The sequence below is a fragment of the Ranitomeya variabilis genome, chromosome 4 (genome assembly GCF_051348905.1).
Source record: "Ranitomeya variabilis isolate aRanVar5 chromosome 4, aRanVar5.hap1, whole genome shotgun sequence".
NCBI classification, from domain to species: domain Eukaryota; kingdom Metazoa; phylum Chordata; class Amphibia; order Anura; family Dendrobatidae; genus Ranitomeya; species Ranitomeya variabilis.
In genome coordinates, this window is record NC_135235.1 from 23,431,879 (window position 1) to 23,503,967 (window position 72,089).

The following is a 72,089-nucleotide window of genomic DNA, read 5'->3' on the forward strand; positions in this document are numbered from 1 at the left end:
AAGGTGCACCTGACAACAGACGCATGGACCTGTAGGCATGGCCACGGAAGATTACGTGTCCATTACGGCGCAATGGGTTAATGTGGTGGATGCATGGTCCACAGGGGACAGCCTACTAAGTCTGTCTGCAGTCCCTAATTCAAATTGTCCTCCACTGTCTAAATCGGAGCTTCCACCTTCTGGCTTTCGGCCTATAGTATCAGAAATTAAACTGCATTTGGCCTTCAACTTTGGTTAGGGCCTACTAACGGCTTCTGCCCCTCCCTGGTGTTGCCCTCAACTAAATAAAGCTGAGCTTCAACCTTCTGCTCCAAATTACCATTTTGAAAAATGCAATAGGCTTTTCCGGCCTACTAAAGGTGTCTGTCTGTGTGCCCCTGCCTGGTGTTGTCCTCAACTAAATAAAGCTGAGCTTCAACCTTCCGGCTCTCATTAAGTGGTTTTAAAAAAAAAAAATGGTGGTTAGGGCCTACTAACGGCTTCTGCCCCTCCCTGGTGTTGCCCTCAACTAAATAAAGCTGAGCTTCAACCTTCTGCTCCAAATTACCATTTTGAAAAATGCAATAGGCTTTTCCGGCCTACTAAAGGTGTCTGTCTGTGTGCCCCTGCCTGGTGTTGTCCTCAACTAAATAAAGCTGAGCTTCAACCTTCTGCTCCAAATTACCATTTTAAAAAATGCAATAGGCTTTTCCGGCCTACTAAAGGTGTCTGTCTGTGTGCCACTGCCTGGTGTTGCCCTCAACTAAATAAAGCTGAGCTTCAACCTTCTGCTCCAAATTACCATTTTGAAAAATGCAATAGGCTTTTCCGGCCTACTAAAGGTGTCTGTCTGTGTGCCCCTGCCTGGTGTTGTCCTCAACTAAATAAAGCTGAGCTTCAACCTTCCGGCTCTCATTAAGTGGTTTTAAAAAAAAAAAATGGTGGTTAGGGCCTACTAACGGCTTCTGCCCCTCCCTGGTGTTGTCCTCAACTAAATAAAGCTGAGCTTCAACCTTCCGGCTCTCATTAAGTGGTTTTAAAAAAAAAAAATGGTGGTTAGGGCCTACTAACGGCTTCTGCCCCTCCCTGGTGTTGTCCTCAACTAAATAAAGCTGAGCTTCAACCTTCCGGCTCTCATTAAGTGGTTTTAAAAAAAAAAATGGTGGTTAGGGCCTACTAACGGCTTCTGCCCCTCCCTGGTGTTGTCCTCAACTAAATAAAGCTGAGCTTCAACCTTCCGGCTCTCATTAAGTGGTTTAAAAAAAAAAAAATGGTGGTTAGGGCCTACTAACGGCTTCTGCCCCTCCCTGGTGTTGCCCTCAACTAAATAAAGCTGAGCTTCAACCTTCTGCTCCAAATTACCATTTTGAAAAATGCAATAGGCTTTTCCGGCCTACTAAAGGTGTCTGTCTGTGTGCCCCTGCCTGGTGTTGTCCTCAACTAAATAAAGCTGAGCTTCAACCTTCTGCTCCAAATTACCATTTTAAAAAATGCAATAGGCTTTTCCGGCCTACTAAAGGTGTCTGTCTGTGTGCCACTGCCTGGTGTTGCCCTCAACTAAATAAAGCTGAGCTTCAACCTTCTGCTCCAAATTACCATTTTGAAAAATGCAATAGGCTTTTCCGGCCTACTAAAGGTGTCTGTCTGTGTGCCCCTGCCTGGTGTTGTCCTCAACTAAATAAAGCTGAGCTTCAACCTTCCGGCTCTCATTAAGTGGTTTTAAAAAAAAAAAATGGTGGTTAGGGCCTACTAACGGCTTCTGCCCCTCCCTGGTGTTGTCCTCAACTAAATAAAGCTGAGCTTCAACCTTCCGGCTCTCATTAAGTGGTTTTAAAAAAAAAAATGGTGGTTAGGGCCTACTAACGGCTTCTGCCCCTCCCTGGTGTTGTCCTCAACTAAATAAAGCTGAGCTTCAACCTTCCGGCTCTCATTAAGTGGTTTTAAAAAAAAAAATGGTGGTTAGGGCCTACTAACGGCTTCTGCCCCTCCCTGGTGTTGTCCTCAACTAAATAAAGCTGAGCTTCAACCTTCCGGCTCTCATTAAGTGGTTTTAAAAAAAAAAATGGTGGTTAGGGCCTACTAACGGCTTCTGCCCCTCCCTGGTGTTGTCCTCAACTAAATAAAGCTGAGCTTCAACCTTCCGGCTCTCATTAAGTGGTTTTTAAAAAAAAAATGGTGGTTAGGGCCTACTAACGGCTTCTGCCCCTCCCTGGTGTTGTCCTCAACTAAATAAAGCTGAGCTTCAACCTTCCGGCTCTCATTAAGTGGTTTTAAAAAAAAAAATGGTGGTTAGGGCCTACTAACGGCTTCTGCCCCTCCCTGGTGTTGTCCTCAACTAAATAAAGCTGAGCTTCAACCTTCCGGCTCTCATTAAGTGGTTTAAAAAAAAAAAAAATGGTGGTTAGGGCCTACTAACGGCTTCTGCCCCTCCCTGGTGTTGCCCTCAACTAAATAAAGCTGAGCTTCAACCTTCTGCTCCAAATTACCATTTTGAAAAATGCAATAGGCTTTTCCGGCCTACTAAAGGTGTCTGTCTGTGTGCCCCTGCCTGGTGTTGTCCTCAACTAAATAAAGCTGAGCTTCAACCTTCTGCTCCAAATTACCATTTTAAAAAATGCAATAGGCTTTTCCGGCCTACTAAAGGTGTCTGTCTGTGTGCCCCTGCCTGGTGTTGTCCTCAACTAAATAAAGCTGAGCTTCAACCTTCTGCTCCAAATTACCATTTTAAAAAATGCAATAGGCTTTTCCGGCCTACTAAAGGTGTCTGTCTGTGTGCCACTGCCTGGTGTTGCCCTCAACTAAATAAAGCTGAGCTTCAACCTTCTGCTCCAAATTACCATTTTGAAAAATGCAATAGGCTTTTCCGGCCTACTAAAGGTGTCTGTCTGTGTGCCCCTGCCTGGTGTTGTCCTCAACTAAATAAAGCTGAGCTTCAACCTTCCGGCTCTCATTAAGTGGTTTTAAAAAAAAAAAATGGTGGTTAGGGCCTACTAACGGCTTCTGCCCCTCCCTGGTGTTGTCCTCAACTAAATAAAGCTGAGCTTCAACCTTCCGGCTCTCATTAAGTGGTTTTAAAAAAAAAAATGGTGGTTAGGGCCTACTAACGGCTTCTGCCCCTCCCTGGTGTTGTCCTCAACTAAATAAAGCTGAGCTTCAACCTTCCGGCTCTCATTAAGTGGTTTTAAAAAAAAAAATGGTGGTTAGGGCCTACTAACGGCTTCTGCCCCTCCCTGGTGTTGTCCTCAACTAAATAAAGCTGAGCTTCAACCTTCCGGCTCTCATTAAGTGGTTTTAAAAAAAAAAATGGTGGTTAGGGCCTACTAACGGCTTCTGCCCCTCCCTGGTGTTGTCCTCAACTAAATAAAGCTGAGCTTCAACCTTCCGGCTCTCATTAAGTGGTTTTAAAAAAAAAAATGGTGGTTAGGGCCTACTAACGGCTTCTGCCCCTCCCTGGTGTTGTCCTCAACTAAATAAAGCTGAGCTTCAACCTTCCGGCTCTCATTAAGTGGTTTTAAAAAAAAAATGGTGGTTAGGGCCTACTAACGGCTTCTGCCCCTCCCTGGTGTTGTCCTCAACTAAATAAAGCTGAGCTTCAACCTTCCGGCTCTCATTAAGTGGTTTTAAAAAAAAAAATGGTGGTTAGGGCCTACTAACGGCTTCTGCCCCTCCCTGGTGTTGTCCTCAACTAAATAAAGCTGAGCTTCAACCTTCCGGCTCTCATTAAGTGGTTTTAAAAAAAAAAAATGGTGGTTAGGGCCTACTAACGGCTTCTGCCCCTCCCTGGTGTTGTCCTCAACTAAATAAAGCTGAGCTTCAACCTTCCGGCTCTCATTAAGTGGTTTTAAAAAAAAAAATGGTGGTTAGGGCCTACTAACGGCTTCTGCCCCTCCCTGGTGTTGTCCTCAACTAAATAAAGCTGAGCTTCAACCTTCCGGCTCTCATTAAGTGGTTTTAAAAAAAAAAAATGGTGGTTAGGGCCTACTAACGGCTTCTGCCCCTCCCTGGTGTTGCCCTCAACTAAATAAAGCTGAGCTTCAACCTTCTGCTCCAAATTACCATTTTAAAAAATGCAATAGGCTTTTCCGGCCTACTAAAGGTGTCTGCCCCTCCCTGGTGTTGTCCTCAACTGAACAAAGCTGAGCTTCCACATTCTGGCTTTCGCCCTATACTATCAGATATTAAACTGCATTTGGCCTACTAGTGTGGTTAGGCCCTTGAAACAGTGTCTGCTGCTCTTGGGTTTGCTACTCCACTGAACAAAGCAATGCCGCCTGTTTAGTCCTGTTACCAATTTTGAACTGCATGTAGCCTACTTTATTCTTTGGCCCTATATCTGTTTCCTCCTCATCCTGCCCATTGCCCAGCCACTGCTAAATGAGTCTGCTGGTACATTGACCTAGACCACTACATTCCCCTTGTACTCTACACAGCCAGAATCTGTCCCTGCTGAAAGTAAGGTTCCCCTTCCCGCATGTTATACCACCTTACACAGGGACAAAGAGGAAGGTGCAGATGAAAGTGCAGGTTCCTTCATCAGGTGGGGGGGCATACTCGTTGGCGACGTCACTGGCACAGGGCCCCTCAGAGTACGCAAAAGTGTCGCTGCTGGTGGGAGGCGCCCCCGCCATGCAAACACACCGCCGTACTTTGAGGGGCCCTATGCCAGTGGCAATGCGAACGAGTGGGCCCCCCCCTGCTTGCTCAGGATCACAGCACTTGCAACTTTTAAATACTTACCTTTCCCTGCAACACCGCCGTGACGTAGTCCGCATTTCCTGGGCCCACGAAAAACTTGAGCCAGCCCTACTCCCCCCACAACTTTCCCCCAATTCCCTATGCCCAACTATTATTATACAGTTAATTAAGATTGGCAAGCTTCAGAAACAAGAATGGATGTTTTTGGCATTAAAATGGGCACTGTAGGTGTTTTCCTGGCCTCCACTCACTGCCGACTATGCTTCCCCATTGACTTGCATTGGGTTTCGTGTTTCGGTCGATCCCCGACTTTTAGCGATAATCGGCCGACTGCACTCGACTCGACTCTGGACAAAATCGGGTTTCCCAAAACCCTACTCGATCTTAAAAAAATGAAAGTCGCTCAACCCTAGTGTTGAGCATTCCGATACCGCAAGTATCGGGTGTCGGCCGATACTTGCGGGTATCGGAATTCCGATACCGAGATCCGATACTTTTGTGGTATCGGGAATCGGTATCGGGATTAATATCAATGTGTAAAATAAAGAATTAAAATAAAAAATAGGGATATACTCACCTCTCCGGCGGCTCCTGGACTTTACCGCCGTAATCGGGAGCCGTTGTACCTAAGAATGCGCGCTTGAAGGGCCTTAGATGAGGTCACTGCGCTCTGATTGGTCCGTAGCGGTCGCGTGACCGCTACGCGACCAATCACAAAGCAGTGACGTCACCTAAGGTCTTTCAAGCGCTTGAAATACCTTAGAAGACGTCACTGCTTTGTGATTGGTCGCGTAGCGGTCACGCGACCGCTACGCGACCAATCAGAAGCTGCGGACGTCTTCTAAGGTATTTCAAGCGCTTGAAAGACCTTAGGTGACGTCACGGCTTTGTGATTGGTCGCGTAGCGGTCACGCGACCGCTACGGACCAATCAGAGCGCAGTGACCTCATCTAAGGCCCTTCAAGCGCGCATTCTTAGGTACAACGGCTCCCGGTTACGGCGGTAAAGTCCAGGCTGCGTCGGAGAGGTGAGTATATCCCTATTTTATATTTTAATTCTTTCTTTTACACATTGATATGGATCCCAGGGCCTGAAGGAGAGTTTCCTCTCCTTCAGACCCTGGGAACCATACAGGATACCGTCCGATACTTGGTGTCCCATTTAGGGTTGAGCGACTTTCATTTTTTTAAGATCGAGTAGGGTTTTGGGAAACCCGATTTTGTCCAGAGTCGAGTCGAGTGCAGTCGGCCGATTATCGCTAAAAGTCGGGGATCGACCGAAACCCGAAACCCAATGCAAGTCAATGGGGAAGCATAGTCGGCAGTGAGTGGAGGCCAGGAAAACACCTACAGTGCCCATTTTAATGCCAAAAACATCCATTCTTGTTTCTGAAGCTTGCCAATCTTAATTAACTGTATAATAATAGTTGGGCATAGGGAATTGGGGGAAAGTTGTGGGGGGAGTAGGGCTGGCTCAAGTTTTTCGTGGGCCCAGGAAATGCGGACTACGTCACGGCGGTGTTGCAGGGAAAGGTAAGTATTTAAAAGTTGCAAGTGCTGTAATCCTGAGCAAGCAGGGGGGGGCCCACTCATTCGCATTGCCACTGGCACAGGGCCCCTCAAAGTACGGCGGTGTGTTTGCATGGCGGGGGCGCCTCCCACCAGCAGCGACACTTTTGCGTACTCTGAGGGGCCCTGTGCCAGTGACGTCGCCAACGAGTATGCCCCCCCACCTGATGAAGGAACCTGCACTTTCATCTGCACCTTCCTCTTTGTCCCTGTGTAAGGTGGTATAACATGCGGGAAGGGGAACCTTACTTTCAGCAGGGACAGATTCTGGCTGTGTAGAGTACAAGGGGAATGTAGTGGTCTAGGTCAATGTACCAGCAGACTCATTTAGCAGTGGCTGGGCAATGGGCAGGATGAGGAGGAAACAGATATAGGGCCAAAGAATAAAGTAGGCTACATGCAGTTCAAAATTGGTAACAGGACTAAACAGGCGGCATTGCTTTGTTCAGTGGAGTAGCAAACCCAAGAGCAGCAGACACTGTTTCAAGGGCCTAACCACACTAGTAGGCCAAATGCAGTTTAATATCTGATAGTATAGGGCGAAAGCCAGAATGTGGAAGCTCAGCTTTGTTCAGTTGAGGACAACACCAGGGAGGGGCAGACACCTTTAGTAGGCCGGAAAAGCCTATTGCATTTTTTAAAATGGTAATTTGGAGCAGAAGGTTGAAGCTCAGCTTTATTTAGTTGAGGGCAACACCAGGGAGGGGCAGAAGCCGTTAGTAGGCCCTAACCACCATTTTTTTTTTTTAAAACCACTTAATGAGAGCCGGAAGGTTGAAGCTCAGCTTTATTTAGTTGAGGACAACACCAGGGAGGGGCAGAAGCCGTTAGTAGGCCCTAACCACCATTTTTTTTTTTAAAACCACTTAATGAGAGCCGGAAGGTTGAAGCTCAGCTTTATTTAGTTGAGGACAACACCAGGGAGGGGCAGAAGCCGTTAGTAGGCCCTAACCACCATTTTTTTTTTTAAAACCACTTAATGAGAGCCGGAAGGTTGAAGCTCAGCTTTATTTAGTTGAGGACAACACCAGGGAGGGGCAGAAGCCGTTAGTAGGCCCTAACCACCATTTTTTTTTTTAAAACCACTTAATGAGAGCCGGAAGGTTGAAGCTCAGCTTTATTTAGTTGAGGACAACACCAGGGAGGGGCAGAAGCCGTTAGTAGGCCCTAACCACCATTTTTTTTTTTAAAACCACTTAATGAGAGCCGGAAGGTTGAAGCTCAGCTTTATTTAGTTGAGGACAACACCAGGGAGGGGCAGAAGCCGTTAGTAGGCCCTAACCACCATTTTTTTTTTTAAAACCACTTAATGAGAGCCGGAAGGTTGAAGCTCAGCTTTATTTAGTTGAGGACAACACCAGGGAGGGGCAGAAGCCGTTAGTAGGCCCTAACCACCATTTTTTTTTTTAAAACCACTTAATGAGAGCCGGAAGGTTGAAGCTCAGCTTTATTTAGTTGAGGACAACACCAGGGAGGGGCAGAAGCCGTTAGTAGGCCCTAACCACCATTTTTTTTTTTAAAACCACTTAATGAGAGCCGGAAGGTTGAAGCTCAGCTTTATTTAGTTGAGGACAACACCAGGGAGGGGCAGAAGCCGTTAGTAGGCCCTAACCACCATTTTTTTTTTAAAACCACTTAATGAGAGCCGGAAGGTTGAAGCTCAGCTTTATTTAGTTGAGGACAACACCAGGGAGGGGCAGAAGCCGTTAGTAGGCCCTAACCACCATTTTTTTTTTTTAAAACCACTTAATGAGAGCCGGAAGGTTGAAGCTCAGCTTTATTTAGTTGAGGACAACACCAGGCAGGGGCACACAGACAGACACCTTTAGTAGGCCGGAAAAGCCTATTGCATTTTTCAAAATGGTAATTTGGAGCAGAAGGTTGAAGCTCAGCTTTATTTAGTTGAGGGCAACACCAGGCAGTGGCACACAGACAGACACCTTTAGTAGGCCGGAAAAGCCTATTGCATTTTTTAAAATGGTAATTTGGAGCAGAAGGTTGAAGCTCAGCTTTATTTAGTTGAGGACAACACCAGGCAGGGGCACACAGACAGACACCTTTAGTAGGCCGGAAAAGCCTATTGCATTTTTTAAAATGGTAATTTGGAGCAGAAGGTTGAAGCTCAGCTTTATTTAGTTGAGGACAACACCAGGCAGGGGCACACAGACAGACACCTTTAGTAGGCCGGAAAAGCCTATTGCATTTTTCAAAATGGTAATTTGGAGCAGAAGGTTGAAGCTCAGCTTTATTTAGTTGAGGGCAACACCAGGGAGGGGCAGAAGCCGTTAGTAGGCCCTAACCACCATTTTTTTTTTTTAAAACCACTTAATGAGAGCCGGAAGGTTGAAGCTCAGCTTTATTTAGTTGAGGACAACACCAGGGAGGGGCAGAAGCCGTTAGTAGGCCCTAACCACCATTTTTTTTTTAAAACCACTTAATGAGAGCCGGAAGGTTGAAGCTCAGCTTTATTTAGTTGAGGACAACACCAGGGAGGGGCAGAAGCCGTTAGTAGGCCCTAACCACCATTTTTTTTTTTAAAACCACTTAATGAGAGCCGGAAGGTTGAAGCTCAGCTTTATTTAGTTGAGGACAACACCAGGGAGGGGCAGAAGCCGTTAGTAGGCCCTAACCACCATTTTTTTTTTTAAAACCACTTAATGAGAGCCGGAAGGTTGAAGCTCAGCTTTATTTAGTTGAGGACAACACCAGGGAGGGGCAGAAGCCGTTAGTAGGCCCTAACCACCATTTTTTTTTTAAAACCACTTAATGAGAGCCGGAAGGTTGAAGCTCAGCTTTATTTAGTTGAGGACAACACCAGGGAGGGGCAGAAGCCGTTAGTAGGCCCTAACCACCATTTTTTTTTTTAAAACCACTTAATGAGAGCCGGAAGGTTGAAGCTCAGCTTTATTTAGTTGAGGACAACACCAGGGAGGGGCAGAAGCCGTTAGTAGGCCCTAACCACCATTTTTTTTTTTAAAACCACTTAATGAGAGCCGGAAGGTTGAAGCTCAGCTTTATTTAGTTGAGGACAACACCAGGGAGGGGCAGAAGCCGTTAGTAGGCCCTAACCACCATTTTTTTTTTTTTAAACCACTTAATGAGAGCCGGAAGGTTGAAGCTCAGCTTTATTTAGTTGAGGACAACACCAGGCAGGGGCACACAGACAGACACCTTTAGTAGGCCGGAAAAGCCTATTGCATTTTTCAAAATGGTAATTTGGAGCAGAAGGTTGAAGCTCAGCTTTATTTAGTTGAGGACAACACCAGGCAGGGGCACACAGACAGACACCTTTAGTAGGCCGGAAAAGCCTATTGCATTTTTCAAAATGGTAATTTGGAGCAGAAGGTTGAAGCTCAGCTTTATTTAGTTGAGGGCAACACCAGGGAGGGGCAGAAGCCGTTAGTAGGCCCTAACCACCATTTTTTTTTTTTAAACCACTTAATGAGAGCCGGAAGGTTGAAGCTCAGCTTTATTTAGTTGAGGACAACACCAGGGAGGGGCAGAAGCCGTTAGTAGGCCCTAACCACCATTTTTTTTTTTAAAACCACTTAATGAGAGCCGGAAGGTTGAAGCTCAGCTTTATTTAGTTGAGGACAACACCAGGGAGGGGCAGAAGCCGTTAGTAGGCCCTAACCACCATTTTTTTTTTTAAAACCACTTAATGAGAGCCGGAAGGTTGAAGCTCAGCTTTATTTAGTTGAGGACAACACCAGGGAGGGGCAGAAGCCGTTAGTAGGCCCTAACCACCATTTTTTTTTTTTAAAACCACTTAATGAGAGCCGGAAGGTTGAAGCTCAGCTTTATTTAGTTGAGGACAACACCAGGCAGGGGCACACAGACAGACACCTTTAGTAGGCCGGAAAAGCCTATTGCATTTTTCAAAATGGTAATTTGGAGCAGAAGGTTGAAGCTCAGCTTTATTTAGTTGAGGGCAACACCAGGCAGTGGCACACAGACAGACACCTTTAGTAGGCCGGAAAAGCCTATTGCATTTTTTAAAATGGTAATTTGGAGCAGAAGGTTGAAGCTCAGCTTTATTTAGTTGAGGACAACACCAGGCAGGGGCACACAGACAGACACCTTTAGTAGGCCGGAAAAGCCTATTGCATTTTTCAAAATGGTAATTTGGAGCAGAAGGTTGAAGCTCAGCTTTATTTAGTTGAGGGCAACACCAGGGAGGGGCAGAAGCCGTTAGTAGGCCCTAACCACCATTTTTTTTTTTAAAACCACTTAATGAGAGCCGGAAGGTTGAAGCTCAGCTTTATTTAGTTGAGGACAACACCAGGCAGGGGCACACAGACAGACACCTTTAGTAGGCCGGAAAAGCCTATTGCATTTTTCAAAATGGTAATTTGGAGCAGAAGGTTGAAGCTCAGCTTTATTTAGTTGAGGGCAACACCAGGGAGGGGCAGAAGCCGTTAGTAGGCCCTAACCAAAGTTGAAGGCCAAATGCAGTTTAATTTCTGATACTATAGGCCGAAAGCCAGAAGGTGGAAGCTCCGATTTAGACAGTGGAGGACAATTTGAATTAGGGACTGCAGACAGACTTAGTAGGCTGTCCCCTGTGGACCATGCATCCACCACATTAACCCATTGCGCCGTAATGGACACGTAATCTTCCGTGGCCATGCCTACAGGTCCATGCGTCTGTTGTCAGGTGCACCTTTGTACTCACAGATTGCCAGAGTGCATGGACAATGCGGTCTTCTACATGCTGGTGGAGGGTTGGGATGGCTTTTCTCGCAAAAGAAGTGTCGACTGGTTAGCTTGTAGCGTGGTACAGCGTAGTCCATCATGGCCTTATTAATAGTAAATAAAATATATAACTAGGCTCTATGAACTTTTAAATAGGTTCCAGGGGTACACGGGCAGCATTGGTGTGGTCAGTGGAGGAGTATTGCAAGTAGGGGCTGCAGACAGGCTATCAAAGGCCTAAAATAACAAACAGTAGGCAGTCATGGCAGTTTTACATCGGTTACATGGATACACAGGCAGGCACTCCAGGCAGCATTGTGGTCAGTGGAGGAGTATTGCAAGTAGGGGCCGCAGACAGGCTATCAAAGGCCTAAAATAACAAACAATAGGCTCATTGCAGTTTTACAGCGGTTACATGGATACACAGGCAGCTTGGTGGTGAGTGGAGGAGTATTTAAAGTAGGGACCGCAGACAGGCTATCAAAGGCCTAACATAACAAACAATAGGCTCATGGCAGCTTTACAGCGGTTACATGGATACACAGGCAGCTTGGTGGTGAGTGGAGGAGTATTTAAAGTAGGGACCGCAGACAGGCTATCAAAGGCCTAACATAACAAACAATAGGCTCATGGCAGTTTTACAGCGGTTACATGGATACACGGGCAGGCAACTTGGTGGTGGTGAGTGGAGGAGTATTTAAAGTAGGGACCGCAGACAGGCTATCAAAGGCCTAAAATAACAAACAATAGGCTCATGGCAGTTTTACAGCGGTTACATGGATACACGGGCAGGCAGCTTGGTGGTCAGTGGAGGAGTATTTAAAGTAGGGACCGCAGACAGGCTATCAAAGGCCTAACATAACAAACAATAGGCTCATGGCAGTTTTACAGCGGTTACATGGATAGACGGGCAGGCAGCTTGGTGGTGAGTGGAGGAGTATTTAAAGTAGGGACCGCAGACAGGCTATCAAAGGCCTAACATAACAAACAATAGGCTCATGGCAGTTTTACAGCGGTTACATGGATAGACGGGCAGGCAGCTTGGTGGTGAGTGGAGGAGTATTTAAAGTAGGGACCGCAGACAGGCTTCAAAGGCCTAACATAAGAAAATGGGCTGGCTGTAGGCACTTTATAATTGGTTCCAGGGGTACACGGGCAGCAGTGGTCTGGTCAGTGGAGGAGTATTTAAAGTAGGGACCGCAGACAGGCTATCAAAGGCCTAAAATAACAAACAATAGGCTCATGGCAGCTTTACAGCGGTTACATGGATACACAGGCAGCTTGGTGGTGAGTGGAGGAGTATTTAAAGTAGGGACCGCAGACAGGCTATCAAAGGCCTAAAATAACAAACAATAGGCTCATGGCAGTTTTACAGCGGTTACATGGATACACGGGCAGGCAGCTTGGTGGTCAGTGGAGGAGTATTTAAAGTAGGGACCGCAGACAGGCTTCAAAGGCCTAACATAAGAAAATGGGCTGGCTGTAGGCACTTTATAATTGGTTCCAGGGGTACACGGGCAGCAGTGGTCTGGTCAGTGGAGGAGTATTTAAAGTAGGGACCGCAGACAGGCTATCAAAGGCCTAAAATAACAAACAATAGGCTCATGGCAGCTTTACAGCGGTTACATGGATACACAGGCAGCTTGGTGGTGAGTGGAGGAGTATTTAAAGTAGGGACCGCAGACAGGCTATCAAAGGCCTAAAATAACAAACAATAGGCTCATGGCAGTTTTACAGCGGTTACATGGATACACGGGCAGGCAGCTTGGTGGTCAGTGGAGGAGTATTTAAAGTAGGGACCGCAGACAGGCTTCAAAGGCCTAACATAAGAAAATGGGCTGGCTGTAGGCACTTTATAATTGGTTCCAGGGGTACACGGGCAGCAGTGGTCTGGTCAGTGGAGGAGTATTTAAAGTAGGGACCGCAGACAGGCTATCAAAGGCCTAAAATAACAAACAATAGGCTCATGGCAGTTTTACAGCGGTTACATGGATACACAGGCAGCTTGGTGGTGAGTGGAGGAGTATTTAAAGTAGGGACCGCAGACAGGCTATCAAAGGCCTAACATAACAAACAATAGGCTCATGGCAGTTTTACAGCGGTTACATGGATACACGGGCAGGCAACTTGGTGGTGGTGAGTGGAGGAGTATTTAAAGTAGGGACCGCAGACAGGCTATCAAAGGCCTAACATAACAAACAATAGGCTCATGGCAGTTTTACAGCGGTTACATGGATACACGGGCAGGCAACTTGGTGGTGGTGAGTGGAGGAGTATTTAAAGTAGGGACCGCAGACAGGCTATCAAAGGCCTAACATAACAAACAATAGGCTCATGGCAGTTTTACAGCGGTTACATGGATACACGGGCAGGCAGCTTGGTGGTCAGTGGAGGAGTATTTAAAGTAGGGACCGCAGACAGGCTTCAAAGGCCTAACATAAGAAAATGGGCTGGCTGTAGGCACTTTATAATTGGTTCCAGGGGTACACGGGCAGCAGTGGTCTGGTCAGTGGAGGAGTATTTAAAGTAGGGACCGCAGACAGGCTATCAAAGGCCTAAAATAACAAACAATAGGCTCATGGCAGCTTTACAGCGGTTACATGGATACACAGGCAGCTTGGTGGTGAGTGGAGGAGTATTTAAAGTAGGGACCGCAGACAGGCTATCAAAGGCCTAACATAACAAACAATAGGCTCATGGCAGTTTTACAGCGGTTACATGGATACACGGGCAGGCAGCTTGGTGGTCAGTGGAGGAGTATTTAAAGTAGGGACCGCAGACAGGCTTCAAAGGCCTAACATAAGAAAATGGGCTGGCTGTAGGCACTTTATAATTGGTTCCAGGGGTACACGGGCAGCAGTGGTCTGGTCAGTGGAGGACTAGTGGAAGGAGGGACCGCAGACAGGCTTCAAAGGCCTAAAATAACAAACAATAGGCTCATGGCAGCTTTACAGCGGTTACATGGATACACAGGCAGCTTGGTGGTGAGTGGAGGAGTAGTGCAAGGAGTGTCTGTCCCAGTACTCCCAAAATATAAATAGATGTTAATGTCTCGCAAAACAACCACAACAAAAAAAAAGGTGGCATACTTAGGTACAGGGGTGGGCTCATCTACTGAGTTTCTGACATAGTAATTTGGCAGTAACTATTTAATGGTGCCAATATAGGACACAGACACAGACTACTTTAAGTTGCATCATAGATGTCTACAAATTTGTATTGTCAGTGCCAGACATTGAATGATGTCAGCGAATAGACTAAAGATTGGTGGAGCTGTGCGACATAATTTTGGACGTGGTAGAGCACATTTTGAGCTGGGGTAGGGGGGAACTCTCTTGAGGCCGGCGGGACCGCCCCAGGGCCCCTCATGTTACAACGGTGTGTCTGATGTTGGGTGCGCACCACCACCGCCAGAGACACTACATTGTACTATGAGGGACCCAGTAGCAATGCCGTCAACCAAAAGCGAGCACACCCACCTCTTCAGACAAACAGCAGTCTCACGGGTGCTTGCGCCAAGTCGCGATACCACGGCCCCGTGTGGGGAGTTTTGCCATTTAGGGAGGTGTAAACATGTCGTATGCTGTACAATCAGCTGCAGCAAATTAGACATTAGAAAAGTAATTCACAGGCAAGAGCTTTTCATAGGAAAGCTAGGTGTCGGCCGGGCAAGGTGGGGCAAAAGATTTCGAAATCCAGTTGTGGTTCATTTTAATGAATGTTAGATCGTCAACATTTTGGGTAGCCAGACGAGTCCTTTTTTCGGTTAATATTGAACCTGCAGCACTGAATACTCTTTCTGATAGGACACTTGCTGCCGGGCAAGCAAGCTCCCGCAATGCATATTCTGCCAATTCTGGCCAGGTGTCTAATTTGGAGGCCCAGTAATCAAATGGGAATGACGGTTGAGGGAGAACATCGATAAGGGATGAAAAATAGTTAGTAACCATACTGGACAAATGTTGTCTCCTGTCACTTTCAATTGATGCAGCAGTACCTGTCCTGTCTGCGGTCATAGCAAAATCACTCCACAACCTGGTCAGAAAACCCCTCTGTCCAACGCCACTTCTGATGTGTGCACCCCTAACACTCCTAGTCTGCTGCCCCCTGGAGCTCGTGTGAGAACGATCACGTGCGCTGTGTGCTGGGAATGCCTGAAGCAAACGGTCAACAAGAGTTGATTGTTTGGTTGCTAATATTAGTTCCAAGTTCTCATGTGGCATAATATTTTGCAATTTGCCTTTATAGCGTGGATCAAGGAGGCAGGCCAACCAGTAATCGTCATCGTTCATCATTTTCGTAATGCGTGTGTCCCTTTTTAGGATACGTAAGGCATAATCCGCCATGTGGGCCAAAGTTCCAGTTGTCAAATCTCCGGTTGTGATTGGTTGAGGGGCAGTTGCAGGCAAATCTACGTCACTTGTGTCCCTCAAAAAACCAGAACCCGGCCGTGACACGCAACCAATTTCCTGTGCCCCCGGGAAAGGTTCGGCATTAAAAATATACTCATCCCCATCATCCTCCTCGTCCTCCACCTACTCTTCGCCCGCTACCTCGTCCTGTACACTGCCCTGACCAGACAATGGCTGACTGTCATCAAGGCTTTCCTCTTCCTCTGGTGCAGACGCCTGCTCCTTTATGTGCGTCAAACTTTGCATCAGCAGACGCATTAGGGGGATGCTCATGCTTATTACGGCGTTGTCTGCACTAACCAGCCGTGTGCATTCCTCAAAACACTGAAGGACTTGACACATGTCTTGTATCTTAGACCACTGCACACCTGACAACTCCATGTCTGCCATCCTACTGCCTGCCCGTGTATCCTCCCACAAATAAATAACAGCACGCCTCTGTTCGCACAGTCTCTGAAGCATGTGCAGTGTTGAGTTCCACCTTGTTGCAACGTCTATGATGAGGCGATGCTGGGGAAGGTTCAAAGACCGCTGATAGGTCTGCATACGGCTGGCGTGTACAGGCGAACGTCGGATATGTGAGCAAAGTGCACGCACTTTGAGGAGCAGGTCGGAGAACCCAGGATAAGTTTTCAATAAGCACTGCACCACCAGGTTTAAGGTGTGAGCCAGGCAAGGAATGTGTTTCAGTTGGGAAAGGGAGATGGCAGCCATGAAATTCCTTCCGTTATCACTCACTACCTTGCCTGCCTCAAGATCTACTGTGCCCAGCCACGACTGCGTTTCTTGTTGCAAGAACTCGGACAGAACTTCCGCGGTGTGTCTGTTGTCGCCCAAACACTTCATAGCCAATACAGCCTGCTGACGCTTGGCAGTAGCTGGCCCATAATGGGACAACTGGTGTGCAACAGTGTCATCTGCCGATGGAGTGGTTGGCAGACTGCGTTCTGTGGAAGAGCTGTAGCTTCTGCAGGAGGACGAGGAGGAGGAGGAGGAGGGGGTGCGAACGCCTACAGCCAACTGTTTCCTAGACCGTGGGCTAGGCACAACTGTCCCTAAATTGATGTCGCCTGTGGACCCTGCATCCACCACATTCACCCAGTGTGCCGTGATGGACACATAACGTCCCTGGCCATGCCTACTGGTCCATGCATCTGTAGTCAGGTGCACCTTTGTACTCACAGATTGCCTGAGTGCATGGACGATGCGCTGTTTAACATGCTGGTGCAGGGCTGGGATGGCTTTTCTGGAAAAAAAGTGTCGACTGGGTAGCTCGTATCGTGGTTCAGCGTACTCCATCAGGGCTTTGAAAGCTTCGCTTTCAACTATCCGGTAGGGCATCATCTCTAACGAGATTAGTCTAGCTATGTGGGCGTTAAAACCCTGTGTACGCGGATGCGAGGATAAGTACTTCCTTTTTCTAACCAGAGTCTCATGTAGGGTGAGCTGGACTGGAGAGCTGGAGATCGTGGAACTTTCGGGTGTGCCGGTGTACATGGCAGACTGAGAGACGGTTGGAGACGGTATTGTTTCCGCCGGTGCCCTAGATGCAATATTTCCTCCTACAAAACTGGTGGTTCCCTGACCCTGACTGCTTTTGGCTGGCAAAGAAACCTGCACAGATACTGCCGGTGGTGCGGAAAATGGTGGCCTTACAGTGACGGAAGGGATGTTGCGTTGCTGACTAGCTTCATTGGCCGAGGGTGCTACAACCTTGAGGGACGTTTGGTAGTTAGTCCAGGCTTGAAAATGCATGGTGGTTAAGTGTCTATGCATGCAACTAGTATTTAGACTTTTCAGATTCTGACCTCTGCTTAAGCTAGTTGAACATTTTTGACAGATGACTTTGCGCTGATCAGTTGGATGTTGTTTAAAAAAATGCCAGACTGCACTCTTCCTAGACTCGGATCCCTTTTCAGGGATTGCAGACTGAGCTTTAACCGGATGGCAACGCTGTGCTCCAACAGGTTTTGGCTTTGACACGCGTTTTGGGCCAGATACGGGCCCGGCAGATGGAACCTGTTGCGATGTTGATGCCTGCTGCGGCCCCTCCTCCACCTCCGCTTCTGAACTACTGCCGCCTGCACCCTGTTCCCCCAATGGCTGCCAATCGGGGTCAATAACTGGGTCATCTATTACCTCCTCTTCGAGCTCGTGTGCAACTTCGTCTGTGTCACTGTGTCGGTCGGTGGTATAGCGTTCGTGGCGGGGCAACATAGTCTCATCAGGGTCTGATTGTGGATCTGTACCCTGAGAGGGCAATGTGGTGGTCTGAGTCAAAGGAGCAGCATAGTACTCTGGCTGTGGCTGTGCATCAGTGCACTCCATGTCAGAATATACTTGTAATGGGCATGGCCTGTTAAATGTTTCACTTTCTAAGCCAGGGACGGTATGTGTAAAGAGCTCCATGGAGTGACCCGTTGTGTCGCCTGCTGCATCCTTCTCTCTTGTTGTAGTTTTTGCTGAGGAGGACAAGGAAGCGACTTGTCCCTGACCGTGAACATCCACAAGCGACGCGCTGCTTTTACATTTACCAGTTTCGGAAGAGGAGGCAAAAGAGCTAGAGGCTGAGTCTGCAATGTAAGCCAAAACTTGCTGTTGCTGCTCCGCCTTTAAAAGCGGTTTTCCTACTCCCAGAAAAGAGAGCGTTCGAGGCCTTGTGTAGCCTGACGACGAAACTGGCTCCACAGCTCCAGACTTAGGTGGAATATTTTTATCCCCACGACCACCTGATGCTCCACTACCACTACCATCATTACCAGCTGACAATGAACGCCCACGACGACCTCTTGCACCAGACTTCCTCATTGTTTTAAAATCTTAACCAAAGTAACTTTATTTGTTGCTGTCAAACAACTTACACGGTGAGCTATAACTTCAGTATGATTTCAATATCCCTTAACAGGTTGGTGAGACCACAAGGAAAATCAGGCACAATGTTACACACTCTGTTTTCTGTGGCACAAAATCACAGAGATGACACACACGCAGGACTGTCACTCAAGCACTAATGTCAATATTAATCTCCCACCTAATTTATGTTTTGTTTTTTTTCAGGGAGACTTTAGAAACCAAATAATATAAAAAAAAAAAAAAAAAGGCTTTCTATGGCCCACAATTAGAGAGAGAGAGGTGGCACACCCAGGAGTCAAGACTGGCACACAAGCTGAAAGGGCAATATTACTCTCCCACTGTTTTTTTATGTTTTTTTTTTTTTCAGGGAGACTTTAGAAACCAAATAATATTTAAAAAAAAAAATAAATAGGCTTTCTATGGCCCACTGAATGAAAGGGAGAGAGGTGGCACACCCAGGAGTCAAGACTGGCACACAAGCTGAAAGGGCAATATTACTCTCCCACTGTTTTTTTAGGTTTTGTTTTTTTTTTCAGGGAGACTTTAGAAACCAAATAATATAAAAAAAAAAAAAAAAAAAAAAAATAGGCTTGCTATAGCCCACTGAATGAGAGATAGCACACACAGCAGTGGCACACAAGCCCTGACTGAGGCCAATATTTTTCTCCCACTGATTGATGTCGTGTTTTTGTGTTGAGGTAGAATTTAGAACACATATCACGGAAAAAATAAATAGGCTTTCTATGGCCCACTGAATGAAAGGGAGAGAGGTGGCACACCCAGGAGTCAAGACTGGCACACAAGCTGAAAGGGCAATATTACTCTCCCACTGTTTTTTTATGTATTTTTTGTTTTTTAAGGGAGACTTTAGAAACCCAATAATATTTAAAAAAAAAAATAAATAGGCTTTCTATGGCCCACTGAATGAGAGGGAGAGAGGTGGCACACCCAGGAGTCAAGACTGGCACACAAGCTGAAAGGGCAATATTACTCTCCCACTGTTTTTTTAGGTTTTTTTTTTTTTTTCAGGGAGACTTTAGAAACCAAATAATATTAAAAAAAAAAAAAAAAAAAATAGGCTTGCTATAGCCCACTGAATGAGAGATAGCACACACAGCAGTGGCACACAAGCCCTGACTGAGGCCAATATTTTTCTCCCACTGATTGATGTAGTGTTTTTGTGTTGAGGTAGATTTTAGAACACAAATCACGGAAAAAATAAATAGGCTTTCTATGGCCCACTCAGTGAGAGATGGCACACACAGGGATGGCACTGTAGCAGAAATGCCAATCTTAATCTCCCACAAAAAAAAAAAAAAAAAAAAACTGTCCTACAATTACTATCTCCCTGCAGTAATGTAAGCCAGGTATGGCAGGCAGCAATAGGAGTGGACTGATGCACAAATTAAATAAAAAGTGTGGACAAACAAAAAAGATAGCTGTGCAGAAAGGAAGGAACAAGAGGATATGTGCTTTGAAAAAAGCAGTTGGTTTCCACAGTGGCGTACACACAGCAATACAGCTATCACGGAGCCTTCTAGGGCAGCCCAATGAGCTACAGCGCTGAGGGGAAAAAAAAAAAAAATAGCTTCCACAGTCCCTGCACACCGAAGGTGGTGTTGGACAGTGGAAATCGCTGCAGCACAAGCGGTTTGGTGGTTAGTGGACCCTGCCTAACGCTCTCCCTGCTTCTGACGAAGCGGCAGCAACCTGTCCCTAAGCTCAGATCAGCAGCAGTAAGATGGCGGTCGGCGGGAACGCCCCTTTATAGCCCCTGTGACGCCGCAGACAGCAAGCCAATCACTGCAATGCCCTTCTCTAAGATGGTGGGGACCAGGATCTATGTCATCACGCTGCCCACACTCTGCGTTCACCTTCATTGGCTGAGAAATGGCGCTTTTCGCGTCATTGAAACGCGACTTTGGCGCGAAAGTCGCGTACCGCATGGCCGACAAGCACAGGGGTCGGATCGGGTTTCATGAGACGCCGACTTAGCCAAAAGTCGGCGACTTTTGAAAATGATCGACCCGTTTCGCTCAACCCTAGTCCCATTGACTTGTATTGGTATCGGGTATCGGTATCGGATTAGATCCGATACTTTGCCAGTATCGGCTGATACTTTCCGATACCGATACTTTCAAGTAGCGGACGGTATCGCTCAACACTAGACACCATTCTACAAACTGCGCCCCTCAAGGTGCTCAAAACCACATTCAATAAGTTTATTAACCTTTCAGGTGCTTCACAAGAACTTTTGGAATATGGAAAAAAAACTTTTTTTTAACTTTTTTTTCACAAAACATTTACTTTAGATTTCAATTTTTTTATTTTCACAAGGGTAACAGGAAAAATTGCCCCCAAAATTTGTTGTGCAATTTTTGCTGAGCATGCCGATACCCCATATATGTGGGGGAAAAATCACTGTTTGGGTGGATAGCAGAGCTCGGAAGGGAAGTAGCACCATTTGACTTTTTGAATGCAAAATTTGCTGGAACAATTAGCGGACACCATGTTGCATTTGGAGAGCCCTTGATGTGCCTAAACAGTGAAAATTCCCACAGGTGACAGCATTTTGGAGACTAGACCCTTAAAGGAATGTATTTAGATGTGTGATGAGCACCTTAAACCCCCTGGTGCTTCACAGAGGTTTATAACGTTGAGCCGTGAAAATAAAAAAAAATAAGTTTTCCCCACAAAAACGTTATTTTAGCCCCAAATTTTACATTTTCTTAACGGTAACAGGAGAAATTGCATTATGCAATTTGTTGTGCGGTTTCTCCTGAGCATGCTGATACCTCATATGTGGGAGAAAACTACTGTTTGGGCTCATAGTAGGGCTTGGAAGGGAAGGGGCGTCATTTGACTTAAACGTAAAAATGTCAGGAACACCGCACTACACTTGCTAACTGAGCCAGTGCGTGTGTTCTGAGTTACCAAACTGTGCCCAGAGATACCTGTGGAGCAGGGCAGCAGTGATGAAGATGCGTGCTTCAGACAACAGGACCTAAAGCATGTGCCTGCTGGGGGCGTAGCCTAAGCCCCAGAGAGCTAGGAGGTGAAGGAAAACTCCTAGAATGATAACTACGGGACAAAGTTATAAAGGGTCAAAGACAGAACGGATAGTCAGTACATAGCCAAGAGGTCATACACAGAGAGGGCAGCGCACTACAAGAGAAGCAGGCAGAGGGTAGTCAGAACGTAGCCAAGAGGTCACACACAGAGAGGGCAGCGCAGTACAAAAGGGTTAGGCAAAACTCGTAACAGGGATACAGCCAAATCAGAACCAGACAGACGAAATGTAGCACAGGCACAAAGCACTGGCACAGGCCCAACAGGGTCAGACATATTCAGCCAAGGGTCAGAGTATAAATGACAGGGAATGGCCCCACAATGAGGCTATAAAAAGCCTCCCAGATTCCCAGAGTGAGGCAATCCATGTTAACCCTAAAACCACCTAATCCCAGCAACTTAGACCATGACAGTACCTCCCTTTTAACAGGGGGCCTCCGGACCCCCAGGTTTCTTAGGGTGCCGGGCATGGAATGCACGAACCAGGCGGTCAGCGTGTACGTATCTGGCTGGTACCCAAGACCGATCTTCTGGACTGTACCCCCAACAATGCACCAAATATTTGCAAAGACCCCCGAACCCGCCTGGAGTCCACAATATGTTGCACTTCGAACTCCATATGCCCATCAGCCAAGACTGGAGAAGGACCAGTGTCTGAATCCTCCCTCACTGACCCCAAAGGTTTAAGTAAAGATCTATGACACACATTATGGAGTTTTAAAGAGGGGGCAGACGAAGGCGATAGGCTACCGGGTTCACCACCTCCATGACTTCATAGGGGCCAATAAATTTAGGTCCAAGTTTGCCGGAGGGCTCTTGAAGGCTTATGTTCCGTGTGTAAAGCCAAACCTTATCTCCACATAGCAACATCTGAGCAGAGTCCCTTTTTTTTATCTGCAAAACGTTTATATTTTTCCTGAGCCCTAGAAATATTTGACCAAAGATCCCTAAGATGATTGATCCCGTCCTCTGCCCCCGAGCAACCGGAATCCATTCGTGAGAATTCACCAAAATGAGGGTTTATCCCATAATTAACAAAAAATGGTGACCTACCGGTAGACTCGTTTACCCAGTTGTTGAAGGCGAACTCTGCTAACGTTAAGGCATCAGACCAGTTGCTTTGCAGGGTAGAAGTCAAGCACTGCAGGATTTGTTCAAGAGACTGGTTAGTGCGTTCAGTTTGCCCATTGCTTTCTGGATGATACGCTGAGGAAAACGACAAAGATATCCCTAATTTTTTGCAAAATGCCTGCCAAAACCTAGATGCAAATTGAGCCCCTCTATCAGACACAATATTCATAGGCACCCCGTGCAAACGTACCACCTGGGAAAGGAAAAGTCTAGAGAGAGTCTCTGCTGATGGTAAACTTGGCACGTGTTAGGGTTGGCGGAAAGCACCGAGTATATATATATATATATATATATATATATATATATATATATATATACTGTATATATATATATATATATATTGAGTAGTAGGTGCGTTCGCAACCCGGGGTCCACCGTGCAGGAGAGTACCTACTGCTAGTAAAAGACAGTACTATATGGCGGTATAAGTGAACTCTGTTACTTCACAGATTCGTTTGAGAATGAGAACGCTGTGCCCTGTTAACCTCACAAAGGTACAGCTACCTAATAGAGCCTACAGTGGGCATGCAGTCAGCATAGCACACACAAAACTCCTCACCGGAGGTGCCGGTATTCTAGGGGCTTATTTCAGCCAAACCCTAAATCCACATACACAAACTCCTCACCGGAGGTGCCGGTATTCTAGGGGTTTATTTCAGCCGAACCCTGACCACATGCACGCATGACCACACTGGTAATGAGCTCATAACTTAGGTTAATATTAGCGCATGGCTGTGCGGCCATGCGAACCTTTTATAGCTGCAGCAACTTCAGGACCTTCCTAGAGGACCAATGAGAGCTGCTACAGTACCTGAGCATGTGACCCTCGCACTCCAATGAGAGGTCTTACCCTGGGCATGCTCAGAAGGGGAAAAGCAGGACTTAGATCCAGAGACGTCTGCTCGCCGCTAACCAGTACTGGCTACAATGGCTGAGCCTGGAAAGGCAGCAGTAATCATCTGCACAGTATCAGGCTGAGCCAGACGCTGGGACCGATGTCTACCCTGATGAGGCTTCACTGCGGCTGGAGAAGAATGGAAGACCGCAGGGGAGATGGTTCGAGATTCCACCTGTGCAGAGGCAGGAACTCGACCCCTAACACCATGGGTACAAAATGTGCTAATTTAGAAAATCTATCCACATTTACCCAAATAACAGTATTTCCACTTGACGATGGAAGATTGGTAACGAAGTCCATGGACAAATGAGTCCATGGTCTTCCCGGAATTGGTAAAGGCATCAATTCGCCGGCCGGCAATGAGAGCTCTTACAACGGGCACATATTCCACATGCAGCGACATGTTTCTTAACATCCAAAGCCATTAAAGGCCACCAAAAAACTCTTGCCACTGCTTCTCACATGGCCGCTATACCCGGATGAGCACTCAACTTTGAATCATGGAACTCCCACAGGAGTTTGGTGCGCAAATGCAGAGGAACAAATAATTTGTCTTCAGGTTTGGACCTTGGTGCTGAAGATTGAGCCCCTGCTCCAATTCCGATAACACTTTGGCAACCACGATACTGGGTTGGAGAATGGGGACAGGGGATCAGATCGGGGGCGGACAATGGTTCAAAACCACACGACAAAGCATCAGCCTTCATGTTTTTTGACCCTGGACGAAAAGTAATGGAGAACTGAAATCTGGAAAAAAAAAGTGACCAGAGGGCTTGCCTGGGAGTCAGTCTCTTTGCAGATTTGATATATTCTAAATTTTTATGGTCCGTGATAACTGTAATAGGGTGAGCCGCCCCTACAAAAAATGCCTCCATTCCTCGAACGCCAATTTAATAGCCAAGAGCTCCCTATTGCCTACGTCATAATTTTTTTCAGCAGGCAAAAATTTATTTGAAAAATTGGCACAAGGCCCGAGATTAGTTAGGGAAGCCGGTCCCTATGATAACACTGCCCCCACCCCTACCTCAGAAGCATCAACCTCGACCACAAATGGCATAGAAGGGTTGGGTTGAACCAGGATAGGAGCAGATGTGAAACAGTTTTTTAGCATTAGAAATGACTGTTTAGCTAATGGGGACCAGTTCCTGACATCTGCCCCTTTACAAGTGAGATCCGTGAGGGGCTTAGTTATCTTTGAGAACCCTTTAATAAACTTGCGATAATAATTCGCGAATCCCAAGAAGCGCTGGAGTCCCTTAAGGTCCCGTTAGCACATGTGACTGTTTATCGGCAGAATATATCAGGATATCATCCAGGTATACAACTGCAAAACGGCCGATGAGGTCTGAACACGACATTGATAAAATTTTGGAAAGCCGCTGGTGCATTGGTGAGACCAAACGGCATTACCAAGTTCTCAAATAACTCCTCAGAAGTAAGAAAAGCCATTTTCCATTCATTCCCTTCCCGTATCCTTATCAGATTATAGGCCCCTCTGAGATCCAGTTACAGAGATTGGGAATCAGAGATCGGGATTACAGAGATCGGGATTACAGAGATCGGGAATCAAAGCCTCGAAAGTCGACGCAGGGACGTAGGCCAACATCTTTTTTCTTAACAAAGAAAAACCCCGCTGCTACCGGGGAAACTGAAGGTCTTATGTGCCCCTTACGGAGACTCTCAGCAATATATTGTTTCATAGCTCCGGACCTGACAAGTTAAACAAACAAGCTTTGGGCAATTTGGCTCCTGGAATAAGATTGATGGCACAGTCAAATGGCCTATGAGGGGGTAACGCCTCAGCCTCACTTTCTGAAAAAACTTCTTCAAAGTCTTTTAGGTACTCTGGAATACCCTCCAGAATGACAGAAGACATAGAGACAGGTTTTGCAATTTTTACACAAAAAACAGATTTATGGTAACAGTCGACGCATTTGGACCCCCACTTGACAATCTCCCCCATTTCCCAATCAATCATAGGATTGTGGCATTGAAGCCACGGCATGTCCAAAACCAGCCCTGCGGGCAATTTGTCCATAACAAAACATTCAATTTATTCCATGTGGGAAGAACCAATTTTCAACACAAATTTCTCAGAAACAGAAAGAATCCCCATTCGGGTAAGAGGAGATGAGTCAATGGCCACAATTTTTAGTGGGGTATGAAGCCTGACTGTCCCTATCTGGTGTTGGAAAATTATATCAGAGCTGACCAGGTTGAGTGATGAACCACTGTCCACCAGTGCTCCCCCTGAGGAAGTTATTATAACGAAACGCGCGTCGGGGTGTACGGGTTCCCTACGTTATCCACCATCAGTATCAGGTGATGTGTACGCTTTACAAACATCTTTAATATGCATGTATTGTATTTAATTGGCTTGGTATCCTCTTTGAATTGCGAAATTTTCGCACTGTTCTTTATAATGTGGCACCATAGAACTCCTCTGCATGTATGTATTATCTGATTAGGGCTATTACCTGATTAGGGTTACTCCGTACCTTGGGCTCAGCGTGATGTCGGTGACACTTTTTGTCATCTATTTGGCCCTCCTATGCACTTTTTGTTTGGTGTTTTAATTGTTTGTATCAATAAAGTATTTTTTATATTTGGATATATGACTGCTTGAGGTTCTTCTTTCCTGTTCTTGTCCACCAGTGCTGTAGAGAAAAAATGGACATTGTCTACCAACAGTTCAACCTTTAGCAAAACCTTAGGGCAAGAGGAAAAGAATACCTGAAGGTCTGGGGAGCCTCTTCGATTACTAACCAGACCTAGTCATTTCCCGCCACCTTGGAGGATGACTGACTGACAATCTTTTCTCCAATGACCAGATTCCCCTCATTAAAAACAGAGCTGTTTCTCACGGCGGCGTTTCCTCTCCTTTTCTTTGATCGAAGTAGCGCCAATTATCATGGGTTCAGGAGCGACATCAGTGTCTTTGCTACCGAAGAATAGGGATGCCTCGGACTGCATAACACCCCTAGCCCGTAGCCTGTGGTCCATACGCACGGCCTGTGTAATGGTGTCCTCCAAGGTGTCAGGTGGAGGGTGAAGGGCCAGGGCATCTTGAATGCGTTCAGATAAGCCTCTGCGGGATAAGCCCATTATCCCATGAGATTTCTGCTGCCCAGCGCCGTAACTCTGCACAAAACCACTCAGCTGAGCGTTTACCCTGGCGCACATTCATCACCATGTCTTCAGCCATACGAACCCTGTCGGGTTCATCATATATACAACCAAGGGCTTCAAAAAAGGCATCGTCAGTCATCCTTTAAGATGCAGAGGGAGACAGAGAAAAAGCCCACGCTTGCGGTGCACCCCGAAGTAGAGAAATAACTATCCCCTCTTTCTGGAATTCATTCCCGGAGGAACGAGGCCTCAGAGAAAAAAAAAGCTCCCTAAAGGCCCTGAACTCCTTTTTGTCCCCCCGAGAAGAAGTCTGGTAGTTTGACTGGGGACTCGGGGGCACCAGTGACACATATCTACCCCCCCGAGCTAGGAGCCACTGCAGCGACAGCATCCTGCCCAGAGTCCACCAACTGTTGTTGGGTATGAGCCACAGCGCGCTGTTCCACATTAAGTTTCTGAAACATTTGTGTCAGGTGGTCATCCTACTCTGCCAAAACCTGCATGGGATCCATGATATCAGACACAGGTTTTTTTTTTGCTTTTTTTCAGAAAAAAAATATGCATAACTTCCCCAACACAAAATAATATAGGGTCGTTTATAATGTCAGGAACACCGCACTACACTTGCTAACTGAGCCAGTGCGTGTGTTCTGAGTAACCAAACTGTGCCCAAAGATACCTGTGGAGCAGGGCAGCAGCGATGAAGATGTGTGCTTCAGACAAACAGGACCTGAAGCATGTGACTGCTGGGGGCATGGCCTAAGCTCCAGAGAGCTAGGAGGTGAAGGAAAACTCCTTGAAGGATAACTATGGGACAAAGTCATAAAGAGGCAAAGACAGAACGGATAGTCAGAACATAGCCAAGAGGTCATACACAGAGAGGTCAGCGGCAGCGCAGTACAAGAGAAGGAGGCAGAGGGTAGTCAGAACGTAGCCAAGAGGTCATACACAGAGAGGTCAGTGCAGTACAAAAGGGGCAGGCAAAACTCGTAACAGGGATACAGCCAAATCAGAACCAGACAGACGAAACGTAGCACAGGCACAACAGGGTCAGCCACCCTTTGCCAAGGGTCAGAGTATAACAGACAGGGAATGGCCCCACAATGAGGCTATAAGAAGCCTCCCAGGATCCCAGAGTGAGGCCATCCATGTTAACCCTAAAACCACCTAATCCCAGAAACTTAGACCATGACAAAAATTTGCTGGAATAATTAACAGACGCCATGTCCCGTTTGGAGAGCCCCTGATGTTCCTCAACAATGGAAATCCCTGAAAAGTGACCCATTTTGGAAACTAGACCCCTCAAGGAATGTATTTACATGTGTGGTGAGCACTTTGAACCCCCAGGTACTTCAAAGAAGTTTATAACATTAAGCCGTGAAAGAAAAATTGACATTTCCCCACAAAAATGTTATTTTAGCCCCAATGGTTTTAGTTTTACAAGGGTAACAGGAGAAAATGCACCATACAATTTGTTGTGCAATTTCTCTTGAGTACGCCTATACCCCACAAGTGGGGGAAATCTACTTTTGAGGCACAGTGCAAAGCTCAGAAGGGAACAGGTGCCATATTGGAGTTCAGATTTTGCTGGAATGGTTTGAGGGTGCCATGTCACATTGGCAGAGTACGTGAAGTACCAGAACAACAGGAACCCCCTATGTGTGAACCCATATTACAAACTATACTCCTTAATGAATTCATCTAGGAGTGCAGTGATCATATCGACACCACATTTGCCTCAGAATTTTATACCATTTTGCAGGAAAAGGAGAAAAAATTACAGTTTTTAACACTTAAATGTTGTTTTAGCCCCAGTTTTTAATTTATCTAAGAGATAATAGGACATTTTTTACAACAAACTGAGGTCCATGTTTTGCTTAGTGCGCCAATACCCTACATGTAATAGGGAAAAAATGTTCAGGCAGAGTGCAAAGCTCAGAAGGGAAGGAGCACCATACTACAGCGCAGATTTCACTGTTATGGATAAATAACCGCCTAGCTAACTATCTAAAATCTTGCTGCTAACAGTACCAGCATCAGGAGCAGCCTCTCTGCGCCGATACAGTATGAAAATAGCGCTAAAACAAGATGTCTGCTCTTTATATGGAGAAGGACACGTGATTTCAGCAGCCAATGACACAAGCCGTAGTGTCAGGACATTGTGGGTGTTTCCTACACCCTGATTGGCTAGCCGCAATGTGCACACATAAAGTTAGGAAAAAAAATGACTGTTTACAAGAACATCGCGCCTCTGAGCTCTGCAACCCCCCTCCCCTCATCAAACATGTGCCAAACGCTCATGATACACCACCATTATCGCTGCTAAAGTGCTGAAATTACATTTGTGGCACTGCAAATATTTTCCTGCACTTTTTACCGAATGTTAACGATTTTATATTTTATAAAATTTTACTCATGTTTCCGAAAACGAATCCGAATGTGACATATTCGTGCCGAATTTATGTTTGGCGATCGTTTTCTGAAAAATGTGCTTATCACTAGTCAGGAGCAGAGGAAAAGTTATAAAGTGGGGAATAATATTCCTTAAATTTGTTTGCAATATCTTTAGCGCTGTATGATTTCTGTTGTTGAGGGCCATTTTTCAGATAGGGTTTTTTTTTGCTTTAATTTCTCTGGAATCTGAATCTGCCATATTCGTGCAGAATTTATGTTATGTTTCTGATTGTTTTCCGAATAAATTAGCTCATCACTATTTATGGGTAACCCATGCAGTTGTGCTTGAGATCATGTGAGCCTTCTGTGTCTGATGCAATTTTCTGTATTGTGTAAAATGGCGTTGAGCATTTTTATGGCGAGTCATGCGAATTGCAAATTCTCTGGGACAGGATATTTTATCTTTAGTGAGAATTTAATAAAGTCTTTGGAGAAGTATTTTGGAGCGCACAGGCCATGTTCATATGTGATGTTACTACCATGGGTCTCTACTGGGATTTCTGGGGATTCAGAGCAAATTCTGCAGCAAATAATAACACAAATCTCTAGATTTAGCTATGAAATTTCCACACAGACTTTCCTCTGCTCCTAGCATTCACATGGTATGCCTTTCAGCTAACCCCAGCTTTCCCCGTGTTATTTATGATGTTGCTTACTTTGGCTTGATTGTATGCATCTGGTCCACCCTTAATTCTCTGACCAAGATGAGCAGAGACCACTCCTCTCTGCTTCACGCCTGAATGCACTTAGTTGTACATATATTGCATAGTACAAGTCTGCAATGACTTTAGTCTGCAGTGTGATTCCTATAAGTGTGTCCTAGAAGTGTGAAGATTAATTTAGAATTAAAACCAGAATTGAACCAGAAGGGAACTGAATGTAACTGGCCAGTCACTGTAAACAATGTTTCTGTTTGTTGTCACTCTCACCCCTATAATCCTTCACTTTCTGCAAACTCCCCTAATCCCTACTCCTAGTAGAGAACTGTTCATCTCCTCTTCAATCCTCCCTATCATCTCACCTCCTCCTCAGAACTGTTCCTCAACATAAAATCCTCTGTCTCCAAGCACAGACAACCACTTCATGCCCTCTCCTGCTCCCACCTGCTAACACTTTCTCTGCTCCTTCTCACTTCTGGTGATATCGCTCCAAATCCTGGTCCTCCTCACCACATCCCCACAGTCAGTTCTACCTCCCATCCATGCTCTATCACAAATTTCTGTAACCTCTCTAACCTTATACCCATTCGCCCAGCCCCCACTTCCCCAGTCCCACTAATAGGAGCTCTTGGGAATGCTCACTCTGCCTGCAACAAGCTTTCATACATCCACAATCTTTTTGTTACTACCAAGCTTTCCTTCCTCGCCATCACCGAAACCTGGCTCACCCCTTCTGACACAGCCTCTCCTGCTGCACTTTCCTATGGTGGCTTCCACCTTTCTCACACACCCCGCCCCAGCAGCAAGCATGGCGGAGGAGTTGGTTTTCTCCTGTCAGATAACTGCTCCTTCACCCTAATCCCACTGCCACCCTCTGTTACCCTCCCTTCCTTTGAGGTGCACTCTGTGCGCATCTATGCCCCCACCAACCTCCAACTGGCTATCATTTACCGCCCCCCCCCAAGGCCAGCCACCACCTTCTTTGACCACTTCACCACCTGGCTACTTCATTTCCTTTCTGCGGACATCCCCACTATCATCATGTGTGACTTCAACATCCCCATTGACACTTCCCTCTCAGCTGCCACTAAACTTCTATCTCTCACTTCCTCCTTCGGTCTCACTCAATGGTCTTCTGCAGCCACTCACAAAGATGGTCACACATTGGACCTCATCTTCACCCACCTCTGCTCCCTATCTAACCTCTCTAACTCACCTCTTCCTCCTTCTGACCACAATCTACTCACATTCTCTTCCCTCTCCACTCCTTGTCTACAATCCCCACCCCACAAACTTGCACACCCTCACAGAAATCTTAAACACCTTGATCTACATTCACTCTCTGAATCTCTCCTCCCTCTCTCAGACATAAGTTCCCTACACAATGCGGATGACGGTGCCGCTCTATATAACACCACAATAGCTGCAGCTTTGGAATCTCTTGCCCCTCTCACACATACCAAAGCTTGCAAAATCAACAGACAGCCCTGGCACACCAGCCTGACCAAAGAACTGAGGCGAGCTTCCAGGGCTGCAGAGTGGAGATGGAAAAAATCCCACTCCAACGAGCACTTTATCGCATTCAAACAGTCCCTCAATACTTTCAAGACCACACTCGCCACAGCTAAACAAACCTACTTCTCTTCTCTCATATATTCCCTGTATCACAACCCTAAACAGTTATTCAACAACTTCAACTCTCTCTGTCCCCCAGCATCTCCTCCATCCCCACTCATCTCAGCTGAAGACTTTACCTCATTTTTAAAGCAGAAGATTGAGAACATCAGAGATAGTTTTAGTGGACAACCCCCAGAGCCCTTCCTCCCAACTACCCAGCCCTCCACCTCCAAAACCAACTTCTCCACCATTACAGAAGATCGACTCTCCACTCTACTCTCAAGATCGCATCTCACCACCTGTGCACTTGACCCGATCCCTTCCCACTTCATCCCAAACCTCACCACAGTTTTCATCCCAACTCTAACCCATCTCTCAACCTATCACTAACAACTGGTGTTTTCCTCTCAAGCTTTAAACATGCCTCAATCACACCTATCCTCAAAAAGCCCTCTCTTGACCCATCCTCTGTATCTAGCTATCGCCCTATATCACTTCTCCCCTATGCCTCAAAACTACTGGAACAACCTGTCCATCTTGAACTGTCCTCCCATCTATCTTCCTGCTCCCTCTTTGACCGCTTACAATCAGGCTTCCAGTCACACCACTCCACTGAAACTGTCCTAACTAAGGTCACCAATGACCTATTAACCGCCAAGAGCAAGCGACACTACTCTATCCTCCTCCTCCTGGACCTGTCCTCTGCCTTTGACACAGTGGACCATTCCCTATTACTACAGACCCTCTCATCCCTTGGCATCACAGACTTGGCCCTATCCTGGATCTCGTCATACCTAACTGGCCGAACATTCAGCGTCTCCCATTCACACACCACCTCCTCACCTCGCCCCCTATCTGTCGGAGTCCCACAAGGTTCAGTCCTTGGGCCCCTGCTCTTCTCCATTTACACTTTTGGCCTGGGACAGCTCATAGAATCTCACGGTTTTCAGTATCATCTCTATGCTGATGACACACAGATCTACATCTCTGGACCAGATATCACCACCCTACTAACCAGAATCCCTTAATGTCTATCCGCTATTTCATCCTTCTCCTCCACTAGATTTCTAAAACTTAACATGGAGAAAACAGAATTCATTGTCTTTCCCTTATCTCACACGACCCCCCCAACAAACCTATCCATTACAGTAAACGGCTGCCCACTCCCCCCAGTCCCACAAGCTCACTGCCTCGGGGTAATCCTTGATGCTGATCTCTCCTTCAAACCGCATATCCAAGCCCTTTCCACTTCCTGCCGCCTTCAACTCAAAAATATTTCACGGATCCATACATTCCTAAACCAAGAATCTGCAAAAACCCTAGTCATCTCCCGCCTCGACTACTGTAACCTCCTGCTCTGTGGACTCCCCTCTAACACTCTCGCACCCCTCCAATCTATTCTAAACTCTGCTGCCCGACTAATCCACCTGTCCCCCCGCTATTCCCCGGCCTCTCCCCTCTGTCAATCTCTTCACTGGCTCCTCATTACCCAGAGATTCCAGTACAAAAGCCTAACCATGACATACAAAGCCATCCACAACCTGTGTCCTCCATACATCTATGACCTCGTCTCCCGGTACTTACTTACACGCAACCTCCGATCCTCACAAAATCTCCTTCTCTACTCCCCTCTTATCTCCTCTTCCCACAATCGCATACAAGATTTCTCTCGTGCATCCCCCCTACTCTGGAACTCTCTACCACAACATATCAGACTCTCACCTACCATCGAAACCTTCAAAAAGAACCTGAAGACCTACCTCTTCCGGAAAGCCTACAACCTGCAGTAACCACCGATCGACCAAACCGCTGCATGACCAGCTCTACCCTCGCCTACTGTATTCTCACCCATCCCTTGTAGATTGTGAGCCCTCGCGGGCAGGGTCCTCTCTCCTCCTGTACCAGTTGTGACTTGTATTGTTCAAGATTATTGTACCTGTTTTTATTATGTATACCCCTCCTCACATGTAAAGCGCCATGGAATAAATGGCGCTATAACAATAAATAATAATAATAATAAATAAAGTCTATAAGTCTCTTGGGGGGACATATGTAACCATTCCCATGCAGATCACGCTGGTCACACACCTAAATTGATCAGTTATAGTAACACAAACTAAAGACAAACAACATAAGTAACATATCATAAGTCTCACTTCCTGTATGGAAAGTTATATCTACTCAATAGGTCATTCACCTCAATGTGACCTTCATCCGTAGATTAGCTGGTATATTTTAGGTTATGAGGATATTAATTAACTTTCTGTTGGATGAGGAGGGGTTAGAGGGGTAGTGACTTTTTGGGTATAAATATCTGTGGTTTACCCTCCATACTCATTCTGGATCCATAATGAAGCTCCTCCTGATCTGTGTGCTCCTCGGAGCAGCTGGTGAGTCCGGTGCTTCCTTCTGAAGACCATTCTTCATTTTGATACATTTGATTTTCTATTGATTCTTGAGAGGATTTTTGATTATTTTGATCATTTACTTTCTCTATAATTTTTCTTTATTTTATTGTTACATTAATGAAGCACCAATGTAAACATTATATAACCTGGTTAATTGTATTGTTCTCAGCTGCATTTGACGATGATGATAAGATTGTAGGAGGCTACACCTGTGCCGAGAACTCCGTCCCCTGGCAGGTGTCCCTGTACTCCGGCTACCACTTCTGTGGTGGATCCCTGATTAACAACCTGTGGGTGATCTCCGCCGCTCACTGCTACAAGTCGTAAGTTACCACAATTTAATCCAAAACTGAACCATAAAAGTAAATTGAACAAGTTTTGATTTTTATTGCATAGTATTAGAGAGCATCAAATCTATTGAAATTCAAAATGAATCAGGTTTCATACATTTTTCTTCCAAAATTTGATATATAGTGAATTGATTCACCACAAATTGCAATACTACAAAGGCTTTAATTGTGCTGAAATATGTGTGTACCACTTTGAGGTCTTGTAGGACTATATCCAACCCCTTTCAAGGTCTTTAACATAGACCTTGCTTTAGTAATGTCAAAGTGACCTCACCATACAAACAGAAGGTAATCTAGTAGTAACCAAGAGCCCATTTGATAGCATAGTGCACAGTGACAGTCTTTTCATGTTTTTTAAATTTTTTATTTTTTTGTCAAATTAAAAAATGGTTCAAAATGATCCCTCTTAGTCATTTGTGGTTAAGAAAAACATTCTGTGCTGAACAATGACAAAACTGATGGCGTCACTGTCAGAGGTACCGGTAATCTCATTCTGCTGTGAATGTGAAGAATGGTGTGCTATATATTCCATTTTGCCCTCTGTAATATGATAAATATTCATCTAGGAAATGTAAAGTATTTTTACATTCTTGATGAAATTAATCAATATGTATTTTAAAAATGGATTATAGAAAAATATACAATTTTCTTGCAGGAGCATCCAGGTCAGACTGGGAGAGCACAACATCGCTGTTAGTGAAGGTACCGAGCAGTTCATCAGCTCCTCCAAAGTCATCAGACATGGAAGCTACAGCTCCTGGACCCTGGACAATGACATCATGTTGATCAAGCTGTCGTCTGCCGCATCCCTCAACTCGTACGTCCAGGCTATTGGTCTGCCCAGTGGCTGCGCTGCTGCCGGCACCAGCTGTCTGATCTCCGGATGGGGCAACACCCTCAGCAGTGGAAGTAAGTCATGAAATACCAAATTCAGAACTTTCAAACATTGAAATGGAGTAAGCGTTACTAACTTCAAGTCAGGGATTTTTTTTTGCAATAGAATAAAACCCAAAACATTTTCTTAAACAATTTATAACCAGTTGTGAATGAAAAATGTCAAACTTGTTTTTGTCTCCATACACTTAAGAGTAAGAAAACATAAATTTATTTCACATATTTTCTCACTTTGGAGAATACCATAGCAAGAACTGATGCAATTCCTGATGGATCTTCTTGATATCAAGAAATATTGATAGCCAGGATTAAGCAGAAGGAAATTAGGATATACAGTATATACAATACTGTATATATGGCCAGGTAACCTGTTGAAGGACTGTATTCTCCTACATGCCCCACATGGAATGGCAAATTGAGTAGTGGATATTATATATATATTATATCCACTACTCATTTTGCCATTCCATGCGGGGCATGTAGGAGAATACAGTCCATCAACTGGTTACCTAGGCAATGTATGGCATTGCCTATGTTTTGACTCATAAAACAATAATTTTTAGGAGTTATACATCAAGAGTCTATTTTAGGGATATATCATAGATCCTATGAATAAATGAAGAGAAAGTGAAAAACTTCAGAGATTACGTCATCTTCATTTTCCAATGTTTGACTCTAATGATGATCTGACATGGAAAACATAAAAAGAAAATACAGTACTTCATTTTTTTTTATTTTAGTTTGGTCAAATGATTACTCTATTTTTTAAGATAAAATTAACAATTTTTGGGTCGACATACAATATGTTAATGTTTAATGTTAATTTACTTTTAGCCAACATGCCCAACCTCCTCCAGTGCGTGGATGCCCCCGTCCTGACGGCCGCCCAGTGTAGCAGCGCCTATCCAGGAGAGATCACCAGCAACATGATCTGTGTTGGATACTTGGAAGGAGGCAAGGATTCCTGCCAGGTAATGTAACTTTTTAATACTATAAATGTTAAATCTGTGACCCTTGGAATGGACTGCATAGGTTCCTGTATACAATAGATGAACAATGGCCGAACCTCAGCGTTCTGAATTCAACAAAGGTTATCTACTGCTCGAGGTTTCTGGCAATGTCCTCTTCCCTTCTTGTCAAGACTGCCAGTAAGATTTTGGATTGTAGAGTAACGACCTGGGTATAATGGAGCATTAATACAGATTAAATTGATAGCTTTTTGAAGAAATCCAAAGAAATCTGTGTTCTTGTTCTTCAGTAATCACCTGTTGAAAGTATATGGTATTGAGTCACATAATGCAGTAGGGTCAGACACTGCCTATGGCCTTCTCCTATCTGGGTATTCACTGGCCCATGTGCGTGATAACAGTCTTTGACCGAGAGGTCATTGCTTTTCGGGGACCTAGCTCATCTGGCCAAAATCTCATGCAAGTACCGTCATTGCCAGGAGAGGCGCATGCTATGTAATCTCCACAATTGAGGCGATCGGTCAAGTCAAATGTGCAGGTTCAAGTTGGTCAAACAGGCATTCAGTCAACAAGTGTCTAAGAAGTATGACCTTCTTTACCAAAATATGTCTTCCATAGCAAAAGTTGCCATAGTCCATTGTATGGAAGCCTCACTCAAAATGCCATTTCAGTCCAACTGTATTAGATGACATATTTGAGAAGGTTATGAAGGCTTATGGCAATCGCAAGGATCCTGGTTCCCTCTGCATGTCATCGGTATTGTAAAAGGTATATGGTACGTGGGGATCCCTGTGACATATTTTGCTTTGGGATCTTCATGTTAAACCTTTATGAGAGAGATGTCTCTGGTCATCGCCTAGAACAGAGGGTGGGGAATTTTCTGCGAAGGGTCATTTGGATATTTATACCATCCTTCAGAGGCCGTACAAACTCTGCCCACAAAGTACATCCTGACTCTGGCACTGGTTTCAGGACGTAATATTTCATTGCATGTCCTTCAGTGATCAGCAGTGAATGCTGTATGTGTGTGCTGGCAGAGCAAGAAGAAATTATTGAGCTTGTCGCAATCAAAATACAGCTCCTTGCCCAAGAATGCGGTCCCTGAGAATCTGCTCGGGGGCCTGATAAAAGGTCATCGAGGGCCATAAATAGCCCTGGGGCCTAAGGTTCCCCACAACTGGCCTAGAATATAGATACTTCATATTTATTAAGTTCATGAAATTCAAACAATTTCTCTTTGCATCTTCTCAGGGTGACTCTGGTGGACCCGTGGTCTGTGATGGACAACTCCAAGGTATTGTCTCCTGGGGATACGGTTGTGCCGAAAAGAACTATCCTGGTGTCTACACCAAGGTCTGCAACTACAACTCCTGGATCTCCAGCACTGTTGCTGCCAACTAAACATTTACTTTTGAATATTTTTTTTTCTTTTGCTACTATGTGGTCATTTACAACATTGCAACAGCTGAAACATCAATAAAAATGTAAAAACTCATATGGCTTCAGTTCTTATTGTTTTTCATAAATCTCTTTTGGGAATACAAAGGAACATCACATGTAGCTCATGGCACAAGATAATGTATCTTAAAGTGTAACTGAACTATGTTTCCGTTTTTTTTATTTTTTCATATTTAGCTGGCACTTAAATTGCCTTCAGATAGGTGGACATCCGGTTCCTGAGACTCCCACTGTAATATAGCTCTGAGAAGCCCACAGCTCTCATCTGAGCAAGCATAAAAAGCTAGCGGTTTGTCAATGCGTTTTGAAGTATATCACTTTTTTATCTGGACAAAACACATGCAGAATCAACTGTAGGGCAGTATGTAAGTTTGACATTGAGGGCTTGTTATCCTGGCCCACAAAAAGTGAGGTCTACAATGTCCAAAGAAAGATGAGGAAGACCAGCTGGACCTCATCCCAAAAAGGCGTTATAAAGGAGCAATCACACCAGATGTGATCTTTTTTTGTGTACTTCATGATGTCGGTAAATTAAAAAATATGTATTTATGAAAATGTGAGAAATTTGTAAAACAATTTTGAAAAACTAGCAATTTTCAAATGCTGAACTTGTAGGCCCTCAAAATAGATATTCATAAAACACAAAACACCATAGTTAATATTTAAGATTTCCTATATGTCTACTTTACATCGAAACATGCCTTTATTTTGTTAAGATGTTGAAAAGGTTAAAAATTTAGCAGAAATTTTTCCCCAAAAATTTACTGAATTTTTTTTTTCAGACCTATTCAGATGTATGGTAACTTTGAGGAGTATTTCTGTTAGAAACCACCCCAAAGTTATATTATTTTAAAAACTGCACCCTCAAGGTATTCAGGAAAACACCTTCAGGAAGTTTGTTAACCCATTAGGTGCTTCAGAGGAAATAATGTAACATGGAGGAAAAAAAATTGTATTCTTTCAACAAACTTTAGCATTTTTTTGAGGTTTTTGCGTTGTGTGGAAATAAGGGTGCGCCTTTCCTTTTCATTGAGCTGGGCACTATGGTAATATAGCTCCCCATGGCTGGGTGTCCATTAGTCAGGGTCTTAGTCCTGCTCGGCCCTTACTCACATTTACGTCATTTGCCAAATACTTTTAATACTAGAGGTTAGGACCATCCCGAATAGGGTCACTGTGACATGGTCGGGTGGCTTTTACATTTTTTTAATCAAAATTATCTTCACTAAGTACCCTATGTTATTTTCATGCACTATGGCTATTTAGTTACTATGAGGTATTTGCTCAATGTGGCAGTAAGGAAGGACAAAAAAAATTACAGGAATGAGAACAGTATAAAAGCAGAGGACACCTACAAGACGCATGACAGAACTGTTCCAATACATGAAGAAGAACCAATCAACGATTACATGTAGACAAGCGACAGTTCATGGGAATATCAGGGAAGAGCTTCACAACCAACAGGAGACAAGAGACAGAAGGAAAGAGTACGCCCAGCAGTTGTACACAGGAAACAGATGTGAAGAGCAAGTAGAAAAAGTTGAGCTGTTGGAACTGGAACCTTAAATCCTGAAGACAGAAGTAACATGGGCAGCGAAATAGCTGGCCAAACAGAAAGTCCCCGGGATCTATGGGATTCCAGCTGAACTGCTCAAGCCAATACCATCAAAAGCACTATCTAACAGTGGTGTGTCAGCAAATATGGAGAACCTACAAGTGGCCAAAGGAATGGAAGAGGTCAGTGTTCATTCCAACACAGAAGGATGGAAACAAGAAGAACTGTCAACTATCGAACCATTGCTTTGATATCTCATGCAAGCACAGACGTCCTGAAGATCATCCAACAGCACCTAAGTAAAGCCATTGAGCAGGAGCTGCCTGATGTGCAAGTTGGGTTCAGGAACTGAAGAGACATCTGTGACCACATCGCCAACTTCTGGTTGTTTAAGAAAAAAGCAAGAGAATATTAGAAGAAGCAACACATTTGTTTCATCAAATACTCCAAAGCTTATGACAGTATTAAACATGACAAATTGTGGAAGTGCCTGCAAAACATGGAGGCACTGCTGCACCTTTCCCAGACTATAAGATGACTCTACCAAAATCAAGAAGCCACTGAAAGAATGGCATATGGGCACAAGGACTGGTTCGAGATTAGTAAAGGCACCTGAAAAGGCTGTATTCTATCACCAGCAGTCGTTAATATATATGCAGAAATGGTCAAGAGGGATGCAGGTTTGGATTGGAGCAACATCGGAGTAAAGATCGGAGGCCTGAGATCCGGCCATACAGTGAGAGCACAGCACAGCAGTGACGTCACCGCTGCGCTCTGCTCTCACTGTACGGCGGCTCAGTCAGAGCAGGAAGCAGACGGCAAGGGACCTGACGGACACCGAAAGGCGAGTATGTACTGTTTGTTTTTTTTGGTAACCAGGGTAAACATTGGGTTACTAAGCGCGGCCCTGCGCTTAGTAACCCGATGTTTACCCTGGTTACCCGGGTGCTGCAGGGGGACTTCGGCATCGTTGAAGACAGTTTCAACGATGCTGAAGTCGTTCCCCTGATCGTTGGTCGCTGGAGAGAGCTGTCTGTGTGACAGCTCCCCAGCGACCACACAGCGACTTACCAACGATCACGGCCAGGTCGTATCGCTGGTCGTGATCGTTGGTAAATCGCTATGTGTGACGGGGCCTTAAGACGAGGCGGGTGAGAGACCAGTGTAAGTCTACTGTGCTGGGAGCCCTGATACCTCATGCAACATTTCATTCTGCTCCTATGGACAAGAATATAACTATTATAATACTGCCCCCTATGTACAAGAATATAACTACTATAATACTGCTCTTATGTGCAAGAATATAACTACTATAATACTGCCTCCTATATACAAGAATATTACTATAACACTGCCCCCTATGTACAAGAATATAACTACTATAATACTGCCCCCTATATACAAGAATATAACTACTATAATACTGCCCCTATGTACAAGAATATAACTACTATAATACTGCCCCCTATATACAAGAATATAACTACTATAATACTGCTCCTATGTACAAGAATATAACTACTATAATACTGCCCCTATGTACAAGAATATTATACTGCCCCAATGTACAAGAATATTATACTGCCCCTATGTACAAGAATATTATACTGCCCTATGTATAAGAATATAACTACTATAATACTGCCCCCTATACACAAGAATATAACTACTATAATACTGCTCCTATGTACAAGAATATAACCACTATAATACTGCCCCCTATATACAAGAATATTACTACTATAATACTGCTCCTATGTACAAGAATATAACTACCGTACTATAATACTGCCCCTATGTACAAGAATATAACTATTATAATACTGCTCCTATACACAAGAATATAACTACTATAATACTGCCCTTATATACAAGAATATAACTACTACAATACTGCTCCCTATATACAAGAATTAAACTACTTTAATATTGCTCTTATGTACAAGAATATAACTGCTGTAATACTGCTCCTATGTACAAGAATATAACAACTATAATACTGCTCCTATGTACAAGAATATAACTACTATAATACTGCCCCTATGTACAAGAATATAACTATTATAATACTGCTCCTATGTACAAGAATTAAACTACTTTAATATTGCTCTTATGTACAAGAATATAACAACTATAATACTGCTCCTATGTACAAGAATATAACTACTATAATACTGCCCCTATGTACAAGAATATAACTACTATAATACTGCTCCTATGTACAAGAATATAACTACTATAATACTGCCACTATGTACAAGAATATAACTACTATAATACTGCTCCTATGTACAAGAATATAACTACTATAATACTGCTCCTATGTACAAGAATATTACTACTATAATACTGCCCCCTATGTACAAGAATATAACTACTATAATACTGCCCCTATGTACAAGAATATAACTACTATAATACTGCCCCTATACACAAGAATATAACTACTATAATACTGCCCCCTTTGCACTGCAATACTATATTTTTCCTCAATATGAATAATAGTATTGGTACTTGCCATTGTTTTAGAAGCTAATACCGTCGGTACACTTGCAATTTTTTTTTGTCAATTTCTTAATTTGTCTTGTGTTATTTGTTGACTCTTATTGAGCCAAATTCATGGAAATGGAGCGCACGTTTTGTGACTTTTGAACAAAGTTAAATAAAGGGCTACTTTCCTTAACTATTTTTGAGCAATCATAAAACAAATTGGGGTGATGGTCTGGATGTTAGACTGGAGTAAAGTTGCTTCAAATTTTGCAACTGTTTAAAGAAGTTGTCCACTACAATAATTTTTTTTTTCATAAATCTTGCTATTATGTGCCACTGAAAACATCCACCATGTTTATTTTAGCAATATTACCTTTTATCATGCTGTAGCAGCATCTTCAGTGCTGGATCCAGCTCTCATGGGGTTAATCGACAACTTCCTTTCTCCTGAGTTATTGTGCTCTAATACTACAAGTTCCATGATGCATTGCACTGGCCACTAAGCCCGAACCTACCACACCCACTCCAAAACACACCCAAACCCCTCCCCCCTCTCCCCCCCTATCTTCAAAAAGATTTGTGATGTCATTTCTGTCCAACCTCCTCTTTTACATTTGTCCAACGCACACTCCAGGACACACAGATAGATAGATAGATAGATAGATAGATAGATAGATAGATAGATAGATAGATAGATAGATAGATAGATAGATAGATAATAGATAGATAATAGATCGATAGATAGATAGATAATAGATAGATAGATAGATAGATAGATAGATAGATATGGGATAGATAGATAGATAATAGATAGATAATAGATAGATAGGTAGATTGATAGATATGGGATAGATAGATAGATAGAGAGAGATAGATAGATAGATAGATAGATAGATAGATAGATAGATAGATAGATAGAAAAAATGGCGTGGGCTCCCGCGCAATTTTCTGCGCCAGAGGGGGAAAGCCGATGGCTGGGGGCCAATATTTGTAGCCTGGGAAGGGGCTAATACCCATGGCCCCTCCGAGGCTATGAATATCAGCCCGCAGCTGTCTGCGTAGCCTTTACTGGCTATTAAAATAGGGGGACCCCGAAAAAATGAGGTCCCCCTATATTTTATAGCCAGAAAGGCTACGCAGACAGCTGCGGGCTGATATTCATAGCCTCGGAGGGGCCATGGGTATTGGCCCCCCAGCTGCAAATACCAGCCCGCAGCCGCCCCAGAAATGGCGCATCTGTGAGATGGGCCAATTCCGGCACTTAGCCCCTCTCTTCCCACTCCCGAGTAGCGGTGGGATATGGGGTAATAAGGGGTTAATGTCACCTTGCTATTGTAAGGTGACATTAAGCCGGGTTAATAACGGAGAGGCGTCAATAAGACGCCTATCCATTATTAATCCTATAGCAGTGAAAGAGTTAAAAAAAAAAAGACACAGCCAGAAAAAAGTATCTTAATATTCTTAATTTAACCATACTTACCATACTCAATCGCCTGCAAAAAATTTAAAATAATAAACCGTATACTACCTGTCCGCCTTAGTCCAATTAATGACGAGTGTCCCACGACGATCTCCCCTATAGAACAGTGACATCGGGTGATGTCACTGCTCTATAGGCCCTCCAGTGACACACTTACAGGAGACAATGGCTCCTGCAATGTATAATAGGTTACCTCTTTTCAGTGTCTCACTTAATGGCATTGCTGCGTGGGAACTCTCACACAGCAGTGCCAGAAGTGAGACTAGGGACTATTTTCTCACAGGGGCATACATTGGAATACATTGTGGGGAATACGTTGTGGAAGGATACCTTCCATCATTGTATTCCTGGAGCCCCTGGAGAGCGGTCGCATCAGCTGATGCTGATGCTCTCCACGGGAGATCGTCGAGGGACACTCATTTTAATTGGATTTCTGTGGATCAGGGAGTATAGTGTTTGCTTGTTATTTTAATATTTTTTACAGGTGACACTGGCTTCGGGGATCAAAGTGATGGTGAGTATGTACTCTGTTATATGTACTGTATGTCTATATGTATGTTGTATGTATGCACTGTATGTATGTACTGTATGTGGCATGGTGCATGTCACATATCGTATGTTGCATGTCGCATGGTACATGTCACATGGCGCATGTCGCATGGTACATGGCGCATGTCGCATGTCACGTGGTGCATGGCACATGGCGCATGTCGCATGGTGCATGTTGCATGGTGCATGTTGCACGGCCCATGGTGCATGTCACATGGCGCATGTCACATGGTGCATGTCACATGGTGCATGTTGCATGTCGCATGTGCATGACACATTTCGCATGTCGCATGGTGCATGTTGCATGGTGCATGTCACATGTCGCATGGTGCATGTCGCATGGTGCATGTCACATGGTGCATTCTGCATGTCGCATGGCGCATGTCACATGGTGCATGTCGCATGGTGCATGACACATGACATTTCGCATGGCGCATGTCACGTGTCGCATGGTGCATGTCGCATGGTGCATGTCGCATGGTGCATGGCACATGACACATTTTGCATGGCGCATGTCACATGGTGCATGCCGCATGGTGCATGGTACATGACACATTTCGCATGGTGCATGGCGCATGTCGCATGGTGCATGGTACATGTCGCATGGTGCATGGCACATGTCGCATGGCGCATGTCACATGATGCATGGTGCATGTTGCATGGTGTATGTTCTGTATGTGTGTAATATATGTTTTAAGTATGTATGTACTGTATATGTGTGTATGTGTTTTTGTTTTTTTTACATTCAACACATTAGCTGGATGATGGGACTACTACTGTCCCATCATTGGCTAATGTGTCACTCACTGTCACTGTAGCAGGCAGAGCCCGATGGGACTTGTAGTCCAATCGGACGATGCCTTCACACAGAGATACACACACCAATGACCCCACTGCACAGCCCTGCAGACTCCCCGCCCACACACTCCAGCACCTTCCGCAGACCCACAATGCAGAACCTCCACCGATGGCAGATTCACCGCGCAGACCCTCCCACCACCACCACCACCGCACCGGCAGCACATCTCATCTCATGATGGAGGTCCCTCAGCGTCGGTTGAGCTTTGTACTCCCGTCTTCGGTGCATCCCTCTCCAGAGGGCTCTGCGCCTCCAGCTGCACAAGGTGATCAACAACGGCCAGTAGTGGGCGTACCACGTCATCGCGGGCGTGCCGCGTCATCGCAGCGCTCCGCGTCATCGCAGCGCGCCGTGTCACTGGCGTGCCCCGTCACTGAGCGCGCTGCGTCCTGGCGCGCTGCATCACCAGGCGGGCCGGGTTCTGTGCACGTGGCGTCTATCGCCCTATCAATTATGGCGCTGACTTCCGGGGGAGTTCCTGGTTGGGAACGCTGAAGACAATAGCCTTGGGCTGTGCACGCAGCCGGAAGGAGATGCCCGCCAGTGACGCAGTGATCACCTGCAGCTGAGCTCGGAAGGAGGACGAGTCAGATGATTTGAAGACAGGTGAGAAACCTATTTAATTGCACACATCTGACTGCACACTGATCCTAGAGAGATGGAGGGTGCAGATCGTCCAGAGGTCCTATTCTCAGAGCTCACCTCTGATCATGTAAGTTATACATTGAGGGATTTTATCACATTCACAACACAAGCTATAGAGCTTCTCCGTATCTGTTTCAGGATAAGGAGACGTCCAAGTGCCCAGCAGCAAGCCAAAGGCGCAGGACGAGTAAATGCCCTCTATGTTCCAATAGGCTACCAGAGGGGCATAAGAAAAAAGTGTGTGATAAATGTGTCCCTGGGCTACTTAAAGAAGAACAAACTTCCCTTCTGACTAGTATAAAAACTATGATCAGAGAGGAAGTACAGTCCACAGTATCAGCACTGATGCCGGTCGAATCTCCCTGCCCCAAAAGACCTAGGTGGGAACAGGATCTTAGTTCGGAAGAGGGGGAACTGTCAACTTACTCCGTATCCGAGTCCATGGAGGAAGAATGTTCTTCAAATATCCTCCCAGAAGAAAGAAAGAGATATCTCTTCTCTTCTGACCACACAGACGCTTTATTACAGGCCGTCAGGAATACTATGGGAGTGGAAGAGGCTACGGAACCTCTTACAGTCCAAGACGAGATGTTTGGGGGACTGAGAGCTTGTAGAAATAGAGTATTTCCTGTGAATCACCATATACAAGAAATGATCTTGGAAGAATGGGGCGACATAGGGAAGAAACTGATAGTCCCTAGAGATTTCAAATATCGTCTGCCTTTTGATCCGGATGAGACCAAAACCTGGGAATCCATTCCTAAAGTGGACATACCGGTGGCCAAGGTCTCAAAAAAGACCGCCATCCCATTTGAGGATTCCTCGAGTCTCAAAGATCCTATGGACAAAAGATCGGAAGATCTCCTCAAGAAGGCCTGGGAAGCGTCAGCCGCCGTTATGAAAACCAATATTGCGGCCACCTCAGTTGCCAGATCAATGTCGATGTGGGTAGACAAACTAGAGACCCAGATCAACACTAAAATTCCCAGGGATGAGATCCTGAAGTCTTTACCACTGCTAAGGATGGCAACAGACTTTATGGCCGGTGCTTCGGCAGAGTCGGTGCGGTTCGCTGCAAGAAACAATGCTTTGTCTAATGCAGCAAGAAGAGCTTTATGGCTTAGATCATGGTCCGGTGATACGCAGTCAAAAAACAAATTGTGTTCAATACCCTTTTCTGGCCTCCACGTTTTCGGTCCGGTACTGGATGAATTGCTTGAAAAAGCAGCGGATAAGAAAAAGGGTTTTCCCGAAGAAAAACCGAAAAATACGCAGTCCTTTCGTAGGACTCGATCCCATCCCAGGCAAGACTATAGAGGGAAAGGGAAAGGCGGAAGATGGAGCTACCCGAAAGGTGGTAGAGGCAGAGGTACCTTTCAGGATCAGAAATCAAAATCTAATAAACAATGATGCCAACTTAGTGGGTGGAAGGCTTCAGCACTTCCTACAAGGTTGGCAAAACATCACTCAGAACTCATGGATCCTAAATTTGATAGAACAAGGGTACAAGATAGAGTTCAGCCAAACACCTCCCAAAAGATTCTGCCTAACTCAAACCCAGTCGTTATCGGTTCATCAAAGACTCCTAAAGGATATTCAAGAACTTATCCAGATAAAGGCCATCGTTCCGGTACTCCATGCCCAGAGGTTCAGAGGACACTATTCCAGTCTATTCTCCATAAAGAAACCAAGTGGAGAATTCCGTACTATTATAAACCTAAAACCTCTAAATCGGTCAGTTACCTACAAACGATTCAAAATGGAATCCCTCAAAACTGCAATACCTCTGATCCAGGAAGGATCAGTAATGAGCACATTAGACCTAAAAAGTGCCTATTACCAGGTTCCCATCTCCGCCTCACACCAACAGTACCTCAGATTCGCCATAAAAGACCATGGCCGAATTCTACACTATCAGTTCACATGTCTGCCATTCGGCATCTCGTCTGCCCCCAGAGTATTCACCAAACTCATGGCAGAGGTGATGGCGTTTTTGAGAGAAAAAGGGATGGTGAGTCCAGATAAGGGACTCACCGTCCCTTATCTGGACGACATCCTACTCATAGCAGACTCTCCACAACAGATGGAAGAGAACTTATCAACAACTATTTCACTCCTGGAAAAGCTAGGATGGCTAATAAACTTCAAAAAGTCAAGCCTCAAACCCGAAACAAGAAAATCATTTCTCGGGGTAATCCTAGACTCAGTTCAGGAACATACGTACCTCCCACATCACAAGCAGGAGTCATTCAAAAAAGAAATCCAAAAATTACAAAAGCAAAAGCAAACATCCATAAGAAAGGCCATGCGGGTTTTGGGCCTGATGACTTCTTGCATTTCCAGCGTCCAGTGGAGCCAATATCACTCAAGACCCCTGCAGAAAGAAATCCTCTCACTTTGGGATGGCAGGGATGTAACCCAGGACAACAAAATACGATTATCCCCAGATACAAAAAGTTCTCTGTCATGGTGGACCATAACAAAAAATCTCGAGAAAGGAAGGCTTTGGAAAACATCTCCGTGTATAAACATCACTACAGATGCAAGTCACAGCGGCTGGGGAGCCCACATAGAAGAGAGTTACTCCCAGGGGACTTGGCCTGTATCAGTACAAAGCAGGTCCTCAAATTACAGAGAACTCAGGGCAGTCTGGGAGGCCTTAAAAGCATTCCAGGGAAAGTTAAAAGACCAACACATCCGCGTTTTCTCAGACAACTCAACAACAGTAGCCTTTCTACTTCACCAAGGGGGTCCAAAGCATCGTCATTTACAAGACTTATCAGACACAATATTCTCTTGGGCAGAACAAACAGTCAGATCAATAACAGCAGTTCACCTGAAGGGAACCCAAAACCAGGTAGCCGACTTCCTAAGCAGACAAAAATTATGTCCCACAGAATGGTCCTTAAACGAAGAAACCTTCCTCCAAAAAACCCAACGTTGGGGCTTCCCGGAAGTAGATCTCTTCGCCTCAAGGAAGAACGCAAAGACAGAAAGATTCTTCTCACTAAACCCAGGAGACAGGCCATCAGGAATAGATGCACTGGCTCAGAACTGGGACATGAAGTTGGCTTACGCTTTTCCTCCATTGGCCCTAATACCGAGAGTATTGAGGAAGATTCAGGACAGCCAGACATCAGTTATCTTAATAGCCTCTTACTGGCCCAAAAGGAGCTGGTTTCCTCTACTAAAGAAGATGTCCTGGGAGGATCCAATCCATCTACCAGTGGTACCGGACCTTTTGTCTCAAGGGCCTCTAGTCCATCAAGACCCGGGCCTACTACAGTTAGCAGCATGGATCCTGAAAAAGAGATCCTAAGATCAAAAGGTCTCTCGGAGCCAGTCATTGCTACTATTCAAAATAGTAGAAAACCTGTAACTTCTGCAATATACAGGAAGATATGGAGAAAGTTCTGCTCTCAGAGTACAGTTCCTGTATTGGTCTCTCACGGTCCGAATATTCCAAAAATTCTAGACTTTCTCCAGTCGGGGTTTGATAAAGGACTAAGGCCGAGTACTCTGAAGGTGCAGATCTCAGCCCTCAGTTCCTTCTATGACATCCAGCTAGCCTCTCATCCATGGATAATGAGGTTTGTCAAGGCCATTCTTAGGCCTACAATTCGCAGTACAGTGCCTCCCTGGGATCTAAACCTGGTGTTAAAGGAACTCTGTAAGGAACCTTATGAGCCACTAGCTCAAGCAGACCTGAGAGCCGTAACCTTTAAAGCTCTCTTCTTGGTGGCAATAACGTCAGCACGACGTGTTGGTGAGATCCAATCTTTCTCTATTAAACATCCATACTTAAAGGTCCAGGATGACTGTATCATCCTTAAATTAGATCCCGGGTTCCTTCCTAAAGTGGTTTCGGACTTCCACAGAAGTCAAGAAATTTTTCTGCCTACATTCTGCCAGAACTTCACTAACGAAAAAGAGCGTTCTCTTCACGCTTTGGATGTAAAAAGGACAATTCTACACTATTTAGAGATCACAGATAGTTGGAGAATTGATTCTAACCTCTTCATCCAGATGACCGGAAAGAATAAAGGGAAGAAAGCATCCAAAGCTACTCTAGCAAGATGGATTAAATCTACCATCACGGCAGCCTACATCTCGGCAGGAAGAACTCCTCCAGAAAGCCTCAAGGGTAAGGCGCATTCGTTGAGAGCAATCTCAGCCTCATGGGCAGAAAGCGCTGGGGCTTCTATGGACCAAATATGCAAAGCCGCAACATGGTCGAGGTCAAATACCTTTTGTAGACATTATAAGTTAGACGTAACTGTGAATCAACAGACTACATTTGGGAGGAAAGTCCTCCAGGCTGTAATCCCACCCTAAAAATTAAGGAGTTATTTGGTATTTCTCCTGGTGGTGCTGTCAGGAGGGACATCCTGGAAAGTAGGAATTAGTCCTACCGGTAAGTATGTTTCCAGGAGTCCATCAGGACAGCACCCCTTATATACCCTCCCTTGAGTTCCTCTCTGATATGTGATGTAAACATGTGAAGAAGGGAATTTCGATGAAATAGAGTTGCATCCATCCTGGTGTGGTACTTGGGAAAATCACTGAGGGGTAGAGGTGGGGGGGGCTATTTAACCTCTTCTGTGTTTCCTGTCCCTATCAAGGATAAGAAGGACAACCTCCTGGTGGTGCTGTCATGATGGACTCCTGGAAATATACTTACCGGTAGGACTAATTCCTACTTTTTTGCACACTTCCTTGGCTGAAAATCAGATTCAGAGGAAAACTTAAATGAAGGTGAGAAATTCAAATTTGAAAAGATTTGCTCGTCTCTACTCATCTTTAGGTACTAATTCTTGTGATTTAAAAACTGTTGACATCTCCTTTAATGCTTACAGGCCAAATCATTTTCCTGCCAGAAGACCGGGAGAAAGAAGAACAGAAGATCAGGAGACCGGACATGGAGTGGGAGCGACGGCAGCCACCGGGCACAAAAAGCACCGGCCGAAGAGAGGTGAATATAAGAGTTTTTTGGGTATTTTTTAAACCCTTTCTGGCAGCTTGAGTTTGCAGAACTATATTTCCTCATCTAGACCTTGACGCATTCTAATATCTCATCAACGATAAAACCACCCCCCCTCAATAAAATGTTCCTTTTTTAAAATAAACTTCCTCATGTACAATTTATCGCATGGGAAAGAAATAATCAGAGCCATCTGTGTATAATTTCATTATTCATTCATTAAGCCAAAAACAAGTTAAAGTATTTGGTGCCCTTGACCTTTTTACCGGAATCTCTCGTATCATATAAATAGGAGATGTGTGGTGGCGGTGCTATTAGACATCGCCACAATGAAAAGTCTTGTGTTCATCGCTTTCCTCGTAGCTGGCGGTAAGTTTTTATAATTAAATATTCTTGTTTTACGGTATGACATTGTACATGGAATTGGATTCCAAATATTTGTGGTGGATCCTTCGTTGGGCTTGATTCCTGGATCCAATGGGACCTGGAAGGTTTAGATTTATTATCTTGGGACCTAAACAAAGGTGAAAGGTGAACCAGTCTTGGTCCAGGGTCAAATTCATTAATTAGGTGCATACTTTTCAAAAAAGTTGGAAGAGTTGGAGTAAAAATGTTGCACAAAAAAAATTGAGACTTTTGAAGTTGTGTTGCAAGTTTTGTGGTGTAAAGTACATGATGAGTGTGTACACATGCAAACAGCACATATGACCCAACCTACCCACCGACCGACCTTCTGTAACATAAAAAAGAAACTAATATTTTGGGATTCTAGTGCAAACGATCCAATGGAACCAACTGGCACCAAAGTTTTATTGCAAGATTCTAAGGCTATTTCCAGATGGAATTCTTCAAATAGCTTTGTAAGTGGAAGTCACTTCAAGAAATGCTCATTTTTTAATTAGTTTTTGAAGAACGTTTTTTATTTACTGAAGCAGTTTTGAAAGGTTTATGAAGAGTAAAGGATATATTTTCTTTACTAAAGGGTTTCTTGCAGCCTTCCTATTGGACAGTGCCTAGTTTGGAGCATTTTCCATCAGGAGCTGCTGCAATTCAATGACCTACACTTTCTTTTCCCCAATGCTCAAAACACTGAATATATGAGCAACAAAATTAGTTTTCAATTTTCAGATGTTTTTTTTTTTTGCAGTGGACCTGTACTAGAAATCTCAAGCAACTGACCCCACATACCATACCTGGTCATGTCCTGACGTCAGATCTGTAGCATGGCAATGCTTTTATGTCAGCTGCCCATGCAGGCTTAGATGATGCTGTGGTAATTCTGCTACCTCTTGACGCAGGATCTCAGGGACAGTGGTTGACATCTTTCTGTGGGTGGTCGTCTGTAGTTTTCGAACCTACAACCTCTTGCATGGCAGACATAAGCATTAGCCACGAACTGCACAGCCACATATAGGAGCAATTTCTCTTGCTACATATCTAAATAACTTTAAATAAAATAAAACTTTATTTTTATATAGCGCTAACATATTCCGCAGCACTTTACAGCTTGCACACATTATCGTCGCTGTCCCCAATGGGGTTCACAATCTAGAATCCCTATCAGTATGTTTTTGGAATGTGGGAGGAAACCAGAGAACCCGGAGGAAACCCACGCAAACACGGGGAGAACATACAAACTCCTTGAAGATGTTGTCCTTGGTGGGATTAGAACCCAGGACCCCAGTGCTGCAGTGCTAACCACTGAGCCACCGTGCTTTCTTCTTCTTTACATGCACATTGTACTGGTACAGAGAGATACAGCTCTATTTACCAGTACGCCTCTATGTAATAAATATATCTTCAGTAATGTCTTTTAATTTTACATTACCTATTATTCATAGACTGTAGTTGTATTTTTTAAATAGTTCTCAACTCTTATTTATCTCTTATTTATGCATAATCAAATCATGAATGATATGTTTGCTTCTTCGTTATAGGACTGTTAACAATTTTTTTAAATTCAACAATTACATTAGTAAAAGTGCGTGTCAACAAATCAAGCTATATGCATGGTGGAGTCAGGCTTTTTATATCAAAACAGAATGAAGTTTATTGTCCTTATTAAACTGTACAGCTGTAAATGAAAGTCCTTTCTTCAGCACAAAGGAATAACAAACAGTCCTTTCTCTGGGTAAGGCAAAGTAAATCAAAAACGGTTTCAGCCATTTGGAATTCCTGGCAGTTCTCAATCTCTATAATTTTTACAGTTTACCATTATTGCTCCAACACAATACACACTGCTAAGCTAGTTGCCTATTATTAGGCCTGTTAGACCCAGACTGGACTGTGGGAGCAAACTTTTGGAAACTCTTAAATCCTGGACCTAAAATAAAGTCAAATAAAAACCCTTTCAGCAGCTTAGTGTTACTGGTACAGACTTCATGGGACTTACATCATAGAGGCCAGATGCCTCGATGACACATACCTGGCATCCAGCACCCTACTTCCTACTTTCTTACAATAAATAGATATGGAGTTGAGCGAAACAGTTTGCAAGATCCTGGTATAGAGACCACATTGGTAGTCAGTGGCAGCCAAAGAAGAGATCTGCATTCTTCCTATTAACTGCCTGAATCCTGAGCGTGACATCATGACATCAAAGGAATCAACTAATCAGAAGGACGCTGGAGATGGAAGGCAAATATTAGGAAGCTCAAGGTGCTTTGGTCCAACGGTCACGGACCCTCAAAGCACTCACTGGTCCACAGTCCTGCAAACCGTTTTTCTCAACTCTAAATAGATAGACATCAGATACATGGATATGAGATAGATAGATATGATATTTATAGAAAAACGCGTTTACTCTGATTTTTCTCCAGTTTTTTGTAGGCCCAATGAAGATGATAAGATCATTAATGGTTATACCTGCTATAAGAATTCTGTGCCGTACCAGGTGTCGCTGCGAGTTGCTGGCAGACATTATTGTGGGGGGGCACTCATTGAAGATGGGTGGGTTCTAACTTCCGCACAGTGTTATCAGAAGTAAGTTAAACCTTCCGATTTTTAGCCATTAATCTTTTCTTCCATTTATCTGTTGACGGCTTCTTGATTCTAAAAGCTACATATGGGTGTATGAAGGCCATCATGTAGACGTTGCCAATTTTTCCAATTCTAACTGGGAAACCACGGCTTTCCTTATGAACATTTTGGCGTCTTGTTCTCCCTTAGCATTTCATTGGGTGTATAACCTCACACATTTTACAGTGCTAGAGTAGATTTTAAGAATTTGCAATGTTCCTTCCTTTGAGCTTCAGGTTACATATTTATATAGTTACATAGTTATTAAGGTTGAAAGAAGACTTTAAGTCCATCTAGTTCAACCCATAGCCTAGCATGCCCTAACATGTTGATCCAGAGGAAGGCAAAAAAACCCATATGGCAAAGAGTAACTCCACCATGGGGAAAAAAATTCCTTCCCGACTCCACATATGGCAATCAGACTAGTTCCCTGGATCAACGCCCTACCAAGGAATCTAGTGTATATAACCTGTAACATTATACTTTTCGAGAAAGGCATCCAGTCCCCTCTTAAATTGAAGCAATGAATCCCTCATTACAACATCATACGGCAGAGAGTTCCTTAGTCTCACTGCTCTTACAGTAAAGAATCCGCGTCTGTTATTCTGCTTAAACCTTCTTTCCTCCAGACGTAGAGGATGCCCCCTTGTCCTTGTCTCAGGTCTATGATTAAAAAGATTATCAGAAAGGTCTTTGTACTTTCCCCTCATATACTTATACATTAACATAAGATCACCCCTTAGCCTTCGTTTTTCCAAACTAAATAGCCCCAAGTGTAATAACTACTGTTGAGCGATACCGTCCGATACTTGAAAGTATCGGTATCGGAAAGTATCGGCCGATACCGGCAAAGTATCGGATCCAATCCGATACCGATACCCGATACCAATACAAGTCAATGGGACTCAAGTATCGGACGGTATTCCTGATGGTTCCCAGGGTCTGAAGGAGAGGAAACTCTCCTTCAGGCCCTGGGATCCATATAAATGTGTAAAAGAAAGAATTAAAATAAAAAATATCGCTATACTCACCTGTCCGACGCAGCCTGGACCTCAGCGAGGGAACCGGCAGCGTTGTTTGTTTAAAATTCGCGCTTTTACTTGGTTACGTGAAGTCCCGGCTTGTGATTGGTCAGGGCGGCCATGTTGCCGGGACGCGGACCAATCACAGCAAGCCGTGACGAAATTACGTCACAGCTTGCTGTGATTGGTCCGCGTCCCGGCAACATGGCCGCCATTAACCAATCACAAGCCGTGACGTCACGGGAGGCTGGACACGCGCGCTTTTTAAAAAGCGCGCGTGTCCAGCCTCCAGTGACGTCCCGGCTTATGATTGGTCACGGCGCCATGTTGCCGGGACGCGGACCAATCACAGCAAGCCGTGACGAAATTACGTCACGGCTTGCTGTGATTGGTCCGCGTCCCGGCAACATGGCCGCCATTAACCAATCACAAGCCGTGACGTCACGGGAGGCTGGACACGCGCGCTTTTTAAAATGGGCGCGTGTCCAGCCTCCCGTGACGTCCCGGCTTGTGATTGGTTGCGCCGCGGTCAACCAATCACAAGCCGGGAGGCTTGTATAATACATCAGCTGAGAGGTGATACATGGGAATGTGAGACACATCCTGCAAATTCGACCAAACTTATTATGCAATAATTGATGTTTTGACAACATTGGCAGTTTCCCCTTGTTTGGTTTAGTTCATCCTCACTCATTTTGTGCGCCGCGGTCAACCAATCACAAGCCGGGAGGCTGGACACGCGCGCATTTTAAAATTTTAAAATGCGCGCGTGTCCAGCCTCCCGGCTTGTGATTGGTTGATCGCGGCGCAACCAATCACAAGCCGGGACGTCACGGGAGGCTGGACACGCGCCCATTTTAAAATGCGCGCGTGTCCAGCCTCCCGTGACGTCACGGCTTGTGATTGGTTGCGTCTCCCATGTGACTGCTGAAAATAAAAATAATAATGGCGGGTGCACCACTTACAATATAAAGAATTCAATAATGAAACAGCAGGGTGCTACATTAAGCATGGGAGAAGCAATTAGAATCAAATAAAGAGAAAAAGAACCCATGCAATGAAACATGCACACCTGCTACAATTTTATGGAAAATATAAAGAACAATTTTTATTACAAGCAAAAAAACACATTACAACCATAAAATCAATTAAAAGCAGTATAAATACAAAACACCCCCAAACATCAATCAAATGTAATTGGCAAAAAATGTGCAAACACACGCTGTATGTCTTATACTAATGGACTAAATATAAATAAATCAGTATCACATAATATGGGGTAAATCAGCATGAACTTTGCAACAAGTATAACAATGGCCAAAGCAAGCCCTATAAATACCACATAATAGGCGTCCCTATATGTGTCCTGAATAGTGCCAAAAAGATAAGCATATGGCTTATAGAGTAATGAAATATGTCACTGGCCCTGAAAGGGTGAACAAGTGCCGCAAAAGAATAATGCTCGCGGCGTGCAAGCCTGCAAACCACCCCTGGGAACCACAATGGAGGGATAATTAAAGAAAATCAGGTAGATAAATAAGACCTGAAGCCTGGTAACATGGTCAGCATGGTAAAGTGGACCACAGGGAAAGCATGAAACAACCTGCAATAAACGGTGCCTCAGGATAAAGACAGCCATGAAATATATACCAGCATCAATCATGCATGTCAGGGCCAAGATGTAGGCCCCCTACATCTTGGCCCTGACATGCATGAGTGATGCTGGTATATATTTCTTGGCTGTCTTTATCCTGAGGCACCGTTTATTGCAGGTTGTTTCATGCTTTCCCTGTGGTCCACTTTACCATGCTGACCATGTTACCAGGCTTCAGGTCTTATTTATCTACCTGATTTTCTTTAATTATCCCTCCATTGTGGTTCCCAGGGGTGGTTTGCAGGCTTGCACGCCGCGAGCATTATTCTTTTGCGGCACTTGTTCACCCTTTCAGGGCCAGTGACATATTTCATTACTCTATAAGCCATATGCTTATCTTTTTGGCACTATTCAGGACACATATAGGGACGCCTATTATGTGGTATTTATAGGGCTTGCTTTGGCCATTGTTATACTTGTTGCAAAGTTCATGCTGATTTACCCCATATTATGTGATACTGATTTATTTATATTTAGTCCATTAGTATAAGACATACAGCGTGTGTTTGCACATTTTTTGCCAATTACATTTGATTGATGTTTGGGGGTGTTTTGTATTTATACTGCTTTTAATTGATTTTATGGTTGTAATGTGTTTTTTTGCTTGTAATAAAAATTGTTCTTTATATTTTCCATAAAATTGTAGCAGGTGTGCATGTTTCATTGCATGGGTTCTTTTTCTCTTTATTTGATTCCCATGTGACTGCGACGCAACCAATCACAAAGCCGGGACGTAATTTTAAAATCCTTAAGGACCTGAAATTACGTCACGGCTTGCTGTGATTGGTTGCGTCGCCCATGTGACTGCGACGCAACCAATCACAACGCCGGAACGTAATTTTAAAATCCTGAAGGACCTGAAATTACGTCACGGCTTGCTGTGATTGGTTGCGTCCCGGTCACATGGGCGGCACGCAACCAATCACAAGCCGGGACTCACGTAAAGGAAAGAAAAGCGCGAATTTTAAACAAAGAACGCTGCCGCTTCCCTCGGTAAGGTGCAGGCTGCGTCGGAGAGGTGAGTATAGCAATATTTTTTATTTTAATTCTCTCTTTTACACATTTCTACATTAATGTTGTTTCGATACCGATACCCGATATCACAAAAATATCGGATCTCGGTATCGGAATTCCGATAGAGCAAGTATCGGCCGATACCCGATACTTGCAGTATCGGAATGCTCAACACTAGTAATAACCTATCTTGGTATTGCAGACCCCCCAGTCCTCTAATAACCTTGGTCGCTCTTCTCTGCACCCGCTCCAGTTCAGCTATGTCTTTCTTATACACCGGAGACCAGAACTGTGCACAGTATTCTAAGTGTGGTCGAACTAGTGACTTGTATAGAGGTAAAATTATGTTCTCCTCATGAGCATCTATGCCTCTTTTAATGCATCCCATTATTTTATTTGCCTTTGTAGCAGCTGCCTGACACTGGCCACTGAATATGAGTTTGTCATCCACCCATACACCCAGGTCTTTTTCATTGACGGTTTTGCCCAGAGTTTTAGAATTAAGCACATAGTTATACATCTTATTACTTCCACCCAAGTGCATGACCTTACATTTATCCCCATTAAAGCTCATTTGCCATTTATCAGCCCAAGCTTCTAGTTTACATAAATCATCCTGTAATATAAAATTGTCCTCCTCTGTATTGATTACCCTGCAGAGTTTAGTGTCATCTGCAAATATTGAAATTCTACTCTGAATGCCCCCTACAAGGTCATTAATAAATATGTTAAAAAGAAGAGGGCCCAATACTGACCCCTGTGGTACCCCACTGCTAACCGCGACCCAGTCCGAGTGTGCTCCATTAATAACCACCCTTTGTTTCCTATCCCTGAGCCAGCTCTTAACCCACTTACACATATTTTCCCCTATCCCCATTACTCTCATTTTATGTAACAACCTTTTGTGTGGCACCGTATCAAAAGCTTTTGAAAAGTCCATATACACTACATCTACTGGGTTCCCTTGGTCCAGACCGGAACTTACCTCTTCATAGAAGCTGATCAAATTAGTCTGACATGAACGGTCCCTAGTAAACCCGTGCTGATACTGGGTCATGAGGTTATTCCTCTTCAGATACTCCAGCATAGCATCCCTTAGAATGCCCTCCAGGATTTTACCCACAGTAGAGGTTAAGCTTACTGGCCTATAATTACCGAGTTCAGTTTTTGTCCCCTTTTTGAATATTGGCACCACATTTGTTATACGCCAGTCCTGTGGTACAGATCCTGTTATTATGGAGTCTTTAAAGATTAAAAATAATGGTCTATCAATGACTGTACTTAATTCCTGCAGTACTCGGGGGTGTATCCCATCCGGGCCCGGAGATTTCTCAATTTTAGTGATTTTTAGACGCCGCTGTACTTCCTGCTGGGTTAAGCAGGTGACATTTAATGGGGAATTTTTATCACTAGTCATATTGGCTGCCATGGGATTCTCTTGTGTAAATACTGATGAAAAAAAGTCATTTAGCATATTGGCTTTTTCCTCATCCTCATCCACCATTTCACCCAGACTATTTTTAAGGGGGCCAACACTATCATTTTTTAGTTTCTCACTATTTACGTAGTTAAAGAATATTTTGGGATTATTTTTGCTCTCTCTGGCAATGAGTCTCTCTGTCTCAATCTTTGCTGCCTTGATTTGCTTTTTACAGAATTTATTTAATTTTCTGTATTTATTTAATGCCTTCTCACTACCTACTTCCTTTAATTCTCTAAATGCTTTCTTTTTGTCACTTATTGCGCCCCATACAGCTCTATTTAGCCATATTGGTTTCCTCCTATTTCTAGTATGTTTATTCCCATACGGTATATACTGTGCACAGGTCCTATCCAGGATGCTAATAAACGTCTCCCATTTTCTTTGTGTATTTTTGTGTCTCAGGATATCGTCCCAGTTAATTGCACCAAGATCCTCTCTCATCCGTTGGAAATTTGCCCTCCTGAAGTTTAGTGTCCTTGTCACCCCTCTACTACACATCTTATTAAAGGAGACATGAAAACTTATTATTTTGTGATCACTATTCCCCAAGTGACCCCCAACCCTTATATTTGCTATGCGGTCTGGCCTGTTGGTTAATATTAGGTCTAGCAGTGCCCCCCTTCTTGTTGGGTCCTGAACCAGTTGGGAAAGGTAATTGTCTCTCATAGTTGTCAAAAACCGATTACCTTTGCTGGAACTGCAGGTTTCTGATCCCCAATCTATTTCAGGGTAGTTGAAGTCCCCCATAATAATGACTTCTCCTTGAGTCGCAGCTTCATCTATTTGCTTTACGAGGATATTCTCCATTGCTTCCATTATTTTTGGAGATTTATAACAAACCCCTATCAGTAATTTATTATTTTTCCCCCTCCCCTTATCTCCACCCACAGGGACTCTACATTTTCATTAAATTCACCTATATTATCACGCCGGAAGGGTTTTAAGGACGATTTTACATATAGACTCCCTCCCCCTCGCTTATCTGTACGGTCATTTCTGAAAAGGCTATAGCCCTGCAAGTTAACAGCCCAGTCATGGCTCTCATCCAGCCAGGTTGATGAACTCAGGGAGAAGTCGCTAATGCCTAAAGCTGACGACTGTATATAAACCAGGGAGTGGGCAAAAAAGAGGGATCATAGGAGACTTCAATTGTTGAAGTTACGGTATATTAGGTTGGGGGGTAGGAATCAACCACAAGTTGTTGTGGGACGCACTATCCACCATATTTTTAACGTGACTTAACACTAACAAAACTGTATTTTATCTTTTATTTGCAGCAACATTCAGGTTGTGCTTGGAGAACATGACATATCAACTCAAGAAGGTACCGAGATGTCCATTGATGTCTACCGGATTTTCATGCACCCAGAATTTGATGAACATACCCTGGATAATGACATCATGTTGATCAAACTGGCCAGAAGAATCTCATTAACTTCTTATGTCCGAACAGTGTCACTGTCCTCGTTGTGTGCAGGTGCCGCTACTACCTGCCTCGTGTCTGGATGGGGAAACACATTGCCTTCTGATGGTAAGGCAAGGTTCACATGGAGTTTTTTTTTTTAACATGGATGTAATGCCAGTCTTCATGAACTGGCCCCAAAGTTCCACCTTGCCTTCTTCTTTCTTTCCATCCAATATATCTATACTGCTTCTATTTCTGTAATGTCTACTTCTTTCATTTTACCCCACAGCCTATTACCCATCCTATACTCTTCAGTGCTTGGAAAGCCCCACTGTAAGTGCCAGTGATTGCTCCAAATACTACCCTGGAAGACTTACCCACAACATGTTCTGCGCTGGACGTGTTGGCAAATTTACCACTTGCAAGGTAAGGAATCTTACTACTAAGTCCATATGTGGGGTCTGTTCACACGTTTCTGATTCATCTAAGCTTTTATGCTCACAAAGTGGAGTAAAAGCCTTGAAAAGATGCAAAACATTGGGGTAACTCAGAGCTGCTCCAAATTTTTGCAAATTTTTTCCCAGCTCTACCGATATGGGCAGAGCTTGGGTGGAACAGGGGTGTGATGTCACAGCTTGTCTATTTCATGGTGGGCTGTAGCGTTCACTATACCATAAATCTCACTCCACTCCCTCACGCATGGAGGCACGCTCTATTTGTAAGATGCTATAGATTCATAAAGAAGTGTGCACCTCTTCTTGAATCAGGAGTGTCTGACTGCACTATGCCCCCTCATCAAGACCGGTAAGAAAACCTCTGGTCCTGATGTATCAGGGCCATGGAGTAATTTCATATTTACATCCTCCTGGTTTGAAGAGTGACTTAGCCTACACCCATGTGAATGTTGGGAGTATCACTCTAGAGTCCTTAGAGGTGTTGTCCTCTCCAATTTTCTTCTTTCAAAAACATCTTAGAATGGCTAAAAAACATAGCATACTCACTGCACACTGTAAGTGGAAGAATGGAGACAGGCCAAGCAGCGCTGGAAGAAGATACTTTCGAACAAACAGTTCAGGAGAGGACAACCCATTAATCATCTAATTTTATTGCACTGAGTTCAGAGTATAAAAAATCTTAAAGAAGATATATAGTATCATTTTTATAGACAAAACCAGGGATTTCTAAATTAATAGAGGTATAAATCTCCATTTGGGATCTTCATCACTTGACCAGATTGTGGAGAGGAGTTGTCCTGTCCTACAGACAACCCAATAAGGTAAATGGGAACTGTGTAATACCTCATTCCTTCTTTGGTGTAAGAAGATAACAGCTGACTAGTAGGCAATGCATCCCTCCTAATAAGTATGAATTGTCTATCATTTATCAGGATTATTCATGACCAGAAGCTTAAAGCCATGTACAGCTCACGTGACCTTATGTGGTTCCCGAGAACAAACAAGCTGGTCAAGGGTTGCCCGGAATGTGGGCCGGGCGGGTCAAGTGTTAATTAAAGGGAAGAAGGCAAAGTGGGGAGGAATCAACAATATGAATGTATTCAACAAAAATGAAGCAATGTACAAGAAATTATTATGATTAATGTACACCCAGCTTATCTGGTGAATAGGAAAAACGCATTATTCATAGGCTGTGTTCTCTTGTCTAGGGTGACGAAGGTGGACCTCTTGTGTGCCAAGGACAACTGCAAGGAATTGTGTCCTGGGGAAATCAATGCGATGCACAGAGAAACAATCCCTGGGTCTACACCAAAGTCTGCAATTACATTTATTGGATTCAAGACATTATTAGTCGTAATTAGGTATTTTTCCGCCTAAGTTGGTAGACATCTTCATACAACCAGTAATTACTAGAATGAACACACAAATGATAAAATTCGACATACAAATCTCGTTCCATGCTAAGCTTGTGAAGTTTGACCATCTCTAACGGTATAAAAAATTACACATAGTTGGAATTACTCTGAATAAACTTCAGAAAAAAAAGATGCAAATAAATTTATCAGTGAAACTTTGTTGTGTCCTTCATTATGATATTAGGTTAAATGTTCTCGAAGCTTTGGTCTACTACATTGTACGTCTGCAATAAACTACAAAGTCATTGATTTGTGGAATTCTAAAGCACACAGCAAATTCCACTTGAGAAATGATTGAAAAGGAATCATTCACCACCGATCACATCAAAAGTGACCAGTTTTTCCCATCACTACCGAGTATTTTTTTTTTACTTCTGCCATACGGTTCCAGAGATGAGTCTTTTTATTTGCTGCTAATTTTTATGACTTTTACTAAGAGGGCGTGGCTGATAAGTTAATTATGCAGAACAGTTTTAAGACACTCCCCAGAGGATTCTGTGATCCATTTCTTTATCTTAGAAAAGACCATAAAATTATCACTAAATAAAAAGAGGCCCATATGTCCAGTATGGAGGATTTTGACAGAATAATCAGGGAAGCTGTGGGAATAAAACAAGAACAAAAACTGACCAGGGCCTTTTTAAGTAACACTACTAGTAAAAAAAAAATATACAACATGATTTACTATGAACACAAGAAAGCACACAATAACATATTTGGGGGTGAAGGGGGCTATTCCGTGATCTTCAAGTCTTGATCACAACAAATTAATCAATTTAAAACAAAAAAATGTACACACACCTCTTTTATCCCTGATAGTACGAAACTTGTGGCTTCTGCTCTCACGACCAGTATTCTGTTTATGATGCTCAAATGGTGCCATTACACATAACTCATTTCACCACTTCAGGCAATCACTGACCTCAGTGGTCATGTGCTGTATAGCACTAAGAATAAGTTTGGAAGAGGTCACCACCAAAAAGCGTGTGAAGAATCAACCCAAAGCATGCTTAATGGTAGTATGACTAGAAGACAAGATAAAGATGCATGCTGCATAACGGATCACCAATATATACATTTATTGTTGTCTGCTGCGGTCTCCCATTCTGCATCAGCCGCAGTGGAGCCTGCTCAGTGGAGACGTCGGTCTCAGCATCTCACTGCATCTAATACTGTGCAAAGGGTTACTGCTGCCTCTCCAGGCTCTGCTATTGTACCCTGCACTGGTCTGCGGCGAGCAGGCTTTTCTGGGACTAAGTCCTGCTTTGCACTCATTGAGCATGCCCAGGGCACGATCTCTCAGTGGAGATCAAGGGTCACATGCTTAGGAACTGCAGCAACTTCCATTGGTCCTCCAGGAAGGTCTTGTACCTGATCAAGTTCTGTGGAAGTCTTCCATTGGTCCTTCTGGGAAGGTCCTGAAGTTGCTGCAGCTATAAAAGGTTCTCATGACCACACGGCCATGTGCTAGTATCAAATATGTACGAGCTCAGCGCCAGTGTGGTCGTGTGTGTGGTCAGGGACCCGGCTGAAATAAGCCCTTAGAATGCTGACACCTCTGGCGAGGAGTTTTGTGTGTATGCAGTCAGGGACCCGGCTGAAATAAGCCCCTAGAATGCTGGCACCTCCGACGAGGAGCTTCTTATGAGTGAATTCAGGGCTGGCTAACAGCCATTAGAATTCCGGCTCCACCGGAGAGGAGCAGCGTGTTTGGTTTGGACTGCATGATCACTGTCGGCTCTAGTCAGTAGCTGTGTCCCCTGTGAGCTAAACAGGGCACAGCGTTCTCTTTACTATGGGCTCTGTGAAGTAACAGAGTTTGTTCATATTAATTTACTTCACCGACTTACTTAGCAGCAGGTTCTTTCCTGCACGGTGGATCCCGGGTTGCGAACGCACCTATCTCACCTAATAAATATATTCGGTGATTTCCGCCAACCCTAACAGTATACTAGCGCCAGGATCTGGCTAAGTAATGGTGGAGGAACAGCGATTGCAGGGGTACATCCAGCTGCTGGAGGGCCAGTTGGCGTCTCTCGAGTGTGCAACCTCGGCGGTGGATGTTACCGCAATAGCTGTTCAGGCTGCTAGCGTGGCTGCAGCAGTTTTACCCACTGCCACCTCTGTTCCGACCTTATTGTCATGTCGGACGCTATTCACACTAGGGCATCCAACAGACAGCGGTAATTCCACATTCGTCCACTATACGCTCAGTGGCGCCAGCTAGATTTTATCCAGGTTGTCCGGGGTTAATCTAGCTGGTAATCGGGTTGGAGGCTGGGTCACGCCTCCAACCCGTCATTCTGGACTTTGGGCGTCGCCGAGTATAGCTTGTGTCTTGTGCCTGGTGATCTCGGCCTGGAGTGGTGGTCTAGGAGAAGGAATATCGTATCTGGTGGTGTATTATCCTTTGCCATATTTCTCCTTCCTATATTTGTATTTGTTTTGCCCTGTGCACATTATAGTATTTTTATGTGTGTCTGCGGCGTGGTGCGTCTTTAGTTTTCCCTGTCTGTACTTTCTGTAGGGGTTGGTGTTTGGAGTCAGGGCCAGGCCTGGCGGCCCAGACAAGCACACCATCAGTGTAAATTCTGGGAGAGGGACAGACAGGGTTTTCCCTAGTCTGAGGGATATCGCAGGGGCCCGGGTAATCAGCTGTAGTCTACCCAGTACCCGCATGACACTTATCTCACCTCCCGTTGCCTGAAAAATACTCTGGGGACAGTAAGTCCTGTAGGGGTTTCATGAGCCAGTGTGATATACATCTTGAGCTCCTGGCTGCACATTTTCCCACAGAGCGGGCAAAGGTGGGATTCATAATCTCTCTCCTGTCGGACAGAGCTTTGGAGTGGGCTACGCCGCTGTGGGAGCGCAACGATCATGTGGTGCGGAGTGTTCCTCGGTTTCTGGGCACTCTGAAACAGGTCTTTGTAGGATCTCAAGTCACCCATGATACGGTGCTCCAACTGCTGGCATTGACTCAGGGTTTGACCATGGTCAGCCATTTTGCTGTCCACTTCCGGACATTAGAATCTGAGTTGGAGTGGCCAGATAAAGCCCTCATCCCTGTATTTTGGAGGGGGCTGGCTGACCATGTGAAGGATGCTTTAGCCAATAGGGAGATTCCTGCCACACTGGAGGAGCTCATAGCTGTATCAACTCGCATAGACCTTCGTTTTCACGAGCGAAGGTTGGAGCGAGCCCAGTGTAGGCAGAGGTTTCGGCTGGCTCCCACCTTCGCCAGACCTATGGAATGTCCGTTCCAGGCGCCCAAGTCACATGCGGCCATAGAGGTGTCACGAGCGGGGTCCAAGTCCCGGTCCGCTCGTGCACTTAAGGTCTGTCATGTTTTCCGGCAGTCAGGACATCTTGCCTCCAAGTGTTCTTAGCGGTCGGGGAAACGTCAGCGTCTAGTGGCAGTTGGAGGAGGTACACTAGACATGGTGATGCAGCGCCCCCACTGCCGCAGGGCTGAGGGGTACCCGGTACCGGGCCTCTGAGTCTCTGCTCTGGGGTTGTCACGGTGGCTAGGCCCCGGTCCGTGACCCTGCCGAGGGGCACACAGTGAATGATCGATGTGGATGGTGGTAGTGGTGCGGTGTAGTGCCGGTCGCAGTAAATAACGAGGACACCAGGTTGCAGTCTCTTTACCTCTTTACTGAAGGTCTCTGGGTCCTCAGTCCGGAATACGGTTCACCAGGCTGCGCAAGTCCGGCCGGTCCAATGGCACCTCCAGAGTTCTCTTTGCAGGTGGAAATCTGTGCCTTCCTGCTAGCGCTATGTGTTGTGGTCCTCCCCTGCTGTGCTTACGGGATAGTACCCCACAACTGTTGTGTCTGTTTCTGATGTTCCCTCACAACTCGTTCGGATGATGTTCTTCTCCTCCGTCTCTCCCTGATGTTCTGGTTAGGACGGCACCCGTATGATGAGTAGGCTCGGAGCTCTTCCGGGACCCTAGAGTCGCCCCTCTCCTAGTGCGCCCCCCATGTCTTCATAGGTGATGTATGTGAGACAGCCCGCCTGAGACTGACTGTCCTGCCATTGGTTTGAAGTATTGCTTGGAGCTAGATATATAAATACTTCCTCGGCGTTCCGGCCGCCGGTTGTGCGCCTCAGTAGGATGTTGCCTCGGTCTTACAGCACGACTCCTACTGGTATTTCTCCTCTTGCTTTGATCTCGTTTCTCACTCAGCACAATATATCTCGCTTCTAATCCTTTCTTAGGGCACCGCCGCTATGCTGAGCAGGCACGGTCCCGTGACGTTCTTCCTTGTTGCCAGGCCTCTGTCAGGGTCCCAAACCTGACAGGGACCCTACCGAATCTTCCCCCACAACACCCTCTGCCACAAGGTGTTGCCTGGTTCCAACCCAGTCAGCTTTGTCTCCTAACTTCCTGCCTGACCCCCAGTTTTACCCACAGTGGTGAGGAGTGGCCTAATAAATAGCACCCTTAGCTCCCCCTGGAGGCCCGACTGTGAAATGTATTGGTGTATGTGATACCTGGTCAGATGAACTCCTTCAGTGCCATCAGACGTACCATAGCCCCCCTTAGCGGCGGAGCCACAGTACTGCAACGACCAAGACTCTGGGGCGCTGCACTCCCCCCCGGTTAAATCCAGTACTCCGGGACTGGGAAGAAAACAACTATACAGGTTAGCAAAAAGACATACAATTTTTGTGAGTGCAATAACAATAAGTATATTTAAACAGGGCTTCCCTTTATGGGAGGTGAGGACACTTGAACGTTACAAAACATGGTTAAATATTATAGCAACATGCTATAGATAACTTCCTTTTACCCAACCGGGTATTCTACTTAGTGCAAAATTGTTGAACAATAATTTAACATTGCCTTTAAGGATGTACACTCTAAATCCACTAAAGACCTTCTTATAACACATTATAAGGCAATTAACTTCATTCTCCTTCTTTAAATCTGCAGGACCGCCTGTCCTAGATGCTCCAGACCTACTGCCTCTCCTTTCTTTACAGGACCGCCCCTTTCAGCCCGGGCCTACTGTCCTTCCACTACTATACACAGTATAGAACATAACATTTACTTTCAGTTTGAAATCACTGAGCCATCCCTACATGGCTCCTAAGAGGACTCACTGATTAACCCCGTACGGGTTCACTTTCTGTCCTCATTTTTCTTTCAACGTTATTGAACCTTTCTTACAATTAACTAGATAGTTACATTTAACTCTTTCATATCAGCAGCATTATTACTTTCTCTTTTAAGACATTATTGCCACCCAACTGTCTTAAGGCAATACGGTTCATCAGCGCAATACGTGGACATCCCCTTTAAGAGGGGATCAAGTCTCTATGAGGTAGCACATCTTCTCACGCTACCAGTTCGTACTCAGCAAAGGCTCCGGTGTGGTATCTTCGCAAAGAGTCCCTCTTTAAGTAAAACCAGTAGGGAGCACCTTTAAGAAGGTGCAAACTATTTACAAGCAGTTTGTATCATGCACTGTTCATGATTGCAGCAGTTCTTTTCAACAGGAAACAAAAAGTGGAAAAAACAAACCAAAGAGCAATAGGGATCCCGGGTCAACAAAGGGATCCCTTTAAGAGTTAACCCTCTACGGGTTTAGCAGCAACATAACGGGAAACAAACAGTTAGAAGAACTATGTACATTTTCAGAGTTTTAAGATCTTACTCTTTTGATGCAGAAGGTGGTTTCCTGTCCTTGGCCGATGCAATGTCAGCACCGGTGGTTGGTCCCTCAGGCGCTGTCAGATCACCTGGTGTCTGGATTTGAAGGCTAACCCTACTTGCAAGTTCAGTAGCTGCTACAAGGCGTACGGTGGTAATAGTGACAAGATCTGGCAAATCTGGTTCAATCATGATCGGGGCAACAGGTGACGCTCCCTCAGACTCGCATCGTCGGACGTTCCGAGCGCACCACCCTTGTGCATTCCGGTGGCGGGTGTAGGTCACCTGATCCCCCCTTTGCAATGGATCCCCATCTCGGCTGCAGCAGGGAGTTTTCACGTTGTAACTAGTAACAAAGACGTCAGTTGGTAGTCCCGGTTCCTGTATGGAGCCCCATCCCCTCTTCGGGTGGTAGGCCAGCACAGTTCCCCGCTTTACCACGTCTTTCCTGCCGTGCGCAGACTTTCTACGTTGTGTATCATGTTGCTCGGCCTCGTCTCGATCCTTCCAGTGGTGGATTAGACATTGCTTATATTGCTCCCAAGTGAGCACGGCAAGGGTGAGGCCGTCCTCCCGGGCTCCATCCGGCCCGGTCCAGGGGGTGTCCCACCGGAGGATCACCCCGTCTGGGCCCACATCTATAGGTTCCCCCATCTTGGTTGGTAGCTGAGGCACTAGCTTCCCCATCGCGTTAGAGGTGAGGATCACCCACTCCACCGAGAAGAAACGATTATTGCTGGGGTGAGGAGCGGTCACAGGAGCGGGATCGGGCAGGGGAGCCGGATCGGTCGGGGGAGCAGAATCGGCCGGGGGAGTAGGGGTGCTGTCCATACCTGCGCCTGATGTGATTCCACCGATGTCGATCTGTTCCGTTGACAAGGACACTGGAATCGGCTGCAGCCCGGACCGTGGCTCCTCTTCGGCAGCCTCCGGATGCAGCTCCGTTCTCCATGGCTCCTCCTCTGCTAGTTCCGAGGTTGGGATAGGTAGATTCGGCTCCTCCGCCGCCGGCTCCAAGGAGTTCAGATCCTTCCGCGGCGGTGGGCACTGGTCCACTACTGGCGGGTGAGGGCAAGTCGGAACCGCTCCTTCTACGCCCGGGCACTTGCTGATCATCATCGCTGTCCGACATTCGGTGGCAATGCATGCATCTGGCTCCGCCATTTCTCCAGGGTCGAGCTCCTCCTTCACCTGGTTCCTGCCGTTGGAAGTCAGGGGGCTGTCCTCTGCTTTCAGGCAGGTCATCGCTTTGCAGCAAGAGGCGCAGGGGGCGGTCGCCGCTTCTGGCGCCACTTTGATTGTCTCCTCCCATGGCACGCCCTCCTTCTTCTTTGGCGCAGCAATGGCGGCGGTTTTGGCGGGAACTTCTGGCGGCAAGCGGCAATACACAGCCCTTCTAATAAAGTACAGTCCAAGCACTATAAATCACAGTTCCAAGGCACACATGACCCGATTCTTCAGGCTTAAGTAGATCCTGTTCGTGACGCCAAGTTTGCAGCGCCTCTCACTGCCGCAGGGCCGAGGGGTACCCGGTACCGGGCCTCTGAGTCTCTGCTCTGGGGTTGTCATGGTGGCTAGGCCCCGGTCCGTGACCCTGCCGAGGGGCGCACAGTGAATGATCGATGTGGATGGTGGTAGTGGTGCGGTGTAGTGCCGGTCGCAGTAAATAACGAGGACACCAGGTTGCAGTCTCTTTACCTCTTTACTGAAGGTCTCTGGGTCCTCAGTCCGGAATACGGTTCACCAGGCTGCGCAAGTCCGGCCGGTCCAATGGCACCTCCAGAGTTCTCTTTGCAGGTGGAAATCTGTGCCTTCCTGCTAGCGCTATGTGTTGTGGTCCTCCCCTGCTGTGCTTACGGGATAGTACCCCACAACTGTTGTGTCTGTTTCTGATGTTCCCTCACAACTCGTTCGGATGATGTTCTTCTCCTCCGTCCCTCCCTGATGTTCTGGTTAGGATGGCACCCGTATGACGAGTAGGCTCGGAGCTCTTCCGGGACCCTAGAGTCGCCCCTCTCCTAGTGCGCCCCCCATGTCTTCATAGGTGATGTATGTGAGACAGCCCGCCTGAGACTGACTGTCCTGCCGTTGGTTTGAAGTATTGCTTGGAGCTAGATATATAAATACTTCCTCGGCGTTCCGGCCGCCGGTTGTGCGCCTCAGTAGGATGTTGCCTCGGTCTTACAGCACGACTCCTACTGGTATTTCTCCTCTTGCTTTGATCTCGTTTCTCACTCAGCACAATATATCTCGCTTCTAATCCTTTCTTAGGGCACCGCCGCTATGCTGAGCAGGCACGGTCCCGTGACGTTCTTCCTTGTTGCCAGGCCTCTGTCAGGGTCCCAAACCTGACAGGGACCCTACCGAATCTTCCCCCACAACACCCTCTGCCACAAGGTGTTGCCTGGTTCCAACCCAGTCAGCTTTGTCTCCTAACTTCCTGCCTGACCCCCAGTTTTACCCACAGTGGTGAGGAGTGGCCTAATAAATAGCACCCTTAGCTCCCCCTGGAGGCCCGACTGTGAAATGTATTGGTGTATGTGATACCTGGTCAGATGAACTCCTTCAGTGCCATCAGACGTACCATAGCCCCCCTTAGCGGCGGAGCCACAGTACTGCAACGACCAGGACTCTGGGGCGCTGCAGTGACGTTTGCCTCTAAGTTGTCCTTCAAGGGGACAATTACCATAGGCCCATCCACTCTTATGGTAGAGCTATGCGTGGACTCTGGGGCAGAGGGTAATTTTATGTCATCCGCTTTCGTCCAGCGACACGCAATACCCCTGGTGATGCTCGCCAAACCAGTAACCGTTCGAGTGGTAAATGGGTCGACACTACCCTCACAGATTACACACCAAACCATTCCTTTCACTCTTTCTGTGTCTCCATCACATCAGGAGATGATCTCTCTATTAGTCCTTCCTGAGGGAATTGATGAGGTCCTGTTGGGGATACCATGGCTACGCTATCATTCTCCTCATATAGAGTGGTCCTCAGGGAGAATTCTGGGATGGAGTAAATCCTGTGAGGGTAGATGTCAGAGGGAGTGAGTTCAGGTTGCTACAACAGAGGTACCCGCAGATCTTTCCTCTCTCCCCAAGCACTATTGGCCCTATGCGGACGTGTTCTCCAAAAGGGCTGCGTAGACCCTTCCGCCTCACCGCCCCTATGACTGTCCTATTGACCTCTTGCCTGGTGCTGATCCTCCCCGGGGTCGAGTCTATCCGTTATCTCTCCCGGAGATGGAGGCAATGTCTCAGTACATCCAAGAGAATCTGGCAAGAGGATTCATTAGGAAGTCAGTGTCACCTGCAGGGGCTGGGTTCTTCTTCGTGCAGAAGAAGATTGGAGAATTACGTCCATGCATAGACTACAGGGGTCTTAATGCCATCACCGTTAAGAACAAGTACCCTCTACCCCTGACATCTGAGCTCTTTGATAGGCTACGGGGAGCAAGGGTATTTACTAAATTAGATCTGCGGGGTGCTTACAACAACCTGATTTGCATCCGTGAGGGGGACGAATGGAAGACGGCTTTTAACACCAGGGATGGGCACTATGAATATCTGGTGATGCCCTTCGGGCTCTGTAATGCCCCAGCCATTTTCCAAGACTTTGTGAACGACATCTTCCGGGATATGCTCACCACCTCGGTCGAAGTCTATCTGGATGATATTCTCATCTACTCTCCAGATATTGACTCCCAACGGAGAGATGTTCGCAAAGTCTTCGACCTCTTACGGGCAAACTCCCTCTATGCCAAGTTGGAGAAGTGTGTGTTTGAGCTGGAGTCCTTGCCTTTCCTTGGTTATATCATCTCTGCCCAGGGTTTGGCTATGGATCCTGCCAAGCTACAGGCTGTGATGGACTGGCAGGAACCCCATTCACTTAAAGCGGTGCCGCGCTTTATGGGGTTCATTAATTACTATCAGTTCATTCCACACTTCTCAACTTTGGTAGCTCCCTTGGTTGCCCTCACCAAGAAGGGGGCAAATCCCAAGTTGTGGCAGGAGGTTGTCTCCAAGGCCTTTCTCTTGATTAAGTCACACTTCGCTAGCGCTCCCATTCTACATCGCCCCGATGTAGATAAGCCATTTATCATGGGGGTGGATGCCTCATCCGTTGGTGCTGGAGCAGTCCTTTTCTAAAAGGATGCTCAAGGTCGGAAGCATCCTTGCTTCTTCTTCTCCAAGACCTTCACACCAGCGGAGAGGAATTATTCCATCGGGGACAGGGAGTTGCTAGCCATGAAGTTGGCTTTCTCAGAGTGGAGACATCTCTTGGAGGGAGCTCGCTTTCCCTTCCAGGTATTCACTGACCACAAGCACTTGGTATATCTACAGACGGCCCAGCGGCTGAATTCTCGCCAGGCTAGATGGTCCCTTTTCTTCTCCCGGTTTCATTTTACTCTCCATTTTCTCTCCGGAGAGAAGAACATTTGTGCCGACACTCTCTCCCGCTCCGTAGTGTCATCTGAGGAGGAGCCTCAGCTTATTGTCCCTTCTGAGAGCCTGAGAACTGTGGCTCCGGTTTTGCTAGAGTCCGTGCCTCCGGGCAAGACTTTTGTGCCAGCGAATTTGCGACCAGAGGTTCTCTCTTGGGCTCACTCGCCCAGAGTGGGTGGGCATTTTGGGACAAAAAGTACATCTAAGCTTTTGGCGAGGACGTACTGGTGGCTGCATATGGCCCGATATGTCGGGGACTATATTCGGGAGTGCGTTTCCTGCGCCCAGAATCGGTCTCCTCGGCAACGGCCTGCTGGGTTGCTTTACCCCTTTCCGGTGGCAGACAGGCCCTGGGAGATGGTTGGGATGGACTTCATGGTGGGCTTACCCAAGTCTCGTAGCTGCACTGCTATCTGGGTTGTCACCGATCATTTCTCTAAGATGGTGCACTTGGTGCCGCTTCCACGGTTACCTTCTGCACGGGCTTGGTGGCGTTATTCATAAAGCATATTTTCCGTTTACATGGAATGCCTGATAAAATTGTCAGCGACCGGGGTCCCCAGTTCGCGTCTCGGTTTTGGAGAGAGCTCTGCCTTTTACTCAGCATAGAGTTGAATCTCTCCTCTGCATATCATCCCGAGACGAATGGGTTGGTAGAGAGGACCAACCAGACTCTGGTGACATACTTGCGACATTTTGTCTCTGCTAGGTAGGATGACT

General features: G+C 45.4%; 2 protein-coding genes across 2 annotated transcripts; both read left to right on the forward strand.

Annotated features, from left to right (window-relative positions):
• Positions 1–33,445: 33,445 nt before the first annotated feature.
• On the forward strand, positions 33,446–37,272 carry LOC143769505 (trypsin-like). Its single transcript, XM_077258132.1, has 5 exons — positions 33,446–33,549; positions 33,737–33,890; positions 34,573–34,826; positions 35,646–35,782; positions 37,031–37,272. The coding sequence occupies exons 1-5, from the start codon at positions 33,510–33,512 to the stop codon at positions 37,178–37,180; spliced, it is 735 nt and encodes a 244-aa protein (XP_077114247.1). The 5' UTR covers positions 33,446–33,509; the 3' UTR covers positions 37,181–37,272.
• A 12,846-nt stretch (positions 37,273–50,118) lies between these two features.
• On the forward strand, positions 50,119–61,417 carry LOC143769500 (trypsin-like). Its single transcript, XM_077258125.1, has 5 exons — positions 50,119–50,165; positions 52,616–52,778; positions 59,265–59,518; positions 59,682–59,818; positions 61,056–61,417. The coding sequence occupies exons 1-5, from the start codon at positions 50,126–50,128 to the stop codon at positions 61,206–61,208; spliced, it is 747 nt and encodes a 248-aa protein (XP_077114240.1). The 5' UTR covers positions 50,119–50,125; the 3' UTR covers positions 61,209–61,417.
• The last annotated feature ends 10,672 nt before the right edge of the window (positions 61,418–72,089 follow it).

What these genes read in the sequence shown, in the direction of transcription:
- LOC143769505 (XM_077258132.1), top strand. Translation starts at nt 33,510, where the DNA reads ATGAAGCTCCTCCTGATCTGTGTGCTCCTCGGAGCAGCTG. An exon ending in CAACACCCTCAGCAGTGGAA is followed by an intron (nt 34,827 to 35,645) that starts GTAAGTCATGAA and finishes ATTTACTTTTAG; the next exon opens with CCAACATGCCCAACCTCCTC. An exon ending in GAGGCAAGGATTCCTGCCAG is followed by an intron (nt 35,783 to 37,030) that starts GTAATGTAACTT and finishes GCATCTTCTCAG; the next exon opens with GGTGACTCTGGTGGACCCGT.
- LOC143769500 (XM_077258125.1), top strand. Translation starts at nt 50,126, where the DNA reads ATGAAAAGTCTTGTGTTCATCGCTTTCCTCGTAGCTGGCG. An exon ending in CGCTTTCCTCGTAGCTGGCG is followed by an intron (nt 50,166 to 52,615) that starts GTAAGTTTTTAT and finishes ATTTTTCTCCAG; the next exon opens with TTTTTTGTAGGCCCAATGAA. An exon ending in TCCGCACAGTGTTATCAGAA is followed by an intron (nt 52,779 to 59,264) that starts GTAAGTTAAACC and finishes TTTTATTTGCAG; the next exon opens with CAACATTCAGGTTGTGCTTG.